At 43.9% G+C, this 60,948-nt stretch overlaps 1 protein-coding gene across 1 annotated transcript; it reads right to left on the minus strand.

The window, feature by feature from the left end:
* Positions 1-6,415: 6,415 nt before the first annotated feature.
* Positions 6,416-60,103, minus strand: mtnr1al (melatonin receptor type 1A like). The gene is made up of 2 exons (XM_041194358.1): positions 59,920-60,103; positions 6,416-7,185 (listed from the first exon to the last, which is right to left on the minus strand). Exons 1-2 carry the CDS (start codon positions 60,101-60,103, stop codon positions 6,416-6,418), a joined length of 954 nt encoding a protein of 317 aa, XP_041050292.1.
* Between the last annotated feature and the right edge of the window lie 845 nt (positions 60,104-60,948).

The raw sequence follows: 60,948 nt of genomic DNA on the forward strand, positions 1-60,948 counted from the left end.
GGAACTCCCTCCCAAACAGCACTGTGGGAGTACCTACACCATGTGGACTGCAGCGGTTCAAGAAAGCAGTACACCACCACCTTCTCAAGGGTAATAAATGCTGGCCTAGCCAGCAATTTCCACATCCTGTAAATAAATGAAAAAAAACAATGATTTAGTTCAATGTATACGAATTTGGACCCATCATTAAGAATGGTATGCATTTTGTTGATATTGTCACACATGTTAAGGATAAATATTCCCGTCCCTGTGCCAGGTTTATTGATGTTTACCTGGGTTAGTTTTAAGGCCTCACAATGGTGTCAGACATTTGTGTTGCATGTGAAATTCGGACATGCCATTCCGAATCCTGAATTATGCCTTAGCTGGATCTAGCACACACGTATTGCAGGATTCCAAATGACCTGTCCAACTATCACATGCAACACAAATGCCTTACGGTGTGGCAAGGCCTTAAAACCAACCCGGACATAAACATCAGTAAACCTGGCAGAGGGACGGGAATATTTATCCTTAATGAGCGTAACTATATCAACAAAATGCACACCATTCTAAATGACAGGTCCAAATTCATATACATTGGATCTGCCACTCAACATGACCAGGCCTTGCCTGAAAGCAAGCTAAATAAATACTTGCTCGATTTGTGTAAGAATGATGAGCTACTGTGTGATATATATGACAGTGTTCGTCCTCACTGTTTGCTACGTCCGCGTATATATGGACTGCCCAAAGCACACAAAAGTGATGTCCCTTCATGCCCCATCTTATCTATGACAGGTTCTGTACAAGATGAAGTGGTCAAACAGTTGGGTGAATTGTTACAACCAGTTTTGACAAAGTTTTCCATAAACACGGTGAAGGACCATACAGGACTTGCATTTCGATAGCAATGCTGTGTCCATGTGCTCATTTGACATTGTTAGCTTATTCACCAATGTTCCCCTTAAGGAAGCCATAGCCAGGATTTCGCTGTCAGCGAGCAGGGAAGGGCCGGGCCCGCTCGCTGATGCGTAAAACGACGCGGAATGACATCGGGCATAATTCCTGACGTCACCCTGCCTCATTTAAGTTTTCAGGTCTGTGGGGGCTCAGCCGAATCAGCTGTGTGCCCGCCGACCTGTCAATGGCCAATTGAGGCCGTTGACAAAGTAATTAACATCATTAATGCACCTGCCCATCCAACCTTAAGGTTGGCGGGCAGACCAGGAACCCTGGCGAGCATAGGAATAAACATGAAACCCTCATCCACGGGCGGGATGAGGTTTCATGTAGATTTTTAAAAATTTAATAAAAGTGACACTAAAAGTGATGGACATGTCCCAACTCAAGTGACAGTGTCACATGAGGGGACATGTCAGGGAAATTTTTTTTCTCTGTTTTTAACATTTTTTAATGTGGAGCCGATCTCCCTGAGGCAGCACTTAGCCTCAGGGAGATGAGTGCGCTCTTTCGTGCACATGAGCAAAAGAGCGCCCTCTTGGCTCAGGGAATCACCCCCCCACCCCCCACCGCCTTGGTAATGGTGGCCATTGCCAAGGAGAAGGTGCTAGGAAAACTGAAAGGTCTGAAGGTGGATAAATCACCTGGACCAGATGGATTACACCCCAGAGTTCTGAAGGAAATAGCTGAACAGACAGTGGAGGCGTTAGTGGTGATCTTTCTGGAATCACTAGAGTCAGGGAGGGTCCCAGAGGATTGGAAAATCGCTAATGTAACCCCCCAGTTTAAGAAGGGAGTGAGGCAAAGGACGGGAAATTACAGGCCGATTAGCCCGACCTCGGTCGTTGGTAAGATTTTAGAGTCCATTATTAAGGATGAGATTTCAGAATACTTGGAAGTGCATGGTAAAATAGGGCAAAGTCAGCATAGTTTCATCAAGGGGAGGTCATGCCTGACAAATCTGTTAGAATTCTTTGAGGAGGTAACGAATAGGTTAGACAAAGAAGAACCAATGGATGTTATCTACTTGGACTTCCAGAAGGCCTCTGACAAGGTGCCACACAGGAGGCTGCTCAGTAAGATAAGAGCCCATGGTGTTAGAGGCAAGGTACTTGCATGGTTAGAAGATTGGCTGTCTGGCAGGAGGCAGAGAGTGGGGATAAGGGGGTCCTTCTCAGGATGGCGGCCGGTGACTAGTGGAGTTTCACAGGGGTTAGTGTTGAGACCACAACTTTTCACTTTATACATTAATGATCTAGATGAAGGAACTGAGGGCATCCTGGCTAAGTTTGCAGATGACACAAAGATAGGTGGAGGGACAGGTAGTATTGAGGAGGCGGGGAGGCTGCAGAAGGATTTGGACAGGTTAGGAGAATGGGCAAAGAAGTGGCAGATGGAATACAACGTGGAGAAGTGTGAGGTCATGCACTATGGTAGGAAGAATAGAGGCATAGACTATTTTCTAAATGGGGAGAGAATTCAGAAAACTGGAGTGCAAAGGGACTTGGGAGTCCTTATCCAGGATTCTCTTAAGGTTAACTTGCAGGTTGACGCGGTAGTTAGGAAGGCAAATACAATGTTGGCATTTATTTCGAGAGGGCTAGAATATAAAAGCAGGGATGTGCTGCTGAGGCTTTATAAGGCTCTGGTCACACCAAATTTAGAATATTGTGAGCAATTTTGGGCCCAGTATCTCAGGAAGGATGTGCTGGCCCTGGAGAGGGTCCAGAGGAGGTTCACGAGAACGATCCCAGGAATGAAAGGCTTAACATATCAGCGACGTTTGAGGACTCTGAGTCTGGTGGAGTTTAGAAGGATGAGGGGGGATCTGATTGAAACTTACAGAATATTGAAAGGCCTGGATAGAGTGGAAGTGGGGAAGATGTTTCCGTTAGTAGGAGAGACTAGGACCCGAAGTCACAGCCTCAGAGTAAAGGGAAGACCTTTTAGAACAGAGGTAAGGAGAAACTTCTTCAGCCAGAGAGTGGTGAATCTATGGAATTCATTGCCACAGAAGGCTGTGGAGGCCAGGTCATTGAGTGTATTTAAGACCGAGATAGATAGGTTCTTGATTAGTAAGGGGATCAAAGGTTACGGGGAGAAGACGGGAGAATGGGGTTGAGAAACTTATCAGCCATGATTGAATGGCGGAGCAGAATCGATGGGCCGAATGGCCTAGTTTCTGCTCCTATGTCTTATGGTCTTATGGCCTGCACAGGGAGCACAATGGAGCGTAAAATGGCGACGTACCCCTGATTTGCCCGCTCCTGAACTTCCCCCCAAGAAAATTCTGCCCCATAGATATTTGCACTGCAGCACTCTAATGGCAATCTAGACCCGCCACCTTACATGAATCAGTATTCATTGAACTTATGAACTCAGCAATGAGTGCAGTTGAGTTCAGTTTTAATGACACCATGTATGTCCAAAAAGATGGTGTGGCCATGGGATCCCATCTAGGCCCAGCACTCACAAACATCTTTGTCGGGTTCCATGAGAAACATGTCTTTGATGGAGATGACACTTAACCTCCTAAATCCCTCACATATTTCTAACATGTGGATGATACATTTGCTGTATTTAAATCTACAGTTGCATGAAACAATTTCATTACATGTCTTAATGGGCTACATCCTGCACTCAAATTCACCTTTGAGATGAAGCAGTCAAATCAACAACTCTTCCTTGAGAAGGGTTGAGAAATCTGCCAGGGGGTTCTCTACCACAGTATACCACAAGCCTGCCTTCACTGGTCAATATACATGTTGGAGTTGTTAAAGTTGCACATGCTATAAGATTGGTCTTATCAGCAAATTTGTAAATAGGTGCCTGAACCAATTCTTCACCTTGCAAGCTTGATGCTGAAATATGGCACATCAAAGGCATCCTGTAGGATAATGGCTACCCTGATCAGATCATTTCATGCTGTATATGATGGAAACTCATGAACGGGCCGAAGGCCATCACCTTTGGCCCTGAAAAGTGCCCAGTCTACCTCAGATTACCCTGGAAGGGCAAGGTATCTCAAAATTTCAACAACAGGTGAAGCTAGCTGTTTCACGCTGCTACTGTGTGGTAGCAACACAAGTGGTATGCGTCACTAACAGGATGCTGCCATCGGGTCAAAAGACACTCTGTCTATCACACAGATTAGTAATGTGGCATATGAATTTCAGTGCCAGTGTGATTTTAGCTATGTAGGCTATACGTTCTAAAGACAGCATGCCGCAGCTGCTGTTCACAATGGGCAAGATACAGAATGTAACCAACCAGCCTGTGCTAGCAAAACTCAAAACACAGATGCAATTCCGTGATTAGACAACATTTCCTAAATAACCCTCAGTATGCTAAAAATTATGCTGACAACCAATTTAAAATTGTTATCGGGCTCACAATGTGCCGCACTTGTGTGTACTGGAAGCTACATATATTAATAGATAGGGCCCAGTTCTTTGCAGACAGTAAGAACACATACACACGTTGTGCCTGTTTCAGCTAAACAAAATAAGTTGCAGCCATTCGCTGATTCATTCCTCAGGGCAATGTCTTAACCAATCAGGGTCAAGCCGCCTGGTTTAAATTTCAAACAATGCTTGGCAGTTAACTGTCAGTCACCACCACTGATGCATTCTCCATGGCTACGCCACTTGCCAACCAATCAGCACTCTCTTCACATAAATTGTTGTTTTCCCCTTATACTGGTATTCTTGAAAGTGTCCTGATGAGTGCAAGGTGGAAAGCTTAGACATGTCTCGTTTCTCAGTAATGTGATTTAGTTGTAGAATGCAAGGAATTTAGAGATCAAAGGTAGAATTAGTGTAAGTGTGAGTGAACCACTGAGTGTTGTACACATACTGGAATCAGGAATCATTGTACCCAAGTAGTCACACTAATTGTGTTATACGATATCTCTTTAAAGACTTGAACACTCATACTGGATTGTGAAGTATGATGTCTCTATTAATAAAGACCTGATTGTGCACTGTAATAACTGTGTGTCTCTGCACTCTGATACTTACAGTAATGAGACAAAATAGATCAAGAAAGCAGTCCAACATCCAGTACACACTCTGAGAAAAAGCAAACTATTCTGTCAAATAGAATCCTCAACTGTGCAGGGACAAAGTATTTGCCTCCAGTATGCTCTTTCTGCAGGGTGCCACTCCTCATAACCAATGCCACTCACCAGAGTATGCATTCTCCAAGGCAAGGCAGGTGCCCAGCAATGTGCCCTTAGAGATACAATGTCTTCAAGGGCTTCTAAATTATGTGTACTCCTTTGATACCATATTGTCTGGCAAGGGTGGTGGTGGAAGTTACTAATGGACATACTGGGCTTGCTAGTCTGTAGGTTTCCAGGCCTACCATTTTGATCACTCTTTGTTTTAGCTCCATGAATGTATTTCTTGGAGGTGATAGCCTGGGTGTTTCCTTTGCAGAAGTAAGATTTGGTGAACAGCTTGCAGGTCAGAAATATTTATTTTGCATTAACTGATGTTTCTCCCACACAAAGTGGAAGAATAGTAAATACGCCACTTGCCAATCCTTTCCTGTTGAAACCACTGGCCAAGAGAAAAGGCAGCAATATATAACTTTGTTCGGTCAATTGATCAATAAATGCGAGGTCAGATTTTAAAAGAAAACTGTCTTCATGAAATGAGTTTGGCAAATTTTATTCTTTGGTTTACAGACATTAGTCAAATTAGAACACATGTCGGGGTTAATCTTAAATTTTGCAAATTGTGTGAAGTGGACAAATCAAATCGGATTGAACACCATGGGGAAAGGTGTTAGGTTGATTCAATATTGGTCACTTCACACTGTTGTCAAAATTTAAAATTACCTCCCATCAATGCATTACCAATGCTTAATACAATCACAACAAAGGTTCATACCTGAAACAAGATATATTTTTATGAAGGCAATGCTTATTTAATGTTGAATCTAAGTCTAATGCCAAGCTCATTATATTCAATGTTGTTACAATTGTCTGTTCAGTAGATTGTTTAGCTAGGTGCTAACACATTCAAGGCTTCGTACACTGCTATCGCTGTGATGGTTTAATGCTAAGCAAAAGCTGTACACACTCTTTTATTACAGTCTAGCATCTGTCACACTCTCCCACCAGAGTCTGGCATGAATGCAATTGGTTGTGTCTGCACATTTGCCTGATGACTGGAGGGCATCTGTGGATCTTTTTGATGGTCTTAGACGTGCATCCTTTCTATACCTTGTTTCATTTTCCAGTAATAGCAGGCCGAGCGTTTCTGAAAATTGTAATTTCAGCAAAAATATAGCAAGCAAAATAGACTCGAGTACAGTCAAAAAGTGGTTAGTTTATTCACACCATTTCTTTTAAAGCCAATGATCAATCATTCATATTCTTGATCACCCCACTTGGATCAAATATCTGAAAGGTTCTAACATCCAGTAGATGTGCTCCATGTTGTAGATTTTAGGTGAACATGTTATCCTAACAAGAGAGTTTGGTAACCTCCATTATTATTTGTTTATATTCTCTTCGGAAGTTGTGGTTTAAAACACCGTATACTATAGCATTCAGGCAGCTGTTGAAATATGCCATAAAATAGCTGGCAATGAAGAGCTGCTCTGGTATCATGCTAGCTAAATGTGGATTAACTGCCACTGCCAGGCCAATGAAGTTCAATGGTGCCCAACAAACTGCAAAGAGCACAAACACTACAAACATGGTCAGAAAGTTCCTGAAGTCATGGGGATTTATTTTGGATCGACTATCGGGCTTAACCCGCCTCCTAACTTGGATGACAAAGATCCAGATACGCAGGTAGCAGTATGAGACAATGCTGATCGGTAGAATGAAATGAATGACCACTACGATGACTGTGTAGAAAGAACTGACAGACTGAACAAACGTGCAGGAATATATGCGAGGATCATACTGAAGAGATTCCACGAAGAGATTGGGAACTATTGCTACACCAGTCAACACCCAGACCAGTACCACGAAGCACGATGTACTCCTGTTGCTGAAGATTTTATCATACTTTGGACCATGACAGATGTAACAGTATCTGTTGATTGCAATGCTAGTGATATTAAAAATGGAACCAATCACACTCAGCCCCATGAGGAACCCACTGATTTGACAGTGGATGTAGCCAAGAACCCATCCATTGTGGACTATTGCTATTAGTATGAGAGGATAAGGATAGATTGCTACGACAAGGTCAGCGATGGCGAGGCTCACCACAAAGGCGTTACCTATAAAAGAGCACAACTGGTTAGTTCAGCAGTAATTATCATTGCTTTCAATTATGATGGTTGCACTAGAATTTATTAAACATTCGGCAGGTGGAGGAAATAGATGCTAAAACAATTCATCAATCATTTAATCATTCTAAAACCCGATTCCAATTAGTGTTCATTTGGCTGTAGCACTACTAATACAAATGGCTTTGGATCCTAGAATGGCTGTTTTCTTAAACAAAAATAAAAATACCTGGAAAAACTTAGCAGGTCTGGCAGCATCTGCGGAGAGGAACACAGTTAACGTTTCGAGTCCGTATGACTCTTCAACAGTTTTAGGTTTCCAGCATCCGCAGTTTTTTGCTTTTATGTTATGGCTGTTTTCTTCTTGTACATCTGCTTTGATCTTGGGCAAACTACCAGAGAGCCATAAGAGAGGTTCCCCTAGGACCAGACTATAGCATGACTTTGTTCCTTTAGGAAAGTGGCAGCCACTGTGCAGAGACATAGTGGGCGGCCTTTCGAGATGTTCACAGTTGGAAGTAGTAACAGCAGCTTTATGGCTGGAATTGCTGTAGCCTGCCAATTCCTGCTTCTCTTTTCTCAGTTTATTTTTTGTCTTTTAATAGCAATTTAACTTTAATGTTTTGATCATGAGTAGCTCAAAAACATGACTGAGCTACATAATGGCTCCTTACAAATTGAGTTATCAGCACTTACAATGACGGAATAATTGATATCTTTATGACACACGATCCAATGATCTTTTTTGGTGTTTTGTAAAGCACTTGTGTGTTCCAGATGCTTATATTTGGTCCTCTAATTTATTGTCTCTGAATAAAGTAAATTATCTTGTTATTACCTGGAGTTTCTATTGGTGGTTAGTGAATCATGAACAATAATTCTGTCACTTCACCATGGAAACCATAGATTATGCTCTCAGCTATCAGTTCTCAAACATTTGAACTTAGCCACATTTTAGTGCATTTAGAAAAGAGTATTCTTTATCTCTATTTGTCTTGTTTACAAACCAGACCAAACGGTGCCTCTTTATCAGTGCTAGCAAACACAGAGCTACGTTGGGCACACCAAGTTCAAGGGCAGAAAAGTCCCAGGTTTGCACTAAGTGCAGTAGCGGGTGGGAGAAGCGTTTTTCCTGCCAGCCGCAATGGTAGCTTTTAATACCATATCACCCCAAACCCGCCACATTAATTATGCATTCTTGGGATACATGCCAATGGTGGGTGGGCTCCGATTCACCTGCCACACTAGCACCTCGCCACTTCATCACGCCAGGCACTGCATTTAAAGTACACCCGGGCTCAGTGCTTCCAGCCCAGGACTGCCTCAAAGAGGACTTGGCCCTGATAGGCAAGAAGACTGCAGCTCTCGAGGGCCTTATGGATGCCGTGGAGGCCCATTGTGATGTTTTCTAACCCCGCATCGGCCGCAGGAGGGGCAGTAACATTACAATTCTGGCTTGGTAGGCGGCGGCAGTGGTGATCAGTGCCAATTTTGCACAGAAGAGGTTGGCCATCCAACGCTGATAGAAGATGAATGATCTCATCCATCCAATCAGGGTAAGGCAACCATCTCATCACTCTAAACTCACACAATCAAGCCCATCACACATTTACAGGCATCTCACTCCCTGCCAGCTCAAGAGACATCACCACCCATTCTCACACACATACAATACATGTCCATCTGGCCTCATTTCCTCTGGAAACTGCCTCCTCAGCCCTCACCATCTTGAGGCCACTTTCACAGTTCAACATGTGTCCCACACACACACTGGGATACCCTCCTTCCCCAGAACAGCTCTTGCCTGCAACCTCTTCCCTTGCCTAAGGCAACTTCTCCCCCTTCCGTTGAAAAGGCAACCACATATGGCTAGTCTGACAGGCAGAGACCTGCCTGTGAGCCCTCCTAAAAGTGATGTGGTGCTGTCTGTGAAGCCTGGCACTGATAACTGCGAGCACCGACCGAAGCAAGGTAGGCAAACAAACCTTGACGTCTCGAGTGAATTGCAACCTGCCAAGTTCACGCCTTATATATGCTGTTGTGAAACACGTCGGTGTATTTTCCCGCCAAAACTGGGCGGATGATTCAGCAGGGGGGCTTATTCTGGCCGGCTGGCCTTATAATGATATGCTGATGTATTACAATGAGGTTCCTGAAGTCTGATGTCAAGGAACACGGCCCGCCATTGACAGGTTGAGTGGACGATCGCAAACTGGTTTCACAATGTCGTGAATCTGATTTTTGGCCTTCTCACCATATCCTCTGCTCACACCACTGGACACGCCAAACGCCAGTGGGCACGCAAAACCCCGGCCCAAATCTGAAATACTGGTCTTAAAACCCAGTCAATACACTGCTCTGTAAAGTCTATTCAGAGAGCCCGACCTCTGAATTTAATGAACTGTGCTTAGCTTGTGGAGACCGGACTGGGTGGGATTTTCTGGTTTTGCCAATGGTGGGCATCATGGCAAGCAGAACCAGAAAATTCGGAGTGCGGTTAAAAGCCAGTTTCCCTCCGGCGTGGAAATGGGTTGTAATTTTCTGCTCATGATTTTTGTGGTGGGTCAGGTTGCCCACTGTGCCATGTTGAGAACAGTACTTGCATCTCATAAATGCCCATTAAAAATCCAGCTTGCCAGAATCACACTCCCACCCCAAGTCACGCCAGCAGCTACTTAGACTGATGTGAATCACAATGCACATTAATGACGTGCACATGTCGAACTGCGCTTCACTCACGGCTTCGAGGTTTGTAGACATAATGTTCGCCTACCTTTCACTGGCTGGAAGGCACATACTTGACTAGACGGGTTGTGGTTGGGGTGAGTTGCCCGGAGCTCAGGAGGGAAGGGGTGACAGAGACTCATGGCTGGGGGCTGGGGGGTGAAAGGAAGAGGGGGCATAAGTCTGAGGCAGTCCTGGGGCAGAGCACAGCTTGTAGTCGGGGCCAGAAAGCAAAGGCAGCCCTGGGGCAGTGCACCCATGCTACAAGGCTATGCCTGGCATGCATGAACTGGTCCCAGTCCGGGGAGGGGGAGGATCTGTCCATGCTGTGTCAGCTGTGCACAGCATGGTGTGCAGGGCGCTGTCAGTCCCTCATATATTTGGCTACTGGGGGATGGCGACTTGGTACTAGGCTGCATTTGGCACAGTCATAGTCAGGGGAAGCATCTGCAGCCTGTATTTGGAGAACTGGTAATTAAGAGGGGGGCACTCAATGGTCTCATTGTGGAAGGGTCTCGGTAGGTCACTGTGCACAGGGCCTCAAGATGGGGAGGGATGCAGTCGATGGGGAGCATGGGGACATTCGCAGAAAACAGTTCAGTGGGGAGGACAGGGGTAACTACAAAAATTATGATGGGGTCCAAGGTTAGAGGGGGAGGCATGAGAGTGGAGGCATGAGAGTGATCGGAGGGAGGGAAACTTGTACATGATGCTCTTCCAGAACAGTAGGAGGAACTTGGATGTTGACAGAGGAGGGGGGCTGGTGTGGGGTTGGAAGCTGGCCTTATAATAGAAGTGGAGCAGCATCATTTTGACAGCCAATGGAATGATGCAGTGAAAAATAGCCTAGGAAAAAAGTCACCATGGAAGGCGTCTGAGGGTTTGTGGAAGAAGCCAACTACTGCACTTTTGGGCCTTTGAAGTGATAGCTTAATAATTTTCACTTCAGGATGTGGAGAGCAAGGCTTAGCTGAGACATGTGAGGAAACTCAAAGGCCAATTGAAGGATTTGGGCAATTTAACTCATGGTGTGCATTCTTGCTGGAATCAGTTAGGGCTTGGGGCCAAATGTTGATTGGGTTTGAATGACCATTTGTCCCTATCATAGGAATGCACAAAAGTCACAAGGTTCCAACTGTAAGGGGGCAAGGCTAAACTACATGTGCAAAATGCTCCAAAGGCCTTTACACATTTCAGCTGAGAGTTTCAGGCTTTACACGCCTCAACAATTACAGTCATTATATTAGTGCAAGGCTGGGCTCTAGTCTACTCCAAAGGAGGCACCTGACAGTGCTTTGGATGAGGTTGACAATGCCTGGCTCATCCAGATCCAACCACCTTTGTGAAAGTGCTTTTACGTCTGGTGCATTAGGCGTGGGGGGGGGGTGGGGGGAGTGCAGCAGAGGTCAGGGTATCAGCTTCCAGTGATTCTTGAGTCTGTGCTACAGCTGCAAGGAAGGATCTAGGGAAGGAATGCCTGGAATGAGGGCATCCCAAGGCTTCACAATGACTCCCTAGATTGATGATGGAAGATGATCATTACAGGGTTATGTTCCATCATGACTCTGTTCAGTTTTTCCAAAGACATGGAAGAGTGCAAAATGGAGGTAGCAGGTAACGTTGCCTTTTTCAGGCTCTCATGTAATTGAGAGGGCAAAGAAGGGCCTGTCACCATCAGGCAGGGCAAAGGGAAGAACCTTGCCCTGAAGAACATGGGCCAGCAGTTCCCCCATCAAGACCCAGAAACTGAATTGGAGAGATCAATTCCACAGAGGCATTTGACATGACTCAGGATGTGCCAAAGGCACCCTCACAATTGCAGATGAGTGGGACAGTGCCATAGATGCCTTTGCTTGTCAAAGGGAGTGGTGGCTCATATCTGCCAAATTATTTGGGAGGATCTGACTCTGCAGGGACTAGGAGGCCATCTATTGGCAGTGGCTTTAAAGGCGGCTGTCACACTCAAACTTTTTGTGAGTGGCTTGTTCCAGGGCTCCCCTAGGAACCTCTGCAGAATATCACAATCTTCCACTAATAAATGCAACTAAGAGGACACCAATGCCCTCTTCAGTAAGACACACAATTACATCCAGCTCTCCCTGGATGAAGCCAGCCAGGCTGCCAGAACAGTGGGATTTGCAGTGATCTCCAGCTCACCACAGGTGCAGAGTCCATCAACTGCACACATGTGGCATCAACAGCTCCCTGGCAGCAGCCAATTACTCATCAATAGATAAGGCTTCCTCTCTCTCAACATGCAGCTGATTTTTGACCACTGAAAGCAGATTATGCAGGTTTGTGCGAGGTAACCTGGGAGTTTGCATGACTCATATTGAGTCACTCATAGGTGCCACAGATCTTCAAGGGGCCTCAGCACATTCAGGGTTGGCTCATCAATGACAAAGGCTACCCGCAAAAGACACGACTAATGACGTCTATTCGGTGGCCACAGAGTGCTTCAGAGGAGAGGTTCAATGCGGCTCACTCTGTTATACATTTCTTGATTGAGCATTTCAGATGTCTGGACCGGTCAGGTGGTGCTCTCCACTACTGTCTCCAGAGGGTGTCCCGCATCATCGTGGTTTGCCAAAAGGACCGGGGCGGGGGTGGGCGGTGAATTGACAGATGGAGAGATGGAGGAGCTGATGAGGGGGACATCGAAAGTTATGAGTTCGACGAGGGAGAGGATGTTAAGGCCCCAAAGGATGTGGCCACAGCACAGGCCAGATGCGGCAGACATGCCTGTGAGATCCTGATAGGCATAAGGTTCCAGGACAATGAAGATGACCAGCTCATATGAGCCTCTTTCACTTGTGCCCTCAATGCAGGCTCAACTTTAACACTTACATTGCTTTTCTGGCATCTCAAGCTCATGTCCAGCATTGTCTTGGCATTTAGGTATGAGATGGCCCAGTAAATATTGGCATTGCATTTTGGTATTAATTAGTGTAGTAATTATAGTTTTGGGAAATGTAGGATTGTAGCTTTAAGAATAATCCCGTGTTGTAAGATCACATGATCTGTGTAAACCAATGTGTTGTCAGAACGGAGAACCTCTCGGAGAGAGTTCTTCTTCAGTTATGACGTTTGATGCACAAATGTAGCTGATGCTGCTGTCTTGTAAATAAAATTAAGTGTTTCCACTATGAAAAGTTGTCTGAAGATCAACTCTATAACAAAGTGGTGACAAGGATAAGTCAGATTCAGTGCTGTACCTCGCCCAGCGATTGTGAGTATCTAAGCTCATTAAAAATAAAAGAAAATGTACTCATCCAAAATGCCACAATTTGGCAGAATCAATCCCTTTGAGATGGCCACAGATAATTGGTCTCTATATATAGAATATCTTATGTTCTTCTTTCAAGCAAACAAAATCATGGCGCGGAAAAGAGGAGAGCGATTCTCTTGAGTATTTGTGGGAGCAAGACCTTAATTCAAAACTTGATGGCCTCCAGTGCCCCAGATTCAAAGGCCTTCAGTGAATTAGTGGACCTCATTAAGGGACATTTTCAACCCAAGCCCTCAGTCACAATGCACAGGTTCAAGTTCAATTCATGGAACAGAGCCCCTGCAGATACCATTGTTACCTACGTGGCAAAATTAAAACAACTAATGGAATATTGTGATTTCGGTGAAACCCTCAATGACATGCTCAGTGATTATTTAGAATGTGGCATACAGGGAGACATTATTCAGCGAAGATTGCTGGCTGAAGTGAATCCTGAATTTAAGGAAGCGTTAGAAATAGCACTGTCGATGGAAAGCGCTAGAAGGGATTCACAAGCAATTCAACAGCCGTAAAACAGCGTCAATCTCCTAGTCGGGTGGGAACAGTCAGCCAAAAGCGGTGCAAAAAGCTGGGACTCAGCCGCAAAGCGGGAAACAGCCCCCACTAATCGAAAAATGAGAGGAAACAGCTTAGCAACTAAATCAAAAAATAACTTTCATCAACATGGAAACAATCAGTCTTCTAGCAATTGGCAACTTAAAAAAGTAGAATGTTATTTTTGTCACAGAAGTGGACACATAATGAGACATTGCAAAGCGAGATCTAAATAGGCCTTCAAACAACAAATCCAATGAAGTCTATAGTGTAGAAGAGCCAGAAACAACCAATTCTGACATTTATGCATTAATCCACATGAAAGTTGGGAAGAATATTTGTTACAGTGCAAGTGAATGGTAAACTAGTACGAATGGAAGTAGACATGGGTGCTTCTATCACTATAATAGGAGAACACACTTTCAGATATTTAAATAAAGGTGACCAACAATTAAATTTGGAACAAATATCTGCCAAGTTGAAAACATACACAGGTGAAGAAATCCAAGTAAAAGGGATCACCAGAGCAACTGTTCATTATGGACACCAATTGGCATAGCTACCAGTGATGGTGTTAGAAGGCAGAAGACCAAGCCTTCTAGGTCAAATTTGGTTGAGGGAAATTAAGCTTGATTGGCCAGTGAAATTTCAAAAGGAAGCTGGAAGAGTTCCTGTCTTGAAAAAGGAACAAGGCAAATTACTTCAGAAAGAGCCTGGAGAGTCCAAGGACCGCAGCAGGATGAAAAAGGAATTGCAAGCATTCAGCATCCCGAAGAAATGAAAACTGTCTTAAACAACAACATGGAAAAACAACAGAAGAAACCCAAAGAGACCCCGCTGAATGACAGAGTTCAAGGTCAAGTGAGCAAACTTCGAAAAGAAAAGGAAAACCTGTTGAAAGACCTTCACACACTACAAGGATCCCTCCGGCCAAAGTTTGTGCCTCTGAAAAATTACGAAGAGAAGCATGAAGAATTTAACACCTCTCTGAACAAACTGAAGAACCAGTTGGCAGAGAAGACGCAGCAATGTTTAAGTTTCCATGAGGAAGCCAACAGATACAAGAAGGAGACAGAAGAGCTGAAGAATCAGCTAATGAAGTTAAAGAGGCTTTAAAAGCAAAATTCGTAGAACTTCCAAAAATGTAAGTAGATAATGAAGTCATGGGTAGCTCACCTACTGAAATAAGACAATTTGAAATTGCACCTAAGAGAAGTTTGGCCAACAATGAAGCAAAAAAGGCCAAGACTAAAGTCTATGGTAAAAAGAGGATGCAGAATTACTGATGAGACACCTTCATCGGACAAAACTAAGCCTAATACTTTCCAATTTGGACGCGAAGGTGGAGAAAAGTCAAAGTAACCAAAAAGCAACTCATGATTTGCATCGTTGTGAGTGACAATTTACTGTTTGAGAAGCGATACATGTAAAGAATTTCAATGGAGGACCGAAGTGGTTACTTGGTAAAGTGAGTTCTGTGAACGGGCCATTGACATGCCATGTGGCAGTGGAGGGCTGGATCACCTGTAAGCATGTGGATCATTTAAGAAAAAGAGAGATACCCCAACAAAATAATGTTCCACCTGCAACCATTACTGAACCAGTTGTTGAAGTTGCTCAACCAAGCATGCCCAATGTCTCTGTCAAAGTCGAAGACACTGAACTGCAATTGCATAATGATGCTAATGCATTTCCAGAGAATGTGCTTTCTGCAAAAGAATCAGAAGTCATGCAGCTATGATGTTTCACACGGATCAAGAAACCACCTGAAAGACTGAATTTGTAATTTCATGACCTGTGTAAATATTGTAATGTCATGAGATAAATATATTTGTAAATACAAAATGTACAGAAACATTAAAGGCAGGGGAATGTATTAATTATAGTTTTGGTAAACATAGGACTGTAGCTTTAGGAAAAAGCCTGTGTTGTAAGATCACATGATCTGTGTAAACCAATGAGTTAACAGCACAGGGAACCTCTACAGGGGAGTTCTTCTTTCATCATGGAGTTTGATGCACACGTGTAGTTGCTGCTGTTGTCTTGTAAATGTTTCCGCTAAAAAAAGTTGTCTGAAGATCAACTCTATCACACTTAGTAACTTCTTTGATAAAAAATGGCACACATCAGATGTACTGGTGCTTTGCTGTGATCCCATTTGAGGCCTCCACATTTTCATTCCAGCAGTTTCAGATATACACAAGGAAACCTGGGACATTGGTGGCATTGTGACAATCAGATAGCCATGTCAGTTGCCCATTGGCGACCAAACTCAGGGATTATGTCAATCCAGGCTAGCCAGGCCTTCAGGTCCAAAGCAGCATCCTCCCACTTAATAGTCTGTCATCAGGAGCCTAAACACACGCCTCTAATCTGACATAGTCATGGCCGTCCAGCAGACATTTCAGGAGTCATCCAGTGCTAGCTAGGTCCATAACTCTGCATCATGCAGGTGGAGAGTGGGAACTGCTATAGGAGTGACGTCTAGCTGTGTATGCGGTCATGACATCACACTACATGAGCAGCTAAGGTCCCTGAGTAGTACTTGAAATTTAACCCACACCAAAGCCTGGCAAACATTACTTGGAGGCCATTGAAAGATGCACTGAGTTAGACTGACTCCAATCCAGGTTGCCATTAAAGCCTATCAGATCCACATAGAACAGTCTTCAGTGCAGCAGCATCAGGAGAATAAACCAAACTGCAAAATCTATACTCATGAGGCCACATGATCTGATCCTCTGATGCAAGTCTAAGATATGCATTGCCCCAACCACCATGTCGAAAGAGCAACAGCTTTTTCTCTTGTCACTATTTTGGACAGGAAGGCAACATGCTGTACTGAGATTGTGCGAAACACCATAGGCCTGAGGCACACGGTGGGAGATAAGTGAGGGGGAGGTGTGGGGGTGGTGGAGGGACATCTGTTACACTTGCATGATCTCGGAGCTTTGCATCAGACAGAACGACGATTCATTAAATGAGACTTTAAGATGAGCGAAATATGTTTACAATTTCTTTTCGGTATACGCTAGGGAATGAACCTGGGCCACGATTGTGCTCTCAAAATTTCTCTGGCCAGGATTTTCTAGACTTTGGGCGAGCTCAGCAGGTTGGCCCGGGAGTGGTCGGGAAACCGACTGCTGCCCGCGATCGGGCCCTGACCGCGATTTCACGCCAATTAACAGCCAACCAGCGTGAATCATGTGCTGTAGCGTTCAGCGTTGCTGTGGTGAGGGGGTGGTGTGGAGGAGCGTGAGCGCAGAAGTTTGCACATACACCCAGGTGCGCGCAGTAATAGATCCAAAAGGTTTTCCAAATAAATAATAGATACTAAAAATGTTAAAAAGCATGCCCCTTCATGTGACTCTGTCACATGAGTAGGGATATGTTAGAGATGAGTGCAAAAGGATTTTTTTTAAAATCACTGGTCGAAACCTCAACCTGCCCGTGGATGAAGTTTCGCCAAAAAAGCAAAGGCCGCTTGGCCTTTTCACCAGCCCACCAACCTAACGGTTGGACGGGCAGTGAAAAATTTGAATCAATTGCTTCATGAAGGGCCTTAAAAGGCCGCTTAATTGTCGGAGGCGCGCTGCCAATTCCTGTGCACACCCGCTGACTGAAATATCATCGCGCATCATTTTACACTCGTTCAGGTCGGGCGTGTGCCCACCCAATGAGTGCAATATTCTGCCCTCTATTTTTCTTACTCTACTGTTACATTGAGGTGCACCCTCTACATCCACAGCAGAGGTAGAGGCAGCCTGCTGACTGCTAAGCCCTATTGTCTATGATGACCTTGGCAGGCATCTTCTGGAGGACCGAGGCCCGGAGGGCCCTAGCCTGCATTGGGTCTCCTGCTGGGCAGCAGGTGCACCCTCCTCGGCCTGAGCAAGTGGAGTTGCTGGGGCCACAGGCAGGGGGGACTTGGAGCGGCTGGACAGCCCAGGAGAATCCTGGTTGGATTGCCCCGGGGTGAGTGACCGGTGCTCCTCCCCCCTGTGGGTGCCCAAGGGCCCCTCCATGACTCCTTGAGGAGACGGGGCTCCTGGCGGGAGATTAAGATCCCCGTCCCCCTCTCACATAGTCACTGATGGATCCCACTCATGGCTATAGTGCTGGTGTGCAGGTCTGAGTGTTTATCCAGCAGAAACTGAGCATTCTGCGAGGCCAGGGTCTCCAGGGCAGTTGCCAGCCTTCCAATAGTGACCTCGATGAGCTGGTGTGTCAGCGCCACGACGTCAGACAGAACGTGGGCGGACTCCTCCATCCTCTGTTCTAATCCGCTGATGGTCTTTGACCACCCTGCCTGCTGCCTTTGGAGCTCCAACATCTCTCTAAGTCATGTTTCCAGAGGCTTACCATTGGACTCGGACTCAGCAGCAGCCTGGCCTTCAGCAATCCCCTGAGTGTCGGTGACCTTGGCTGTCACTGCCTCCGCCTGCTGTGGACCAGATGATAACCCTGAGCCTGCTCTAAACCTAGGTCCCACCGGGGCATGAGTCCACATTCAATGGGTCCTCAGGATCCTCCTTTGAGGTGGTCTAGGGGCTGGGGCTGATGGGCAGGCTGACGGTGTGTCTCCTCCATTTCTTGCTGGTGGCTGTAATAGAGACGAGAGATAATTAGTGGCTGGGAAGTCACCTACATTAAAGAGCACTCATAATGTCGGTGGGTGGGCGAAGGCTAGTGAGGGGTGGGGGGGGGGGGGGGCGCGGGGCACCTCACTGGCTTGTGGGGAGTCGCTGATCTCACCTTCAGCACAGGAATAGTCCCTGTCCTCGCCAGCCAGCTCTGCAGCCTGCTCTTCAAAGCAGGTGAGTGGTCTGCGATCCATCATCCCCACTTCAGTCTGGGATCTTTCCCTGTTGCTGCAGGCTATCTTGTCCTGCATGATGACAGATGGACAGACTGTGAGCAGGACAGATGCCAAAGCAGGTGATAAGCATGCCTGGCTGCTGTTTGTGCTGAACGGAGCTATGCAAGGGCTGAAGGTGTGAACTGTGCAGGATTTGACAAGATGAAGATGTTAGGTGTGTGAGAGATTCAGTGAAGATGTCCTTTGTGCTGGTAGTGTGCGAGATCCCTGTGAGCTGTAATCCTGTGAATGCCTGATGGCCTTGTGAGAGTGTGAGTTGAAAGTGAGAAGAAGGTTGACTTAGCCTGCGATGCGAATAAGGTCATTCATCCTTTTCCAGCACCGGATAGTGGTCCTCTTCTGAGGAGTACAGGCACTGACTGCTCTGGTGACCTCCTCCCAAGCCTGTGTGGTGAGGTTGATGGACATCCAGCTCCCATCATGGGGATAAGGCATCACCCGCCAGTCCTCAGCTGCCTGGAGGACATCTGCTCCTCTTCAGGGCACAACGCTTACCTCTTCTCGGAGCCATTGTGGTGCTTGACACAACAAGCCCTGGGCTGCAGAGAGTGAATGTGTGTGCGGGGTGAAATTTAAATATGGCGCCCGGAAATACGACCCGACAAGGTAATGGCGGGGCTGACAAATCCCACCCTGCCCCACCACAAGATATGTCATGCTGCTCGTTCATGCATACATAATGAGGTGAAAAGTGGACAATCTGACATGGCAACTTTCCCGCCCACCACCGCACTTAGTCTATGAAGTGGAAAATTCTTCCACCACACTAATTGAGTGAGTAGAGATGTCTAGCTAGATGTGCAAGTAAACGGCTTAGAAATATTTCTGGGACTCGCTGCAGCCTAATCTGGCTGACCAAATACTACAGATCAGGAGATTCCAGATTTGATTCTCCCTCTGGGCAGAATTAACTGATCTCCTCAGGGTGTGGGTGGATAGTTCTGGCCTGAAATCAGTAACAGCATTTAAATCAAATATATCAGATTTACACCAAGGGTATTTTTGCCTCCTGCAGGCCCAAACACTAGAGGTCACATCCAGCCCCTTGATGTTGGACAATCTGATGAAAAGCTGTCAATGGTCTCATCACAGATCCAAACAGGCAACCTCCAGCTTTTCAGGGCCAGAATGCTCTGACACCAGTGCCCATGAGAGCTCCTCTGCTGACCTGGGGTGTGCAGCTATGTACAAGGTCACTCCAATGCTGCAGGTAAAGCCAGTCCATGCTGATGAGTTGATCCCATAACTTCATTGAGGATCAACTTCACTCTGACTGGGGGCAGTTAACTGACACAGCACAGTAATGGTGCAGGGGGGAGGAATAAAATTACCTTATCGTCTTCCACATGTCTTGCATTCTATGGCTTAGGCTTTCTGATCATAATGCTGATGATAACGCAGTTAAAATGAATGGTTTCCCATTGGTCTTATGGCTGGAAGGCCTGGGTCTTTGTGTGTAGGAGGGAGCACAAATCTGAAATAAGCCTTGTCCATGAATGATCCCGGCTGCCGATTTACAGGAGGTCTTCGCTTTTCAATTGTGGCTTTTCTTCAGAAGATAGTTTGTTCGAGGCACTTTTGCAAAGCTGCTGAGGATCAATTTATTTTGTGTCTGCAGCTGATCTCATCTGGTTTCCAATGACCACTTAGTGTTTCTCTGATGTATCGGGGTTGAACTGAAGCCTTTTCCACAATTGTTCATCTTGCAGCCAGCTACAATGTGAACACAATTCATTTGTTCATAGTGCTCATATTTATAGGGCATTGCTGAGCAGTATAGGATTGTAACAGAACTGTCAAGATTGCCTTTCTTCTTGCCTTGTAATAGTCAATGTGAAAGTATGTGACTGGACCTGTGCTGCGTAGATATAGTTTTACTCAGCCCAGAATGGCCTAGGTGTACTTTACACCACTGTGGCAAATTTATTTTAAACCATTATATCTCCTGTATCATCTGATTTTTAAAAATTATTCATTCATGGGAGTGGGCTTTGCTGGCTGGGCCAGCATTTATTGCCCATCCCTAGTTGCCCTTGAGAAGGTGATGATGAGCTGCCTTCTTGAACTGCTGCAGTCCAGGATGGTGTAGGTACACCCACAGTGCTGTTAGGCAGGGAGTTCCAAGAGTTTGACCCAGTGACAGTGAAGGAACAGCGATATAATTCCAACTCAGGATGGTGAGTGAGTTGGAGGAGAACTTCAAAATTCCTTGGTGGTGATGTTCTCATCTGTTAGCCGCCCTTGTCCTTCTAGATGGTAGTGATCATGGGTTTGGAAGGTGCTGTCGAAGGAACCTCGGTGAATTCCTGCAGTGCATCATGTAGATGGTGCACACTGTTGCTACTGTGCATTGGTGGAGGGACTGAATGTTTGTGGATGTGGTGCCAAGCAAGCGGGCTGCATTGTCCTGGATGGTGTCAAGCTTCTTGAGTGTTGTGGGAGCTGCAATCATCCAGGCAAGTGGGGAGTATTCCTTCATACTCCTGACTCATGCCTTGTAGATGGTCAACAGGATCTGGGGAGTCAGGAGGTGAGATAATCATCACAGGATTCCTAGCCTCTGACCTTTTGGTCTCTAAGTAAGACAGCAAGGGAAATGCTATTCGGGCCAGAAAGGGGAATTGAAGTGAAAAATCTGTCATAATCTTATTGAATGGTGGAACAGGCTTGAGGGGCCATCTGACCTACTCTTGCTCCTATTTCTATGCTCTTACGTTCTAATATTAGCCCTTAGAGGAAAAGACACTGAAGTTTCTTGGGTATGCTCATGCCCATTGGTGAATCACTAGTAACAACAGCAGGAAGCTCCTGTGCAGCCTTTTAAAGGCACTGCTCAGCCTTCACTATTCGACAGAACAGTGGAGGACATGAGGTAGAAGCACTGCTTGGCAAATTCATTTCTTTCTCAAATTACTTCCCTGGAATTTTCATAAATATTTTTACTAAGCCACAGGAGAATTTGCACAACTTCCTTAATTCCTTCAGCCCTCCAACCCCTCCCGTATGGCATTAAAGGCAGGATAAGCAAACACCTGTGTGTGCATGCCACTAAGGCACCCAGAATTATCACTTGTCCCAGCTAAGTGGAGGTGGCACTGAGCGCCAATTCCCTCATGGCAGGACAACAAAAGAGTGCAGCAGCCTCAGCTTTGTTCTTCCACCAGCAGACTCTTAATCCTCTTAAAGCAACACTAACATAGCCAACCATTCTTGAGTTAAGGATACCTCCAGCTCCTTCATCAACTTTATCCTTACATTGTTCCTCTGGCACATAATAACCTCATTGTATAACTCCAATGCCCGTAGCTGCACTTTAATATCCTCACTGCCCCTGTTTGCTCCCTCCCCCAGGTTTACTACATCTCCACTCCAGTGTTGCTTGCCACAATGAACATATGAATTAGGAGAAGGAGTAAGCCACTCAGCCTCTCAAGCAGGCTCCGTCATTCAATAAGATCATGGCTGATCTAATTTTAACCTTCTCCCCGATAACTTTTCACTCCCTTGCTTATCAAAAATCTATCTACTTCTGCCTTAAAGATATTCAAAGACATTGGGCTGCAACTTCTTCAGAGTGGCAATCAGCGTCGGATTGTCACTCCGTGCCCAGTTACCTACACTAAATTTCCTCCGTGCCTGTCTCGCCCGACCTTCCGACTCAGGCCTGGTGAGATCAAGCAGTGCAGCTGCCCTTGAGACCCAGCATCGCAGACCAGCCCTGTCGAAGTGAAGGAGGACAAGCCTCTTTTTACAGCACTAGCTGCTGTGAAGCAGGTAAGTTTAGAGGTCTGATTGAAATTGACAGGCCAGGGAGAAGGTAAGTGGATAGGATTTGGAGGGCGGGGATGTTTGGAGATCGGGTGGGGATGGGAGGAGAGTTTCTGACATCGGGAGGGTCGGACGTTTGGAAGCGGCTGGGGGGTTGGACATGGGAGGTGCTGGGGAGGTTGGACATTTGGGAGGGGGTGGGGGAGTCAGATATTCGGTGGGGGTGGGGGATCAGACATTCGAGGGATGGGGGGGTCGGGCATCGGTGGGGGTGGATGTGGTCAGAACTCAGGGGTGGGGGGTCCAGTCAGGTTGGGGCGTGAGAGTTGGGCCCGTGGTGGGGGTGGGGGATGTCAGGTGAGGGTTCTGTGCAGGTGGGGGGTGTCCCATGGGGGGTTCGGGAAGGGGATATGTTGGGGAGTCCTTGGGGGAATCGGTCTGGGTCTTTACAATTGTTACTCAGAAGTTAGACGAGATTTTAATTCTTCTGGGTAACTTAAATTATCTACGTTAACTATTGATGTAGCCCTGTCGGAACCATCCAAAGTTTGAGTTTTAAATCGCATTTTCGGATGGTTCCCAGTGCAGCACAATTGCCAGAGGTAGTGTACACATGTGGGCAATTGAGTGCTTACTTGTGAAATTCAAAGAGGGATTCCCCAGCACATCTTTAGGGTACTCCCCCCCCCCCCCAAATCTGACACTGGGGAGCTGGGAAGTTACGGCCCTTTGCCTCAACAACCATTTGAGGAAGAGAATTCCAAAGTCTCACAGACCTCTGAGAGAAAAAAAATCCTCACCTCTGTTTTAAATGGGTGACCCCTTATTTTTAAACAGTGGCCCCTAGTTCTAGATTCCCCCACAAGAGGAAACATCCTTTCCACATCTACCCTATCAGGTCCACTCAGGATTTTAAATGTCTCAATCAAGTCACTTCTTACTCTTCTAAACTCCAGCTGATAAAGCCCAGCCTGTCCAACCTTTCCTCATAAGACAACCCACCCATTCCATGTATTCATCTAGTAAACCTCCTCTGAACTGTTTCCAATGCAGTTACATCTTTCCTTCAATGAGGAGACTGATACGGTACACCGTATTCTAGATATGGTCTCACCAATGTTCTGTATAACTGAAGCATTACCTTACCTCCCTACTCTTGTATTCAATTCACCTTGCAATAGACAATAACATTTTATTAGCTTTGCTAATTACTTGCTGCACCTGCATACTAACCTTTTGCATCTCAGAGCTCTGAAATCTCTCACTATTTAGATAATATGCATCTTTTTTATTCGTCCTTCCAAAATGAACAATCTCACAATTTGCCACGTGATGCTCCATTTGTCAGGTTTTTGCCTACTCATCAAACCTAGTAATATCCCTTTGTAGCCTTTTTATGTCCTCTTCACAACTTACTTTTCTTCCTATCTTTGTGTCATCAGCAAATTTAGCAACTATACCATCGGTCCCTTCATCTAAATCATTTATATAAATTGTAAAGAGTTGAAGCCCCAGCTCTGATCCCTGTGGCACATCACTCATCACATCCTGCCAGCCAGAAAATGACCCATTTATGCCTACTCTCTGTTTCCTGTTAGCTAGTCAATCCTCTATCCATGCCAATATGTTATCCTCTACACCATGAACTTTATTTTCCACAATAACCTTTGATAGGGCAACTTATCAAATGCCTTCTGAAAATCTAAGTACAGTACATCCACTGGCTCCCCTTTATCCACAGCACATGTTACTTCTTCAAAGAACTCCAATAAATTGGTTAAACCTGATTTTCCTTTCACATATGTTGTTTCTGCCTGATTACCTCGAATTTTTCCAAGTGCCCTTAATAAAGTCTTTATTAATAGCTTCTAACATTTTCCCTCTAACAGATGTTAAGCTAACTGGCTTTAGTTTCCTGCTTTCTGTCTCCCTCCTTTTCTGAATAAAGGAGCTACTTTAGCTATTTTCTAACCTTCCCCGAATCTAGTGAATTTTGGAAAATTAAAACCAATGCATCAACTATCTCACTACAACAAAAACAGAAAGTGCTGGAAAAACTCAGCAGGTATGGCAGCATCTGCAGAGAGAAAGACAGAGTTAACATTTCAAGTCCATATGACCCTTCTTCAGAATGCTGTCTTTCTCTCCACAGATGCTGCCAGACCTGCTGAGTTTTTCCAGCATTTTCTGTTTTTGTTTCAGATTTCCAGCATTCACAGTATTTTGCAACTATCTCACTAGCCACTCCTTTTAAGACCCCAGGATGAAATCCATCAGGACCTGGGGACTTGTCAGCCTGCAGTTCCAACAATTTTCTCAGTACTACACCCCTGATGATTGTAATTTTCTTGAGTTCCTTCCTCCCTTCCAAATCCTGACTTGCAGTAATTTCAGGGATGTTACTTGAATCTTCTATAGTGAAGACTTCTTCAATTAATTTGCCACCTCCTTATTTTCCATTATTAACTCCCTGGACTCACTTTCTTTAGGGCTAACACTCACTTTGTTAGCTCTTTTCTTTTTTAAATATCTACAGAAACTCTTATTACCTGTTTATATTTCTAGCTAGCTTTCTCTCGCACCCTAATTTTTCCCTCCTTATCAATCTTTTAGTGATTCTTTGCTGTCTTTTATATTCTGCCCAATCTTCTGACCTGCCACCCATCTCTGGGCAATTATATGCTTTTTCTTTAGGTTTGATTCCATCTTTAACTTTTTTAGTTAACCGCAGATAGTGGGTCCTCCCCTTGGAATTTTTTTTTCTCATTAGAAAGTCTCAATTCTGAGTATTCTGAAATATCCCTTGAAATATCTGCCACTGCATCTCAATTGACCTATCCTTTAACCTAAATTGCCAGCTCACTTTCACTAGCTCTGCTTTCATGCCCTCATAATTGTCCTTATTTAAGTTTAAAATACTAGTCTTGGGCCCAATCCATCAAGCTGAATGTAAAATTCTTCTAATTTCCAATTTCTCAGCTGCCAACCTTACCCACATTTCCTTATCTCTTTTCAGGGGAAATGGCTGAATAAAACCTACACAAGGCTTTGCAGATCCCTTGGCTCCTGAATGGCAGATCAGTTGACAACTTGGCAAGATTGAAAAAAGATAAATCATAGTTGCAGCACATTGGCCTCCTTTGTTAACACTATACTAACAATCTTTTTCTACAACTCCCATATTTCAATATTGTACCATTCATTTATTTTCTTATATCCAGTTAATTGCACTCCACTGATAGAGTCATAGTTACAGCACAGAAAGAGGCCATTCAGCTTATCATACCTATGTTGGGTCTTTAAAAAAGCTATCCAACAATTCCAAATGTCTACTCTTTCCCCATGGTCCTGTAAACTTTGCCTTTTCAAATATTTATCCAATTTATGTCCAAAGTTACTATGGCATTTCCTTTCCTCACCCTTTCGGGCAGTGCATTCTGATCATCATAACTCATTCTGTAAATCATCTACCCTCTGGTTCTTTTGCCAATTATCTTAAATCTGCATCCTCTGGTGACCAACTCGCCCACCAGTGGAAAAAATTTCTCCTTATTCACCTTATCAAAACCATTCATAATTTTGAACACCTTTATTAAATCTCCCACTCCCTTTCCTAGTCATCAACCTGAATGACACAGCTGCATATCTCGCCAAAAAAAAACTTTTGAGAAGAACATTTCCCACTTCAGCAATATTCACATTTGTAGGCTCTTGTCCGTCAGGAACTATACACACCCATCTCTGGGGGTTGACCTTGACAGATGCTGTGCCTAATACAAGCTTACATGACTTACCCCATATGCAATGGCTGGTACATTTTGTGGGTGGGGGAAGGTGTGAATTTGCTTATTACTTCACCTGCTCCACCATCGTAACTGTAACAGAATTTCCATTCACACATGGCAACTGGATTTCTGCCACATTAATGGCTTGTTAGAATCACATCTCTCAAGACTGATTGTTTCTTTTACAAAATGGAAGGATATGGCATGATCTGGACATTTGGATCCAAACCTGGTCACAAGTTAAAGGTCACAAGTTCACCTTGGAACTGTCAGCAAGTAGGCCTCTTCCAAGATAATCACCTGACCTCTAGTGTACTCGAGGAAGGTCGGGTTGTTTGTTTTGAACTCAATCACTTTAATTGGTAGAGGGGGAAAAAGAACTAAAGAGGAAGGTTGGTAACTTGCTGGAAATCACATGAGTGAGAGGACAAGAAACTTAAGTTGTGAACCTGCTTGTTTTCAAGGCAGTCTTGTTGAGGGACAAGCTGAGGAAGGAAGGCTACCTTAACTGGCACCCTCTCTCTACCTTGCCAAAAGTTGTGTTTGGCTGTAGCCAGAGAACCCTCATTAGAGTGTAACTAGTCTGCATTTGGACCTGCAAAGCTGAGACCAGTTGGTGAGAACTTCCAGACATCCACCGGGACCAGAGGGAACTACAGGTCAGCAGGGTCGAGACCCTGTGGACATTATCTGTTATTTTATAAAGCCCATCCTCCAAAGCCTATCTCTGCAGAGACACTCTATCTGTTTGTCCTTTGTTTATCTGTGTGCGTCCGTGTGTGCACTGGGGGATTTATTTAGGAAAAGATACATAGTTATGCTTCCTGATTACAGTTGTGTGTTAACCACTTGTTAAAAGAAGTTTTGTTTTTAAAGTAAATTAATCATTCTGAGTTTTTTGAAAGAAGCCTGGTCAGATTCTCTATTCTGGGCACCAGTAGGGGAAATAGATGGTTGGCCATTTTGGTGAGAAAATTAAATATTTAAATTAATGGCATGGCCTGTGAAGTAGTGGGGCTTGATAATTTTTGCACTCCTCCTACCCTGGTTGTAACAGGCGGTGGAGTGGAAGAAGGAAATTCAACAGCAACCCTCCATATCTCCTTGTGTTTTGAAATGAAAAATTACTTGGATTTGTGAATTACTCTTTAACAAATTTCAGTCTTGCTCTTCAGAAAGGTTTCAGAATCAGATCAGCATAAGGTGTTACCACTTCATCTATTGATGGCATCACATTATTATGTTGCAATCAACACACTGTTGGTCTCTCTTCAGAGAAAAAATTGGAACATGCTTCCATTCATACAACAAAAGGTAAAATCAAGGAGGAGAGATTGGGTCTTGCTTCCTGCTCTGGTGTACAAGTGGCTTGCAGTGAGACAGGAAATGCCTAAAATGTCCACATCAACTAAATCTTTTAATGTTCTTTCCTTTTTTTGGAAATGGGACTTGTGTGGACAATGTTTGAGGATAAGATCATAGAGCCTTAACTAGCACAAAAGAAGATGGTTGTGATTGTTGTAGGTCAATCATCTCAGTGCCAGGATTTCACACACACCGGACTTCCTCAGAATAGTGTCCTAGGCCCAACCATCTTCAGCTGCTTCATCAATGACCCTTCCTCCATCATAAGGTCAGAAGTGGGGATGGTCGCTGATGATTGCACAATGTTCAGCACCATTTGCAACTCCTCAGAAGCTGAAGCAGTCCATGTCTAAAAGCAGCAAGACCCGGGTAACAGTCAGGCTTGGGCTGATGAGTAGCAAGTAATATTCATGCCACACAAGTGCCAGGCAATGACCATTTCCAACAAGAGAGAATCCAAGCATCTCCCCTTGACATCCAATGGCATTACCATCACTGAATTCCCCACTGTCAACATGGTGGGGGTTACCTTTGCGCAGAAAAGGAATTGGACCATGGCTACAAGAGCAGGTACAAGGCACAAGTCAGGAGTGTGCTGGAATACTCTCCACTTGCCTGGATGAGTGCAGCTCCAGCAATACTCAAGAAGCTTGACACCATCCAGTACAGAGTAACCCACTTGATTGGTACACCATCCATCACCTTCAACATCCACTCCCTCTGCCACTGACGCACAGTAGCAGCAGTATGTACCATCTACAAGATGCACTGCAGCAACTCACCAAGGCTCCTTTGACAGACCTTCCAAACCCATGACCTCCACCACCTAGAAGGACACGGGCAGCAAATACATGAAAGCACCACCAGCTGCAAGCTCCCCTCCAAGCCACTCACCATCCTGACTTGGAAATATATTGACATTCCTTCACTGTTGCTGGGTTGAAATCCTGGAACTCCCTTCCTAATGGCACTGTGGGTATGCCTACATCACATAGACTTCAGTGGTTCAAGAGGGCAACTCAGCACCACCCTCAGAAAGGCAATCAGGAAGACGCAATAAAAATGTTGGCCTATTCAGCGACACCCACAGGCTGTGAAGGAATAAAAATCACAACATTGCAAAGGGCCCCAAGTTAAAATTAGCCTAGTTCCACACAATCTCAGCCCATACATAAAGAATGGCTGAAGAAGCCCCATGGAAAAGAAACTCAACCAGTCACTGTCTTCAGAGGAAGTGGGGAGAAAAATTGTAAACAAAATAAATTTATTAAATAGAGATGGATTTGTTGAGCTTAGTGGCCTTGCTGAAACTCATCTGCAAGGTTTTGCTCTATGCTTTAACTTGACAGAAGATAAATGATCATTTCTCCAAGGCTTTTGTTAACCTTCCATTCCTGAGACTTGCATCCAGTCACAAACATTAGATTTGTTTGATTCATAGTTGACCTTGTATCTTTACTGATGCAAATCACTCTTACATTCCTTTACTGGCCAGCACTCATTTCACCTCATTGCTTGTGCACTAATATCAAAGATTATACAGTCAGCACTTATCTGGGGTAAATTAGCTTTTACTAAGAGGAACTCCCACCTGACAGCCCATAGGTACTCAACATTATGACAGATGTTATTGGGCTGAATGGATTTGAGTGCTTTACTAAGTTACAATATGGATTTGGGATGGAGATCATCATTTTTTTCCTTACAAACAAGACACAGCTTTTACCTAAAAATATCAAATATTGTCTCTGCAAAGGCACAGATCAATGAGGTTAGTTTTCTGGAGTCTGGTGTCAGATAAATTGCTGTCCAAGATATGTCCACTAGGCTCGGGAACATCAGAAATATAAATGAGCACAGGACGTTAGCTCAGCTTCTCTGAAGTACAGTAACAAATCAAGTTACTTGGCCAGTGTCAGGAGAGTGTGATGCTTTATTGATTGATCCTGTGAGCAAGCCAAAAAGCTTTCAGGCTTGAATCCTGCATCCTGGGAAGACTCAGTAGAGTTGCACTTTCAATCTGTGTGACATTGTAGTTATCATGAGTACAGAAATTGCAGTAATGTTTCAGAAAGTTGCCTTAAATTAATTTTATTACCTTGAATCTCATTGTGCCATACCACATCAGGGTCCTGTGATTCCTAGGGTTGGAGAGGGTGGGAAGCAACTTTGCTGCCTGGGAGGGGCTAGGAATTTGAGGCAATGTTCCAACATCCCATCCCCACGGTCATAACCCCCAACATCCCAACACCACAGCCCCATCAACCCAACATTACACCCCCAACATCCCATAATCATTATCCCAAAAGCCCACCCCATCATTAAAAGCAAGTATCTGGGAGGTTTCTCAGGTTTCCTTGAGAAATTCTGCCTACTTTGTCTTTTAAGATGCTTCAGCCAAACTCACATCAACTGCTGAAATGCCAGGAAAGACCCCAAATGCTTGTGGAAGAAAGTTCATGACTCACAGAGACTACGAATTACATTTTTTAAACAGGGATTCCTCCTGAAATGAAGAAATTTTTCCCCTTTTCTCTGGCCTCTTGATGGATCTTAGGATTCGACCAAATTTGGGTAGCTTTGTCTTCTACCAGGGAGAGAGAGAGAGAGAGCGATCCAAGTGAGTGCTGATGAAAAACCCTAGTCATGTAAACACCCTTCCTTAGATATGGGGTGGCATTGCCAACTTATCCCTTCCTTAGTTTTGAAGTGGCATCGCCAGCTTATACAAAAACAAAAATTGCTGGAAAAACTCAGAAGGCCCAACAGCATCTGTGGAGAGAAAGACAGAGTTAACATTTCGAGTCCGTATCTCGAGTCCAGAACTGAAGAAGAGTCATACGGACACGAAACGTTAACTCTGTCTATCTCACCACAGATGCTAGCAGACCTGCTGAGTTTTTCCAGCAAATTTTTGTTTTTGTTTCCGATTTCCAGCATCTGCAGTATTTTGCTTTTATCGCCAGCTTACAGTTGGGGCTAAGACATAGAAGAATTTCACTCCACTCCACAGCAAGTAGAGTGCAATTGGCAGAATTGAATTAGTAGCATGGACTCCCAGGAATTTGGGAAACTAGGGATTAAACATCCCCTCTCGTGTATAGCACACAAAGTCTGAAGTGAGGTAAGCCAGTAAACTGGATACTTAGACTGTAAGTGTGGGGCACCTACAAAGCGGGTTAAGTTTAGTTTATGCTTAAAACCCATTCTATTAAAACCTACTCTGTCTGCTGAACTTTTAAATGAGAGGGTTAAGTAGCAGAACCCAAGGGTTTTAAGGCAGGTATAATAGGGTAAGTATCTTTTTGTTTATATATACTATAATTTTGTGTTTATTATTTTTAGCAACTGGTCAATTAGCTCAAGAATTGGAGACCCTGGAGGTAATGGAGTGCCAAGGAGAGAGGTAAAAATACCTACTGAGTTGGTACCAGAATGGAAGGTGCTGATTGATGAGTAGCTGGTGAGGTATTTTTCACATCAAATTAGAATAAGTCTTCAGGTTATTTCTGGGCGACTTAGGTAGTAGTTCAAAAAATGGAGGCCTTTAAATTTTTTGCAATGTCTTGGTGCTTAGTGCAAGTTAATATTTTAAAAATCTTACAACAAACTAAAAAAGCAGAAATAAATAATATAAATAATCTAAACTAAGATATAGCAAAGCAAGTTGTGAGACCAAACTATAGTACATGGGAGTTTATGGATGCCGAGACTGTCCCCAGTGAGCACATCTGCAGTAGAGGTCTCTGTCTCAAATCTTTTCAATTCAGAGTCATTGAGCTGCAGAGCGAGTTACAGACACTCTGACATATAAGGGAGAGTTTACTCCAGATATTGGTCGCAGCTTGTAGCGAAATGCAAAGTGAAGCTGGTGTGTTGAGTAAGAGGAAACCAGGTGAGTCAGAGAGGGAGGATCCATTCAAGTTGTAACTCCTTTATTCAAAAAGGCAGAAAGCAGGAAACTATAGGCTTAACATCTGTCATAGGGAAAATGTTAGAAGCTATTAATAAATATGTTATAGCAGGGCACTTAGAAAAATTCAAGGTAATCAGGCAGAGTCAACAGCATAGGGAAGAGTAGGCAAGAGGCCCTGTTTAGAGAGTACCAGAAATAGGAGCTAAATTTTAAAAAAAAACCTCAAAGCTTATAATCCCTGGATTGCTACCCAAGCCACATACAAATTGGTGTAGTGATAAGCAGGTGAACATGTGGTGAACATGTGGTGAAAGACTGATGTGGGAAAGAGGGGTTCCATTTCACTGGACACTGGCACCAGTATTGGCATAGGAAGGAACTGCAGCATTGGGACCGACTCCACCTGAACTGGGTTGGGATCAGGAATGCTGCCGAAATCATAAGTAAAGTACTCACAGGGTTTTAAATTTGTAAGTTTAGGGAGAACGCGGATGAAAAAGCACAAATAATAGTTTGAAAACAAATGAAACTGAAGACAGTAGAGTAAGACAGAGATTGTGCTTTAGGCACCACAATTAAAGAGAAAGCAAAAGACATAAAATGATTTAACCAGGAAAGAGAAATAATGAAAACATGTGAGTAAAACAAATAAGATCTGCAGGAAAGAAAGGGAAAATGGTAGAGGGGAGGAGTAACCTTAGCGATTACAGATGAAAGCACCCCCTACAATGATAAGATATGATATAACAAGAGGTAAGAAGGCAGTAGAGGCTTTATGGGTAGAATTAAGATGTATAAAAGAGTTTACGGCTGTGGTGGGAGTTGTATATAGGCTCCCTGATCGCAGCTGTGAAGTGGTAAATTGCATAAATGCAGAGTGTAGATAAGCATGTAGTAAAGGTAGATTAGATTTAATGGGGAATTTTAACTTTCATATAGATTGCAATGAGTAGAGCAACTCTTGGCAGAAACGGGAGGTAATTTCTTTAGTGTGTCTGGGATAGTTTTCTGCAACAATGTGTCCTAAAACCAAATAGGGACCATATTAGATTTAGTAATGATTAATGAACCAGATTTAGCAAACAACCTGATGGTGCGCAAATGTTTATCTAATAGAGATCATATCATGATTGAGTTCAACATAGTGTTTGAATGGGAGAAATGCGTAACAATTACCATTCAACTATCAAGATGTTAGACAAATGTAAAGCTGACTTCAAGGTAATGAGACAGTGATTGCCCACAGTAAGCTGAGCAAATCTGTTCTTTGGTAAAGTGACAGAACAGTGGAAGATGTTCAGAAAAGAATTTAATGTGATAAAGAACCAGTGTATGCCCCTAAGAGGCGAGAGCTCTGTTTAACAGAAAAAAAGTCCAAGGATGACTAAAAAGGTAAGAGATAACATAAAACTGAAAGAAAAGTCATACAAATATGCAAAAAAGCATGGATTCTATTGAATGAGAAAAATAGAGAACAGTAAAGGGTAACAAAATAGTAAGAGATACAAAAAGGGAGTGTGAATAGAAACTTGCAAGAGGTATCAAAATCAACAAAAGCAATTTTTACAACGATATTAGGAAAAAGAGGATGGTCAGAAGCAATACAGACCTTTTGACAACTGCTAACGATGGTTGATGAGTACAATGAAGTTGATGTGATGTATATGGACTTCCAAAAGGAGTTTGATAAAATGCCACATAATGGGCTGAATTTTCCCCCCGTTGGGGGGGAAGTTGATGGGCAGGCGCATGCGGGCGCGCTTCCGATCGGTGCCCCCAATCGGAGGCGTGACGCCATTTTACATGGGCGGGCCAATTAAGGCCTGCCCAGCGTGATGTCTACAGGGAAGCACTATGCACTCCCTGTGCATGAGGGGGGAATGTCTAAAATCGAGAGGGTGCTCTTTCACGCATGCGCACGAAAGAGCGCACTCATCTTCCTGAGGCTAAGTGCTGCCTCAGGGAGATCGCCTCTACTTTCAAAAATATTAAAAAAAGAAAAGAAAAAAATTCTCCTACATGTCCCCTCATGTGACAATGTCACAGAGTTGGGACATGTTCATAATTTCCAAAAAAACTTTATTAATATTTTTAAAAATCTACATGAAACCTCATCCTGCCTGTAGATGAGGTTTCATGTTTTTTCTACTTGGCGCTGGGGCTCTTGGCTGCCCGCCAACCTTAAGGTTGGATAGGCAGATCCACTAATTACTTTAATTGATCCTGTCAATGGCCTCAATTGGCCATCGACAGGTCGGTGGGCCCACAGCTGATTTTGCTGCGCCCCTGCCTTGCTGAAAATTTGACGTTGGCCCCGCCCCCCCCCCCCCCCCCCCCCCCCCCACTCGCCATCGGTAAAATCCTGCCCGCTAAATTTGTCAGCAAAGTTAAAGCCCATCGAATAAGAGGGACAGCGGCAGCATAAATACAAAGTTGGCTGAGTGAGATGAAATAGAAATGATGGTGAACAGTTGCTTTTCAGATTGGACGGAGATGTACAGTGGACTTACCCAGTGTTTGGGACTAGGACAGCAGGGATTGGTTTTCTAGATATATTTTAATGGTCAACATTTGGAGCTCTCCTCTGTAAATGGCAATTGATCCTAGATTGAATGTTAATTTTTGTTAATTAGATTTTTGTTAATCAGAGGTAATCAGGAATATGGGGAAAAGGAATATGGAGTTAAGTTGCAGATCAGCCATAATCTCGTTGAGCAGCGGAACCAGCTTGAGAAGCTAATCGGGCAGCTCCTGTTCCCAAGTTCCTATAAATCCACAAAGAATTAATATTAATACTAATCTCAGTTACAAGGCTACTTCAAAGCTCCACAATCTGGAGTGATTGCATAATAAAATCAGAAAATGCTGGAAATGCATAGCAAGATTATTAGCATATGAAAAGGGACAACATGGTTTACATTTCAGTTCTGTTAGATTAATACTGAATGGACTATTGAGTTTATAATGAGCTCCCTACAAACTAGTGTTTTTGCTTAATCTTGTCCAGCTGGCTGAGAATTACTCATTAATTTTATCATAATGTTACTCTAATAAACTGTACTGGCCTGGCTTGGTTGGGTGCCTGTTTTGTGCTTAGTAACCTCACCCTCTATCAAAGTAATGATTACAATCTTTGGCATAGGATTAGTTTGGTTGCAGCAAAGTGGCACTCTCTATCCGTGACCTGTGCTGCCACCTATTGAATGCACTTACAAGTCCTAGCAATTCAATCATAATGAGTAGTGTGGCTCGTTTGTAATTCAGAGGTACAATGCTGTAGACTGTTTACTCTGTCTGTGCCATCAGTAAAAATGAGCAGATAACTGAGGAGAGCAAACTCTGTACATGGTAGAGAAGCCACCATTGACTTGTGTAGTCTTACAGACAAAAGTGGCAATGACCAGTTAGTATTTCTCACCCTCTGCACAGAATTGGCTGAATTTAATGGTCATGGTGATGGCCCCATCCATCATTCAGAAAGCCAGTGCCACAGCCATTTCTGGGAGCCCTGATGGGATTAAATTTCAACCGGGCAGTGTACTGCCTGCCATCGGTGCTCTGGTGCCTTTAAAGGCAAAGACCCTGCCCCTAAGAGCTGCCAACCAATCAGATGGCTGGCAGCTCTTCAGACCAAGCAGCACCATTGGGGTTGATGGCCACTGCAGGTACTGCAGCAGGCCCCAAAGAAGCAGCAACAATGGAGGATCCAGAAGAGACATTAGTGGGGCAGTCAGGAAGGACTGGAAAGGGTGGGGATCATTGTGGAAGGCAGGTTCTGTCAGGAAGGGCCCTCTTTGGGACTCAGGGTGCCTGACCAGGAGGGCGACCTTCCCCATGCCTGCAGGGAGACCACCAGTGTATACCTGCTGACCTTCATATTTGGTGCATGTACCAACCTCCCCTCCGCCCAATGGGTTGCAGCCACTTAAATGGCAACTTAAGGACCTCAATTGCTTCCAGGTGGTAAGACCATCCTTGAAATTGACCACTTCTGATTTAATCAATTCTGGAAGGCGATGGGCTCACTATCCTGCGTATTCCCTCCCAATTACACAGCTCCCCTCACACCACTTCACCCTACCTCCCAGCCCATTCGTTGGTGGGGTGGGGGGGAGGGGGGGGGGGGGGGGGGGGGGGGGGGCGACTGTTATGAAATTCCATACCAGATCTCCCCTAAATCAAGCTCACCTTGCATGTGTTGCACTTTCATGAATGTGTCTATTCCACTCATCCCCAACCAATGCCTGAACCTGTGTGCTCAGTGGACCTAATGAATGATAAGCACTCATTCATGTAGAGATGGATGGCTTTTTAACAAATGGCTTCCCTACATACCTGAGACTATCTGACTAAGCACTCATTTCAACAAGTACAGGGACTGCTTATAATAGACCTGTTCTCAAAAATGCAGAAAACTTGAATAGACATTGCCTCATTGAACAAATACATCCACATGGTGCTATTTAACACTAAATGCTAAGAACAATAGAATTGCAGTAAGGCCAGTGAAACACCTTTAATTCTAAACAAGTAGCTAATTGGGTACTCCAAACTAATCTTAAAGGCTGGGGTCAGGAGAGTATCAATATTCCAGAGGGAATCACTGATTCGTGACTAAATGGATAACGGGCTAATCATTTCCTCCTCTGTGTTAATGTGACCGAATGGTCAAACAGCATTTATGTTTCTACAACGGTTGGTTTCTGAACAATATTGCTCAAGAGTTGTAAGCCTGGAGGTAACTAATGAAATTGTTAACCAAACTGAAACTCTTGAATATTTCAACTATGCAGTGAGAAAGGAAGAGATTAATAAATGCCTGTTGTACAAATATGTTGAAAAATGGCAAACTTTACTGGCAAGATAAATTGAGTAGATTGAGTAGTCCCTAAAAATGAGGAGTTGTTGGGTCATCTGAATGAAGTATTTAAAATGATGAAGTGAATCAACTAAGAAATAGGGGATGATTCATCCCTTTCTCAGTGCAATCCAAAATAAGAGAACATCCATCTAAATTTAGAACTAAACTCAAATCCAGGCAAAATATCTTCACAAAGAGTGTAAGAATGTGGAACCTCATGCCTCAAATGTCGTAGACGTAGAAACAACTGATCCTGTACCATATGGAAAAAGAACAGGGAACTGGCATTAAAAGATAAGAGACTGCTAATGGTTAATATGGAATGAAGTGAACTCAGTGGCTCAAATGTGTTCCTGTCATATTTGGCAAGAATAACACATGAGACTGGGAGTAGGAAAAAAATATAGTTTTCAAGGGGACCAAAATGCCATTTTATTTATTTATTAATTCACAGGATTTGGACGTCGCTGGCAAGGCCAGTAGTTGTTGCCCACCCTAACTGTTCTTGAGATGGTGGGCATGAGCTGCCTTCTTGAACTGCTGCAGTTCATATGCTGTAAGTACAGCTACAGTGCTGTTAGGAAGTCCCAGGATTTTGACCCAGTGATGATAAAAGAATGGGGATATATTTCCAAGGCAGGATGGTGTGTGACTTGGAAGGGAGCTTATAGTTCCAATGCTGTTCCAAAATACCTGCTGTCATTGTCTTTCGAGATAGAGGTCACAGGTTTGGAAGGTGCTGTTGAAGGAGCCTTGGCAAGTTGATGCAGTGCATCTTGTAGATGCTACACACTGCAGTCATGTTGCGCTGGTGGGAGAGGGGGTGAATGTTTAAGGTAGTCAGTTGTGCACTGATCAAGCAAACTGCTTTATCCTGGATGGTGTTGGCCTTCTTGAGTGTTGGAATTTCACTCATCCAGGCAAGTGAAGAGTATTCCATCACATTCCTGACTTATGCCATGTAAGTGGTGGGCAGGCTGTGAGGAATCACATGAGCTACTCAGCTTCTGACCTGTCACTGTAGCCATGGTGACACCAGAGCATTGAGGATGTGGGATTGTCAGTGGGAATGCCATTGAATGTCCATGGGCAGGTGGTTAAACTTACATATGAGCACACAAAAATCACAGGCAGGAAAGGTTCAGCAGGATTTGTCAAGCCTATTCCACACTCCTAGCGCTTGGAGCATCAACTAGATACTTCCAACCTTTGCACCCCCCTCTCCACCAGCTCCCCACCACGACCCCTCTCTTCACCCTGTGGCCAATGTGATCCCCGGCAGAAGAAAAAAGTCAAGAAAGAAAGCCAGGGTCAATAAAGGCGCAGAGGTTGGTTGATTTGGGGAGGACGGCCATGGGAAGAGGGATCTGGAATCTTCTGTTTTGTTGGGGATATTTACATTTTGTGTCAGTTTCTTACTCTCATGGAAGGCCACCATTTTAGGACTTAATGTTGAATAGGGAGGTACTTAGCTGTCAAAAGACAATAGAAAATGATACAAACTTGTGCTGTTTTCTTTGTTGATAACTCTATCCTCTACATACTGGCTAGGTATCCATTTGAAGTACAAACATTAACCATATCATTATCAATTATAGATAGAATGGATAGAGGCTGGAATGTTAAGTTATTTTCAATGACAAGAAAACTAGGTCAGTCACAGTAATGGAAGATTGACCACATTTTGCAAAGTTGCAAATCCCTCTTCAGTTACAAAGATCCAGCTTATTCACTTGAAATTCATATCTGAGAAAGGCAAAGATAAAAGCAAAAAACTGCGGATGCTGGAAATCGAACACAAAAACGAAAATACCTGGAAAAACTCAGCAGGTCTGGCAGCATTTGTGGAGAGGAACACAGTTAACGTTTCGAGTCCGCATGACTCTTCAACAGAACTAAGGAAAAATAGAAATGGGGTGAAATATAAGCTGGTTTAAGGCGGGGGGGTGGTTGGGACAAGGAGAGCTGGATAGAGGGCCAGTGATAGGTGGAGATAGCCAAAAGATGTCACAGACAAAAGGACAAAGAGGTGTTGAAGGTGGTGATATCTAAAGGAATGTGGTAAGGGTAGAAAGCAGGACGAGCACGGTACAGATAGTCCTAGTGGGGGTGGGGTGGGGTGAAGGAATCAAAAAAGGCTAAAAGGTAGAGATAAAACAAGGGATGGAAATACATTTAAAAATAATGGAAATAGGTGGGAAAAGAAAAATCTATATAAATTATTGGAAAAAACAAAAAGGAGGGGGAAAATCGCAAAGGGGGTGGAGATGGAGGAGAGAGTTCATGATCTAAAGTTGTTGAATTCAATATTCAGTCCGGAAGGCTGAAAAGTGCCTAGTTGGAAGATAAGATGCTGTTCCTCCAGTTTGTGTTGAGCTTCACTGGAACAATGCAGCAAGCCAAGGATGGACATGTGGGCATGAGAGCAGGGTGGAGCGTTGAAATGGCAAGCGACAGGGAGTTCTGGATAATGCTTTCGGACAGACCAAAGGTGTTCTGCAAAGCGGTCACCCAGGCTGCGTTTGGTCTCTCCAATGTAGAGGAAACCGCATTGGGAGCAATGAATGCGGTAGAAAAGTTGAGGGAAGTGCAAGTGAAATGCTGCTTCACTTGAAATGAGTGTTTGGGCCCTTGGACGGTGAGGAGAGGGGAAGCAAAGGGGCAGGTGTTGCATTTTCTGTGGTTGCATGGGAAGGTGCCGTGGCAGGGGGTTGAGGTGTAGGGGGTGATGGATGAGTGGACCAGGGTGTCACAGAGGGAACGATCCTTACGGAATGCCGCCGGGGGCGGGGGGGTGAAAGGAAGATGTGTTTGGTGGTGGCATCATGTTGGAGTTAGCGGAAATGGCAGAGGATGATCCTTTGAATGCAGTGGCTGGTGGGGTGATAAGTGAGGACAAGGGGGACCCTATCATGTTTCTGGGAGGGAGAGGAAGATGTGAGGGCTGATGCACGGGAGATGGGCCAGACACCGTTGAGGGCCCTGTCAACTACCGTGGGTAGAAAACCTCAGATAAGGAAGAAGGAAGATGTGTCAGAGGAACTGTTTTTGAAAGTGGCATCATCAGAACAGATGCGACGGAGGAGAAGGAACTGAGAGAATGGGATAGAGTCCTTACAGGAAGCGGGGTGTGCGGAGCTGTAGTCGAGGTAGCTGTGGGAGTTGGTAGGCTTGTAATGGATATTGGTGGACAGTCTATCACCAGAAATTGAGACAGAGAGGTCAAGGAAGGGAAGGGAAGTGTCAGAGATGGAGCATGTAAAAATGATGGAGGGGTGGAAATTGGAAGCAAACTGAAACACAGACAGGTAATGAGTAGATGAAGCTGGATGGATAAACTAGCAGCAGATTCTCCAGGAGATTAAACCTCAGCTGTCACTGTCAATAATATTGGACTGTATTTTGCCGGGAGAGTGTTGATTTTGTACTGCTAGTGTTCACCAACATTACCCCAAAACTGACCATAATTTCAGGACATCAGGCATGCACAGATTAGTGGGGAAATCTCAATTTGTACTGAGTCACTTAAGGTTCTGATGAAGGTTAACCCACACCTGCTCTTTCTGATGCTAGCAGCATCCAAACTTTGTGCTGCCTGCTAATTTAAATGATAGTAATATACAGCGCTGAAGATACAGTTGAGTGGCAGCACACCTTAGCAGGAGTCCCAAATTTATGTGAGGCTAGCACTACTTAAAGCTAAGATAAAAGCAAAAAACTGCAGATGCTGGAAATCCAAAACAAAAACAAAAATACCTGGAAAAACTCAGCAGATCTGACAGCATCTGCGGAGAGGAATACAGTTAATGTTTCAAGTCTGAATGACTCTTCAACAGAACTAAGGAAAAATAGAAAAGAGGTGAAATATAAGCTGGTTTAAGGGGGGCGGGGGTGGGACAGGTAGAGCTGGATAGAGGGCCAGTGATAAGTGGAGATTGCCAAAAGATGTCATAGACAACTTAAAGCTAGACTGAATGACTTAAAGGAGCCTGCAGCTCTTAAAGGGAAGTGTATTCTGGCTGCGGCAAGTGGTGTTAGAAGCTGGGGTAGAGTGTCTGATCTGCAGGAAGGGTGGATATGGCATTACAGGGTGAAAAAGTGTGCTCCAAGGTTTCCTAGTGCAGCACTAGAGGCCTTGGTGCATGAGGCGGACAAGAGGACAGAGCTTCTCTATCCGCATGGGCCCAGGAAGTCTTCTAGACAAACTTTGCAAAGGCAGTGGGACTAGATGGCCATCATTGCCGATGCAAGCCACATAACCCCAAGGAACTGGATCTGGTAGAAGTTTAATGACCACATACAAGTAGTCAAGGTCAGTGGATTTATCCTCAAATGCCGTACTCTTACAACTTACGGCATGAACTTGATGGGCCAAATGGCCTTCTTCTGTGCCATAACCAGTCTATGGGTGGAACTTTATGGCCCTGTCGTGATGGGGGTGGGATCGTAAAACGAGCCATTTAAAAGTCCATTGACTTCAGCAGGAACGGAAAAGCCCGCTGGCGGGAGAGGCTGTAATATTCCGCCCAATGACTCTATAACTAACTGAACACTTCACCCACCTACCAACAATCTCTATCAACCATGACTCATATCTCACATTCACGTACTCACCTGGCTCTCACACACTTAGCACCGCAATTCTATTCAAGCACAACAGGCACATCACCCAAACACATTGCACCATGCTCACTGACCCAATCCATTCGCTCTTACAGGACAAGGTGGCACATGACTGGAAGTGGCAGGAGCTAACCAGCAGGTGTTAGACATGGCTACATATCCTTGCCCTGGTGGAGGAGATGATGTTCACCATCATTGAAGTGGCCATGACTGAGCCTGTGGCTAGTGAAGATGATGCACTTCTTGCTTTCTCTCCTTACCTTCACCACAACTCTGCCTGTGCAGTGCTGTAAGGACCAGAAGAGACAGGGGAAGAAGAGACTAATGGTGAAGAAACACTGTCACTCACTCTGATACTTGCAGCCACCAGCTCACTTACTAATATGATGCAGATTTTAGAGGGTTGCTTAGGGGTGGGATCTGCATGTACTGAAACACTAGGCATGACTGGCATGCAGCCAGGGCAGGAGGTGAGGGTTGCACTGGTGTCAACATGTCAGAGGGTGAGGTTGCACAAAGTCCTGCTGGAGAGGACTCAACTGAAGATTTCAGTGGGGAAACATCCAGAAAATGGCTGATGGCCTCAATTGGTGGCTGAAAGTTTGATGGCACAGCAGAATAAAGGCATCATGACTGCTGCTAGGATCATGAGCATTGATGCCAGAATAATGGGCATTTACTTGCAAGATGCATTGAGTTCGGCTGCATGCCAGCTGCACATTGAGGCGACGGAACTCTTTGCAATTGCGGTACATCTCTGAACTTAGATACGGCAACTGCAAAGCTGCATACAATGGCACTCTGCACATGGGGAAGGTCAGTTTCCTGGCCAAGCCACAGCTCTGCTGTTTCTCTCTGAAAAGAGAGGAGGCAAGGTATTCCCCTCTGTTTGTGTAGAGTGTGCCAGTCGCCTTCCGTGTATAACAGTAGATGGTGACTGGGAGATGTTGAAGATGTCACCTGCTCCAGTATGATAGGAGGGAAATGTAAAGGAGTGCATGGCCAAGGTCATCTTCACAGCCTTTGGCAGTGCCATCCACCCCCTTTTCTGAGGCTGCAGGTCTGCCTGCAACAAGTGGCAGATTTCAGTGAACAGCACCTTAGTGAAATGGAGGTGTGTAATGCACTGGTTCCTTGCTGAGGTTGAGGTAGGAGACTTGCTACTTAAAGACCTTGAGTGGATATGACATTCCCCTGAGTGTGCACTTCCTCCACCACCTCCCTCTGTAAGCAGCTTCTCTTCCTCTGATAAAAACAAAAAAACTGCGGATGCTGGAAATCCAAAACAAAAACAGAATTACCTGGAAAAACTCAGCAGGTCTGGCAGCATCGGCGGAGAAGAAAAGAGTTGACGTTTCGAGTCCTCATGACCCTTCGACAGAACTTGAGCAAGTTCTGTCGAAGGGTCATGAGGACTCGAAACGTCAACTCTTTTCTTCTCCGCCGATGCTGCCAGACCTGCTGAGTTTTTCCAGGTAATTCTGTTTTTGTTTTTTCTCTTCCTCTGAGTTGCCTTTTCTCAATCTCCCCATAATGCTGCAGTTCAAGGGGAATGGTAACTACAGAACCAATGACTGGGAGTAAGTGATCTGTGCAGAAGTGAAAACCAAGACTTTCACCATGTGCGTCCCTCTGGTAGGCTTCACCAACTATAAACAACACTACAAGCACCAAACACTTCTTATAACGCAGCAGCTGCCAGTAGAATTCTATAACTAACCTGAGAGTGGTTTTGCATTCCTGGTAGTAGCACTGGTTGGTGGTGGGGGCTGTTCCTGAATGCATGTTTAGCCGTGTAAGTTTAAGAGAGATCATTCACTGGAGTGTTAGGGTCGAAAATGGCACTGCTAATTGGTGTTACATGCTGACTGACCGCATGATCTAGTTACTCTGCATACCTCTGGCACTATCAACCTCCGCAAACTGGCATGGTCATAGGGTTGCCAATCCTCCAGGTTTGCCCTGGTGTCACCAGGAATTAAAGAGCAATTTCTTGAACACTGCTTAGGGCAAAAATCCAGGAACAAAAAATTTGTGGGAACATTATGAAAAAAATAAAAGTATTTATTTTTTCTTTTGTTTAGTTTTAAAAATATTGGAGGCAAGGAAGGGAAAAGGCTGTTTGACTGGACGGATGGTTATGTGATGAAACTGGCAGGAGTACATTCAAACTGAGTTGGCAGCCCTACACAGTCAGTGAGTGGGCACACACAACTCGTTTGCCAAGTTGAATGCAAAATGCCACCCTTAGTGCTGAAAAAAATGGTGCTGGATTTGCAGCAATGGATAAGGCTTTCAGCATTCACTTTGAACAATTCAAATCATCTTCATGGAATGGAAATGCCGAAGTGTTGTGAACACGACACTTTCTTTTCTATGAAATTGTTTCCAAAACAACTCTCCTCCTTGTGAACAGAAACGTAAGTGATGAGCTAACACACATGCTTTTTGTGAGGTCTGTTCGAAATATCCCAACACAAATTGTTCAAGACTTTTTCTGATCTCAGCAATGATAATTTCTTGTGATAATCACTTTGACAGATTGTTTCAACTGGAGTACAAAACAAATACAACCCTAACGTGCAGCTATGCTATCACGTTTGAACTAATACAGAACAATTTCAGCTGGACCCTAAAGAGAAATTGACAACACAACTCCTCGGGCAAACCCTGACCTAATTCTAGAATCCATAAAGCAAACCATGTGTTATGCTCACAGGCTACCGCACACCAGTCAGGTTTCATTACATGTGGAGTTTGAGTCTGTGATCATGCTCTTCCAATAGGGAGCAACAATGTTGCAACCCTATCTCTAATCTATGCTTTACACAACCATGACTTCCTGCCTCAAATTGCAGAACTGCAGAATTATTATTTTTTAAATCTATTGCAATGTGAAACTAGGTTTGCAAAAATGCTTAGGCAAACTGTTGAGACTATTAGTCACTTCATAAACTTGCTGCAATGTCGTTTTCATTTTATGCAATAGCACTCTTATTTATGCTCTCAAAACTGTAACATTTACCTGCTAGTGACCAGAGTATTGTACATTTTCATGTGTGCTTAAGCGTGCAAGTGGGGAGCTCTCTCTCTCTCTCCAGATGGTGACTTGCAACAACAATTTGCATTTATATAGCACCGTTCTCTTAGTAAAACACCCTAAGATGCTACAAGGAGGGTATCAAGCAAAATTTGACACCAAGCGATAATAATGCAGATGACCAAAAGCTTGGTCTAAGAGGTAGGTTTAAGGAGTATCTTTAAGGAGGAAAGAGAGGTGTTGTAGTGTGGCCTTGTCACCTGTTTGCAATAGAGTTGATCTGCAGACAACTTTCTTAGGTTATTAGGTTTAACACTAGGATACAGCCAGAAACATAGACACCTGTGCTTTCAACTCCATCTCTATCTCTAACTGACTGGGGAGCTAGCTCCTGCTGCTAACAAATTGGTTTACACATGTCACAACTCAATGGGGATATTGCGCTGTAATATCAAGCCCCACTGCTCTCCGAGCTGTGACAAATGTAAGAAGTTTAATCAGACCACCAGACTACCCCAGTTCTACCTAAGTGTTCAGTTTAGGTTAAAGGAATACAAACACCAGGCTTGTAAACTTAACAAGTAAATAACTGTTTATTAAACAAATTGTCTGTAACATTTGGCAAAAGAAAGAAACATGAATGCTAACTTTTAACTCTACAACTTAAACTCTACCCCTTCTTTAAACCACTATACACACACACACACACACACACATAAGACACACCAAATATAGATTTTAAGGGGGAGATAAAACAGCTCACTAGCACCAAGCTTGGGTTCAGGATTAGATTGGTTGACTTTGACTGATTTATTTCAGGTTGCTGTGGCTGACACAAGGTGGTCTCCTAGCACTTGCACTCTGTAGTTCTCTGGTTGAAACTTTTTTTTAGTGTCTCTATTGGTGATTTTTCCCCTTTTCTTCCTGACTGGAGACGGTGGTGGGAAGAAAGATCGAAAGCAGGCTAAAAGCTGGGGATAAAACAATGAATGTAAATGAAAGTAAATTTTAAAAATAATAATGAAAATAAGTGGGAAATTTTTTTTTGAAAATTAAAAAAAATTATAAATGAACATGGAAAAAAGGGGGTGAAAACGGAGGGGTGGGGATGGAGGAGAGAGTTCATGGTCTGAAGTTGTTGAACTCAATATTCAGTCCGGAAGGCTGTAAAGTGCCTAGTCGGAAGATGAGGTGCTGTTCCTCCAGTTTGCGTTGAGCTTCACTGGAACATTGCAGCAGGCCAAGGACGGACATGTGGGCATGAGAGCAGGGTGGGGTTGAAATGGCAAGCGACAGGGAGGTCTGGGTCATGCTTGCAGACAGACCGAAGGTGTTCCGCAAAGCGGTCACCGAGTCTGCCTTTGGTCTCTCCAATATAGTGGAGACTGCATTGGGAGCAGCGAATGCAGTAGACTAAATTGCGGGAAGTGCAAGTGAAATGCTGCTTCACTTGAAAGGAGTGTTTGGCCCTTGGACGGTGAGGAGGGGGCGATTGCATGGGAAGGTGCCATGGGAAGGAGGTGAGGTGTTCGGTGTGATGGAGGAGTAGACCAGGGTGTCCCAGAGGGAACGATCCCTTTAGAATGCTGACGGGTGGGGGGGGTTGGTGGGTTGGGGGGGGAGGGTGAGGAAAGGAAGACGTGTTTGGTGGTGGCATCATGCTGGAGTTGACGGAAATGGCGGAGGATGATCCTTTGAATGCAGAGGGGGGGTGGGATGATAAGTGAGGACAAAGAGGACCCTATCATGGGTTCTGGGAGGGACAGGAAGGTGTGAGGTCAGAGGTGTGGGAGATAGGTTGGACACGGTTGAGGGCCCTGTCAACCACTGTGGTGGGAAACCTTAGTTAAGGAAGAAGGAATACATGTTAGAAGCTCTGTTTTAGAAAGTGGCATCATCAGAACAGATGCGATGGAGGCGAAAGAACTGAGAGAATGGGATGGAGTCCTTACTGGAAGCGGGGTGGAAGGAGCTGTAGTCAAGTTAGCTGTGGGAGTCGGTGGGCTTGTAATGAATATTGGTGGACAGTTTATCACCAGAAATAGAGACAGAGAGGTCAAGGAAGGGAAGGGAAGTGTCAGAGATGGGCCATGAGAAAATGATGGAGGGGTGGAAATTGGAAGCAAAATTGATAATTTTCCAGGCCCAGGTGAGAGAATGAAACGGCACCGATACGGTCATCGATGTTATGGGAGGGGGCCTGACTGGAACGTTCCACGTATCCCATAAAGAGACAGGCATAGCTGGGGCCCATGCGGGTACCCATCACCACTACTCGGAGAAAGAGTTCTGGGAGGGGCCCTGAGTAGGACTGAAACAAGGAATGTTCCACACACCCCATAAAGAGACAGGCATAACTGGGGCCCATGCGAGTACCCATAGCCTCACCTTTTATTTGGAGGAAGTGAGACAAGCCTAAGATGAAATTGTTCTGTGAGAGAACAAGTTCAGTCAGACAGAGGAGAGTCATGGTGGATGGGGATTGTTCGGGCCTCTGTTCAAGGAAGAAGCGGAGATCTCTCAGACCATTCTGGTGGTGGATGGAAGTGTAGACGGATTGGACATCCATGGTGAAGAGGAAGTGGTTAGGGCCAGGGAACTGGAAATTGTTGATATGATGTAGGGCATCAGAGGAATCACGGATATAGGTGAAAAGAGATTGGACAAGGAGAGAGAGAATGGAGTCAAGATAGGAAGAAATGAGTTCCGTGGGGCAGGAATAGGCTGACACGATCGGTCTACCGGGACAGTCCTGTTTGTGAATTTTGGGATGGAGGTGGAAGCGGGCTGTCCAAGGTTGGGAGACTATGAGGTTAGAGGCTGTGGAGGGATGATCTCCAGAGGAGACGAGGTCAGTGCTAGTCCTGGAAACAATGGCTTGATGTTCAGTGATGGGGTCATGGTCCAGGAGGAGGTAAGAGGAAGTGTCTGAGCGTTGGCGCTCAGCCTCTGTGAGGTAGAGGTCAGTATGCCAGGCAACAACAGCACCATCCTTATCGGCTGGTTTGATAACAAAGTCAGGTTTGGACCTGAGAGAACAGAGTGTGGCAAGTTCAGAAAGAGACAGGTTAGAGTGGGTGAGAGGAGCAGAGAAATTGAGACAACCAATATCACACCAACAGTTCTCAATGAAAAGATCAAGGGCAGGTAAGAGGCCAGAGGGAGGGGTTCAGGTGGAGGGAGAGTACAGGAGGCGGGTGAAAGGATCTGTTGAACTGTGGGAGGACTCCTGCCTAAAGAAGTGAGCACGGAGACGAAGGTGGCAGAAGAAGAGTTCAGCATCATGCCGAGCCCGGAGATCATTGAGGTGAGGGCGTAAGGTATGAAACTGAGTCCTTTGCTGAGTACTGAACGTTCAGCATCAGAGAGGATAAGGTCAGGGGGTATGGTGAATACACAGCCGAGGCTGGGATTAGAAGACGGGATGAGGTCAGAGGGATGGGAAGGGGTAGACGGTCCTGGATGGGCGTTGGTATCAGTGAGTTGTTGGAGCTTGCATTCTTTACCACCTGAAAGAAAGAGGCAAAGCTTCTTGTTAAGGCGTCGGATGAGACAAAGAATAAAATGAAACTGTGGGCAAGGACAGCTTTGAGATAGGGTGAGTCGGTGCTGCTGGAGGGAGAGGTTGAGTGTGTTTATATGGCGGCACATGGCACTGAGTGTGGATCTCAGGATGCGACGAGAACAGCAGTCTGAGGAGCATTGTATCTCCTGGATATACCTGTAATTCTGGATTCAATACATGAGGGGTGGAAATTCAGTTGGAATCCACGTTGGGTGAGTCGGAGATGGAGACAGTCACTGAGGAAGGAAATATGGCTGTGAAAGCAAGTTTTAGCAATCACCTTGTCAAACACCAGGAGGGAAATGGAAAGCAATGAAGGTGAGCAGGGCAAAAGAGACAAACGGAAATCCTGTCAGAGAGAAGAGCAGTTCTTCTTTAAGGTGGGCATTCCTGGAAGAGAAGTGGCAGTGAATTAAACACTAAGATAAAAGCAAAATACTGTGGATGTTGGAAATCTGAAACAAGAACAAAAAATGCTGGAAAAACTCAGTAGGTCTGACAGCATCTGTGGAGAAAGAGACGGAGATAACATTTCAAGTCCATATGACTCTTCTTCAGATCTCCCTTTGATCTTTGACCTTTTGTTTATGACTTCTTTTGCCATCTCTACTTTGCCTGCCCTTATTACTGGCCTTCTATCCAGCTTCACCGGTTCCACCCCACTTAATCAGTATATATTTCACCACATTGTCCCTGTCTCTCTCTCTCTCCACAGACCTGCTGAGTTTTTCCAGCAATTTTTGTTTTTGTTTCAGATTTCCAGCATCCGTAAGATTTTGTCTTTATTGTAGTTTTTAAAGTCGCAGTGTAATCTTAAAGCCATAGTCCAATAAAAAATAAAAATATGTCCTTTACATGCCTCCACCCTTAAAAAGATGGAATGGCATTTAAAAAATGCGCTTCATCACAGGGTATTTGGTACATGGACAACGAGCACAAGAGTTACACTCAATCACCCACCCTTCCCCCTTATACTATCTTAAGTATTAACTGATTTCAGTGATTTACACCCAGGACAATGCATCCGCAATCACGTCCAGCGGGGTTTTCTACACCCGCCGGCCGCCGTGATTTTCCAGTCTCACTGCAAGTCAATGGGCTTCTGGCTGGGGCACCACTTCACCTGTGTTGGGTCCCACCACGACAGGACCAGAAACTCCCAGCCATTATCTTTACCGGCAATGTGAACAGTCTTTACATTGAATGGTTGAAATAATGGACTCCATGTAAACTGTCTCGCACTTCGAGTTTTATACTTCTCAATGAACACCAGAGGATTATGGTCAGTGTAGGTTTGTTATCGTGTCGGACATAAACTTCAAAGTGTTGAAGAGACAACAACAATGCTAGTGTTTCTTTTTTGACCGCAGAATACTTCCTCTGATATTGATTTACCTTCTTAGAAAAGTACCCCACCGGCTTCTCTATCCCTAATTTATCATCTTGTAGTAGAACTGCACTTATCCCAAGTCACTAGCGTCAGCCACCATTTTAAAAGGTTTGGAAAAGTCAGGGGCAGCCAACACGGGTTCATTTATTAAGACTGCCTTCAGTTTTTCAAAGGCTGCTTGGCATCCTGCTGTCCATACCACTTTTGCCTGTTTTCTTAACAAATTTGTTAGAGGTACAACTGTTGTGCTGAAATTAGACACAAATTTCCCAAAAAACCCACACATTCCCAGAAACCTCATAATTTCTGGTTTGGTTTTAGGAATGGGGAATTCCATTAACACGTCCTCTTTTGCTGTTCTTGGCAACACCAGCCCCTGTTCTACAATGTGACCTAGGTATGTTACCCTTGCTTTTGCAAATTTGCTTTTGGCCAGATTTATGACTAAGGCAGCTATTTGCAGTTGCTTAAACAGGTTTACTGGTTTATATGTTCTTCCCATGTGTTGCTATATAATACAATATTGCCTAAATAAACCACACAGTTAAGGTACTTCAGCTATGACTCGATTCGTAAGTCTCCGGAATGTAGCTGGGGCGTCCGTAGACGGCATGACTAGACATTGATACAATCCACTGGGTGTAACAAAGGTGGATATTTCTTTAGCCCTTGATGTTAATGCCACTTGCCAGTACCCCTTCAGTTGAAAGAAATGAGACACTGCCAACCCCATTGATGCCATCCTCTAGCTGAGGAATCAGGTACGAATCTGTCCTCGTTACTACATTCACTTTCCTGAAGTCTATACAAAATCTAGTGGATCTATCTGGCTTAGGAAACAACACAGCCGGTGAGCTCCAGCTGCTTTGGCTGGGCTTGATCAATTTATTTTCTAGCATATATTTGATCTCTGTTTTTAACTGAGCTCGTTTTTCTGGGTTCAACCAATATGAATGCTGTTTTGTCGGCACTGAGTCTCCTACGTCCACATCATGTTTAGTTAACGTGGTGCATCCAAGTGTGTCCTACAAATTTCCTTATGCTTCCTAAGTAACTTTATTAAATCTGCCCATGGCTCTTCCTCTAAATACCAGAACACAGTGTCTAACTGTCCCATTATTTATGTATTGGCTAGTCGAATTGTATGTGGTTTGCTTTGTGCACTGTCTGCATCTCCTTCTATCTGATTTTTACTGTCTTTATCATCCTCCACTACTCCTACCACCTGGCACACTTGCTCTTTCTGATCATCTCCTCTGTGATGATACTGCTTCAACATGTTTATGTGACTTAACCATTTCTTCTTCCTATGCTCAGGAGTATCTATAAGATAAGTCACAGCACTTACCCTCCTAAATATCTTGTAGGGGCCACTGAATTTTGCTCTCAAGGGTTCACTCTGAAACGGTTAAAATACCAATACTTTGTCTGTTGCTTGGAACCTTCTAGTTGTAACATGTTTGTCTGCCCATGCTTTCATTTTGGCTTGGGAAATTTTTTATTGCTCTCATGCTACTTTACACGCTCCTGTAAATCTTTCTAGAAAAATGGACATGTAATCCAACATGGGGGATTCATCTTTCTGCTTTAGGGAATTTTCTTTAATCAATTTTAATGGGCTTCTTATTTCATGACTGTAGATCAATTCAAATGGACTAAATCCAATAGGTTCAGTGGGAGAATCTCTGGTAGCAAATAGTAAGAAATCTAATCCTTTGACCCAATCCTTTGAGCATTCATGGCAATAGGTCTTAATCATAGTTTTGAGAGTCTGATGATATCTCTAATGCTCCCTATGTCTGTGGATGATTAATGGTAGACTTTGGTTGCCTGATACCCAAACTGCTGATTATATCCTGGAAAATTTTAGAGATGAAGTTAGAACCTTGGTCAGATTATATTTCAATCGGTAGGCCATAACAAGTTAAAAGCTGAGTTTACGTTTCCATTACCACCTTTGCTGTAACTGTCCTTAAAGAATAACTTCTGGAAATTGGGTGGTCATATCCATGATTGTCAGGATATATTGATGTCTGGCTTTTGATTTGGGCAATGGTCCTACACAATCTATTAATACCTGACCAAATGGTTCTTCAAAACCAATATGGTTTGATTACATGTTGAGGTTTAGCTCATACCTGACATGTATGACACATTCTGCAAAATTGCACTACGTCTTTATGAAGTCTTGACCAGGTGAAATGCATGTTTATCGATGCTTGGATTTATTGTATTCCTACATGTCCTGCCATGGAAATCTCGTGGCTACTCTCCTTACAATATTTGGGCGGTATCACTTTCTGATGAACAACTGTCCATTCCTCATCTTCAGGTGAGTGAGGGTGTCTCCATTTCCTCATCAGAACCCTGTTTTTAATATAATAGCACTCCGGAACCCCTTCAGCCTCAACTTCAGCGTGAGTTGACTATGCTAATTTTTTTAACTCTGGATCTACTTTCTGAGCCTCAATTAAGGAAGACATATCAAACACCTCCTTTGAATTATCCTCATCCTTAAAGAAAGTTTCAGCTACTCTAACATTTGCTCGTAGTATTATGTTGACCTCTGGTGATGGACTTTATTTAGCCATTGCCCTGGTCACCACACATGATGGAAAAATACCAGGAACCTGTTCTTGTAACTGTTCCGTCTCTTTAGTCTCTTTTGGAGTTTCTGTGATTATGGGTGAAGCTATAACCTTCACTCCTGCAAGATCATTCTCCAGGAGTAGATCCGCTCCATCCACGGGTAATTTCTTAACTATTCTTACAACCACCGATCCAGGCAACAAATCACACTCCAATTGTCCTTTGTACAATGAAACCAGGATATACTTTTTACTTAGATAAAAGCATAAAACTGCAGATGCTGGAAATCCAAAACAAAAATAAAAATACCTGGAAAAATTCAGTATATTCTTTACTTATCCTGTTTACCAACACTTTAGCTTCCATTGAAATCTCTGGAGGGAAAACAAAATCCTTCTCCAGCAAAAGAATTTGAGTAGCTCCTGTGTCCCTTAATATAGTTATGGGTTTAGTTAAATCATTTGATGAAAAGAGGTTATCCTTCCCTTAGACAAAAACCCCTTTTATCTCTCATCCACCTTATTCACTTCACCTGAATTCACAGCAGTTTTTACCTCCAGACCCTTATTTGTAGTAAAAGCTACACTTTGGTCCATGGAATTTTCTTTTTGAGTTCCCATTTCGGACTCACTCTTATGAACTCCAATAAGTCCCATTGGCTTCCCTCACAACTTCCAACATTCTGAACGAACGTGTCCCACTTTATTACAGCGGTAATACTTCAGCCTTCAAGTTTCACCTCCACCTTCAGTACCTTCCTTCTTGATCTGGGGAGGAGATCTCAAAGTATTCCCAGCTATCCATTCTTTACCCTAGCTACTCACCTTTCTTTCACTCTCCCACTTTCTAAACTTTTCAAATTTATGGGGTGATGGAGAAAAAGGTTTGGTTTTATGGATCAGGTCATAATTGTCAGCCATTACTGCTGCAACCCTTTGGTCTTCCACATGGGTTCTTATTACAGAAGGTAGGGAGTTTTGAAACTCTTCCAAGAGAATAATCTCTCTGAGAACTTCATAGGTAGTTTCAACTCCTAATGCTCATATCCATCTGTCAAGCTACTTTTTTAAGTCTTTCAAATTCAATATAAGTTTGTCCAAGCTGTTTCCTTAAATTTTGAAACTTGTCTATATGCTTCAGGGACCAATTTGTCTGCACTCAAAATGGTCTTTTATACCACATCATAACCCCTAGAAACCTCCTCTGACAGTGAAACATAAATTTCCTGTGCTCCACCTGTCAATTTGCTCTGTATGGGCAATGCCCAGTTTTCCTTTGGCCAATTCATCTGTTTAGCTATCTTCTCAAATGAAATAAAGAATGCTTCAACATCTCTTTCTTCAAAGTTTGGAAGAGCTTGTACAAATTTAAACATCTCCCCACTGGATTCTGATCTGGACATAAGTCCTGCCTCATCTCCTGGTGTCTCTTTTTTAACGATCAGCATTCTAAGCTGAAATTCTAATGTCTCTCTCTTTTTCCCTTTCCTCCTTTTCTAACCTTGCCATTTCTAATTCCCTTTGGAATGCCCTTTTTCTTTCTGCTGCCTCTAGTTCCAAATTTTTTTTATTTGCAACTGAATTTGAGCCTATTCCAATGAACCACCCCTTGGAGAACTTGGTGTCTCGGGTATTCCTTCCAATTTTAAATGATGTGCTACCTCTTCAATTATCATCGTCTTCCTAGCTTTGGCAGGCAATCCTACAATTAATTTACTTGCCAATTCAATTAACCTGGCTTTTGGGATCCCTTGTAAAATCATAAGGGACATCTCTTCCACCTCTGGAAGGTTTTAGCCTTAGTTTGATAGTACAAACCTGGCGTTTCCTTTTAGATTTTATTACTTTTTAAATCTACACTCAAATTGTCATTGCCTTTTGTTCCAAAATAACCCGGACTCGAGCCACCAAACCTTGTCACGACTCACTGGGGATATTGCACTGTAATATCAAGCCCCACTGCTCTCCGAGCTGTGACAAATGTAAGAAGTTGAATCAGACCACCAAATTGCCCAATTCTACCTAACTGTTTAAGTTAGGTTAAAGGAATACGAGCACCAGGTTTGTAAACTTAACAAGTAAATAACTGTTTATTAAACAAATTGTCTGTAACCACAGGCAAAAGAAAGAAATGTGAATGCTAACTTTTAACTCTACAACTTAAACACTACCCCTTCTTAAACCCCTAAACACAAACACTCACACACACATAAGACACACCAAATATAGATTTTAAGGGTGAGATAAAACAGTTCAATAGCACCAATCTGGGGTTCAGGATCAGATTGGTTGACTTTGATTGCTTTCTTCCAAATTTCTTGCAGGTTATTGTGGCTGACACAAGGTGGTCTCCCAACACTTGCAGTCTGTGGTTCTCTGGTTGAAACTTGATTTTAATGTCTCTCCTGGTGATTTTTCCCATCTTCCTCCTGACTGGGGTTTCTCAAAGAAAGTAGGATACAGTGATGTGAGGAATAGCCAGCTAGCTACTATGGCAGTATTACTGGAGTATTACAAAATACAGGAGAGAGAGTTTTCAGGTCTTTCCTCTTTTCAGGCTAGGGGTTGATCTACTGCACTATCCTCACACAGAACCTGGCCATTTGGTCAGGAGCCAATCAAAACACCATCGCAAGGCAGTTCCCTCTTAAGCCAGGTCTCCTTTCCAGCACCACTCTGTCCAACCTGGCACACACTATTCCAGGAGGCAGCAACATTGTAGATTTTCTTCTTCCTGCCCTAGTGAACATCTCTTTTAAACTGCAGCCATGGTAGTTTTTAAAGCCACAGTCTAATCTTAAAGCCATAGTCCAAGAAAAAAAAAATATTGTTTACACACAGATCATGTGATCTTACATCACAGGACTATTCTGAAAGGTACGATCCAACATTTAACAAAACCATAATTACTATATTCCGCCCCCTTGAACTTTGCTGTACATATTGCATTTACAGTTACACTTATCTCATGACATTAAAATATTTACACAGGTCATGAAATTTATCAGGCTTAGCCTTGTTTTAAGACAGCGCCTCATCAGTAATTCTGCATCCTCTTTCTACATGTCTTCTTCTTTCTATCATAGAGTTTAGTCTCGGCCTTCTTTTTTACTTCACTGTTGGCCAGACTCCTCTCAGATGCCATCTCATCTTGTCTTAGTTCAGTAGTTGAGCTACCCATGACTTCATTATCTACTCACATCTTGAAAAGTTCTATGACACTTTCTTTCAAAGCCTCTTTTGCTTCATTCAGCTGATTCTTCAGCTCTTCTGCCTCTTTTTTGTATTTGATGGCTACCTCCTGGAAATTTGAACATTGATTTGTCTTCTCTGCCAACTGGTTCTTCGGTTTGTTCAGAGAGATGTTGAATTCTTCCTGTCTCTCTTAATTTTTCAGAGGTACAAACTTTGACCTGATGGACCCTTGTAGTACATGAATATCTTTCAACAAGTTTTCCTTTTCTTTACAAAGTTCATTCATTTCATCTTGAATTCTGTAATACAGTGGAGACTCCTTAGATTTCTTTTGCTGTTCTTCCATGTTGTTGTTTAGGATAGTCTTCATTTTTTGCTGAATGCTTACACACTCCTTTTTCATCCTGTTGTGGTCCTAAGGCTCTCCAGGCTCTTTCTAAAGCACTTTGCCTTGTTCCTTTTTCAACGCAGGAACTCTTCCAGCTTCCTTTTGAAATCTCACTGGCCTATCAAGGTTGATTTCCTTTAACCAATTTCGCCCTAGAAGGCTTGGTCCTCTGCCTCTCAATACTGTGCCAATTGGTTTCTATAATGGACAGTTACTCCGCTGATACCTTTTACTTGGATTTCTTCGCCTATGTATGTTTTCAACTTGGCAGATGTTTGTCCCAATTTTAATTAATGTTCACCATTATTTAAATATCTGGAAGAGTGTTCTCCAATTACAGTAGTGGAAGCCCCCTGTCTACTTCCATTTTCACTGGTTTACCATTCCCTTGTACTGTAACAAATATTGGCTCTGTCTTCCCAAGTTTCATGTTAAACAATTAATAAGTGTCAAAATTTGTTGTTTCTGGCTCTTCTACACTACATACCCCATTGGACTTCGATTATTGACTGGAAGCCTGTTTAAATCTTGCTTGTAATATTTCAACATGTGTCCACTTCTGAGACAAAAATAACACTCTATGATTTTAAATTGTCAGTCATTAGGAGTATGATTGTTTCCAGGTCGATAAAAATTAGTTTTCGAGTTTGCTGCTAAGCTGTTTCCTCTAAATTTTCAGTTAGCAGGGTCTGTTTCTCGTTTTGTAGCGGAGTCCTGGCTTTCTGCATCACTTTCAGCTGACCGTTCCTGCCTAACTAGGGAAACGGCACCATTTTGCACCCCTTGAATCGCTTGTCAATCCCTTACAGGACTTTCCATAGCAAGTGTTATTTCTAATGCTTTCTTAAAATCAAGATCCACTTCAGTCAGCAATCCTCGCTGAATTGTGTCTTCCTGCATGGCCCATATCAAATGACCCCTGAGCATGTCATTCAGGGTTTCACTGAAATTACAATATTCCATTAATTGTTTTAATTTTGCCACATAGGTAGCAATGGTCCCTCCCAGGTTTCTATTCCGTGAATTGAACATGAGCCTCTGTATTGTGACTGAGGGCTTGGGTTGGAAGTGCCCCTTAACGACGTCTACTAATTCACTGAAAGTCTTCAAATCTGGGGCACTGGGGGCTGTCAAACTTCGAATTAAACTGTAGATTTTGCTTCCACAAATATTCAGGAGAATCGCTCTCCTTTTTTCCTCCTCTGTGATTTCTTTGGCTTGAAAGTAGAATGCATGAGACATTCTATATATTAAGACCAGTGTCTGTTGCTGGTTCAAAGGGAAAAATTCTGCCAAACTGTGGCATCTCGGATGAGTATATCTTCCTTTCTTTTTACTTATCTTAGATACTCACAATCGCTGGGTAAGGTACAGCACAGATCTAATTTACTCTCATTGCCAGTTTGTAATAGAGTTGATTTTCCAAGCAACTTTTCTTAGTGGCACACAACTTTTATTTACAATCAGCAGCAGCAACTACATGTGTGCCTCAAACTCTATAACTAAAGAAGAACTCTCTTCTAGAGGTTCCCCATGCTGCCAACTTATTGGTTTACATGGATCATGTGATCTTACAACACAGGATTATTCTTAAAACTACAGCCCTACTTTTATCAGAACTATAATTACTACACTCAGCACTATAAGATAGGCCTTTAGCATATTCCTCATTACCATGCAACAACATGCAAGCAACTCAACAATACCCATGGCAGAGCAATTCACTTGCTTGGTGCTCCTACCACTCGATATCCTCTGTTTCCAAACCCACACACTCTAAGTTCTACCACCCTGAGATGGACAGAAACAACAATGTCGTAGGTACCAACATCATTTTCAGCTCCCCCTCCAAGTCTTGGACATATATTGTCGTCCCTTGATCTCTACTTGGTCAATATCCTGGAATTCCTAACAACATTGTGAGAACACCTTCACTGCCTCAAGGAGAAGGCCCACCATCTTCTCCTTGAGGCAGTGAGGAACGTGCACCAAAGGTGGCCTTGCCAGTACTGCCCACATCATGAGAATATTTATTATTTAAAAAAATGAATGCAGTTTCATTCTGTGACCCACCAATATGTTTATATCTGTGCATTGATCTCAGATCAATTTAGAATCTGTTAAAAGAGATGTAATTGGAACCAGCCAAGCCCAGGAGACTGACTTATGGAATGGATAGAAGAGTTCTCAAGGAGCCTGAAATGTTGAGCCTCACAATGAATGATGTGGATAGTTGTAGGGCCTCATTTTCCTCTTGTTTATTTGTTTTGGTGGAAAACATTTATTTGCTATGCCAAGAGTAATCAGTAATGGACTTTAATCTATTTTTACCACTCATCTTAAAATTAATTAAACAAAATGTTGTGTTATGGCTTTGTTAAAGACCATTGAGAAAAATGCAGCATTATAGAAAAAGGGATATAAATTAATGCTAGGGACTGATCTCCTGCATAGAACACATCATTGGTCAACTTAGTGATAAATGTTCATAGCACAGAGGATTTGCATCTTCACATGATGGGAGTATCAGCCAGTGTTGGGTATTTGTTGATACAAGACAAAGCAGCTCAAAAGGACAGAAAGCATAGAAAGTAAATGACTTGAAAATAACGCATGCCAGGCAGTGACTGAACAGGGATTCTGTGAAGAGGAAGGCTCAGGCTGAAAAGGGAATCTGTGACTGAGGTATGCCGTAAAAATACACATCAAGGCACATTTTCTGGGGTGCATGCATGATGTTTTTATTCAGGGGCAACCAAATGTCAAACACCTCTTTGGATGAGAAGGAAGCATCAACCCCAAACTCCCCTTAATTATGGGCTAAAACGTGGAATTAGAGTATTAGAGTAGAAAATTTATACAAGTTGTAATGTGAACCAGATCCTTCAATTCAACATTTCAGATGCTTGGAACAATCAGGAGCAGTTCCACATTATCCATCAGGGAAAGTCAAAAAATTACAATAGTATGTTGCATGTTATATAATGATGAATAGAGCTCTCACATTGAGCCAGGACAAACTGCAGCAGCAGTGGCTATAGATGCTATGATGACAATAGCGCACAACAATCACCAACAGCAGACAAACCACTGCTGCCAAAGAATGGACGAGATAGGGTCTCACTGCTTGGTTCTTTCAGTGCACTCTGCAACTGAGCATGTTTGTTTTTTATTGGACATATTTACAGACATGGAGCTCCTATTGCTTTATCTGTTTAGGGTGTGGCACATGCTTTTGATCATGTATGGACTTGTTCAGTGTGCTATATGAATTCCTGTGTAAGTTTTGCAAATAGGCACTATTCTTAAGAGCATTCTAACTGAGAGAGTGATGATTGACCATTCAACCAACTCGGGTGGGGTGCAGAAGGCTTATTATTCATCCCCACATGTAAATAATGTACTTACAACTAAACTATTGTTGTACCAATTATTGTTGTTATTGTTCACCTATAAATCTCTTTATATTGTTGTGGTGCCTGGTGTTGCTGAACAATAAATATTTGCTTCTTTGGCTCTGTTGACTTACATTGGAAGTGTTTCCATGAACTTTGAAATTTAAAATTTGATTTTAATTTGTGTTCAGAATGTCCTCATCTCTACAAGCCTTCTGGAAAAATGTGGAGCTGAAATCAGATGTAAACCTGGGCCAGGCAGGAGTGTCAGATTCCCCACCACTAAAGGGGATTAGTAAACTGGATGGCTTTGTAGGGCAATCTGACATCTTGTGACGCCTGTTCTTCAGCTGGCAGGCCATAAGTTACAGTTTAGGTTGTCTGTCAAAGCTCATAACAAACACATAATGCAATATAAGCTCGCTATCAAATTTATTTTTCCACCATCTTAGTTAATGCATTGTCGAGGTAGAGAGGGAGAAGGATGGAGAGAGAAAGGGGAGGGAGGAAGAGAGAGAGATGTGGAGGGAGGAAGGGTGAGAGGGAGGGAGAGAGACAGGAGGGTAGGAGGGAGGACAGAGGAACCAGGGAAAGAGACAGAGAGACAAGAGGAGCAATTGAAGTGGGAGGGGGATAGAGAAAAAGGGAGGAAAAGAGGGGTGGGGAGAGAGAGGAAGAGAGAGGAGGTGTAGAGAGAGGAAGAGTGGGAGGAAGATAGGGAGAGGAAGGTGGAAGGGAGGATGGGAGAGGTGGAAGGAAGGAAAGAGGGATGATGGGAGAGAGAGATAGAAATGGGAAAAACAGGAAGTAGAGATGGAGGGATGGGAGAGGAGATTGAGGGGAGAGGAGGGATGAGGAGGCAGAGATGGAGGAGAAGGGAGGGAAGGAAGCAAGTGGAAGGTGGGGAGAGAGAGAGAGGGAGCCAGATATAGGGAGGGATGGAGTGGGAAAGGCAGGGAGAGAAAGATCAGGAGAGTGAGAGTCGGAGGAAGATAGAGGGAGGAGTAGAGAGAGAAAGAGAGGGAGAAAGTGAGGAGATGGAGAGGAAGACAGGGAGGGAGGAGAGGAGAAAGGGATGAGATAAGAGAGTGTGACTGATGGAGAGAGGAGGGCAGTGGGTGGAAGGAAGGGAGAGAGAACGGGTGAGAGGGAGGAAAGGTGTGCGGGAGAGGGAAGTGAGTGGGAAGTAAAGGGCTACGGCGGGAGAAAAGGGATTGATGGAGAGCAAACGGATGGGAGGGAAGAGGTTAAATTGTGATCCAGGATCTCGCTGTATCTTCGACCTTTGTCTTTCCACTCAAAGCTATGAACGGACAGAGGTTTAGGCTGAGCGGTGCAGGCTCCCGACTGACAGCCTGTGACTTGCTAGTGGGGAAAACCCACCTTCTCGTTATAAAGTTAAAGGGGGAAAATAACTTGCCTGCTTTGCGCAGTTTCTTGTTTCTGAACACTGACACGATGACCAGTAAATTGCCCAGAATATCGACCACGATGGTGAAGATGAGGACGCTGGCCAGAGTGCTGATCACCCAAAGCCGCCTGTCAGGAAGTCTCTCTGCCTCTCCAATGGAGAGATTCTTCGGCAAAATCCTGTTCCCATTCATCGCACGTCACATCATACTCGGGGAATCGCTGACACAAATGTCAATATAGAAAATTAATGGGGTTTTGTTTTCAGACACTCCAGCAACAGGTGAAACTTGAGCAGTTGGGGATGATCCGCTGTCAGAAAGAAGCTCTTGCACACATCAGCTTGTGCCCATCACCTGTACCTCCACGCTTCGCCCAAGTCCTCTTCTCTCCGCTTACTTTAACACGTCTCTCTCTTCCGAATCCTCTATACCGTGCGCTGTCAGGATCGTGTGGTTCCGAATCAGCTCCGGAACTGCGATTGTATAACGAAAATTCCTAATAATCAGACTGGGCTGGGAACAGAAATAGGCGTTTAACCATTTCTGTGCCACCAGGGGAGCGAAGCGACATCCAAAGAGAGTGGAGTGCAGAAAATGTACACTGAAGCTCAACAGCTGTACACACAAACACACATGTACACATACACATAGATATGTGTGCATGTAAGTGATTTAAGTGTGTGTGTGTGAGCATGTATCTGAGATGATCCTTAAAATCTACCTTTTGATCAAACCTTTGGTCATCTGTTCTAATATCTCCTTGTGCTGCCCGGGATCAAATTTTGTTTGACCTTTATCCATGCCTCTGTTGCATCTTGACAGCCACAATCCTCCAATATCACTACACTTACCCAATACTGGCCTCTTGGGCACTTTGATTTTAATTGCTCCACTATTGGCAGCCATGTCTTCAACTGCCTGAGCCGTAAGTTCTGGAATTCCTTCCATAAACCTCACTGCCTCTCTATGGCTATTTCCTCCTTTAAGGCACTCCTTAACATCTACCTTTTTAGCCAACCATGTGGCCATCTATATTA

The sequence above is a fragment of the Carcharodon carcharias genome, chromosome 8, assembly GCF_017639515.1.
Source record: "Carcharodon carcharias isolate sCarCar2 chromosome 8, sCarCar2.pri, whole genome shotgun sequence".
Lineage (NCBI taxonomy): Eukaryota > Metazoa > Chordata > Chondrichthyes > Lamniformes > Lamnidae > Carcharodon > Carcharodon carcharias.

Coding starts and splice junctions, on each gene's coding strand:
- mtnr1al (XM_041194358.1), bottom strand. CDS start 60,103: ATGAATGGGAACAGGATTTTGCCGAAGAATCTCTCCATTGGAGAGGCA. Junction 7,186..59,919: donor CAAGAAACTGCGCAAAGCAG/GCAAGTTATTTT, acceptor GCTCTTTTATAG/GTAACGCCTTTGTGGTGAGC.